Raw genomic sequence first — 60,948 nt, 5'->3', positions numbered from 1 at the left:
GAGATCGCTTGCCTCTAGCAAGCAGAGTCCATCTGAGAAAATGCTGCTATCAATAAGCCATGCTTAACTAGGTTCTTTTGTGTCTAGAATAACTTCCCAGGCTCTCTCAGGCTTTATGTGGATGCAGTTATCCACGTGGGTGCCATTCTGTGGACTGAGGTTTCTGTCCTGCCTGGTTCCCGCAATCGTTAAATCCCAAAGAAATCACACAGAGGTCTACATTAGTTATAAACTGATTGGCCTAGTAGCTCAGACATCTTATTAACTCTTACAACTTATGTTAGCCCATTATTCTTGTCTATGTTAGCCATGTGGCTCTCAGTACCTTATTAGACAAGGCAGTTACATGTTTTTTATTATTATTATTTTTTTTTACTTATTTTTTTATTGGAAAAAAAATTCTGCCTCCTCCCAGCCTCCCGTTTCCCTCCCCCTCCTCCTGCCCTTCTCCCCTCCTCCCACTCCTCTCCCCCTCCCTCTCCAGTCCGAAGAGCAGTCAGGGTTCCCTGCCCTGTGGAAAGTCCAAGGTCCTCCCCCCTACATCCAGGTCTAGGAAGGTGAACATCTTAAGTAGCCATTTGGGGCTTTCTGAAGAATAATCTAATGTGGCATACTTTTGGTTTTGAATGCAAGCCAAAGTAACAAATAGCTAGAGAGAAGGGAAGAAAGTAGATGGCATGGCAAAGTGTCTAGGCGGAAATCTACCGGGGAGGCTGCTTTAAAGCATCCAGATGAAGTGAGTGCCCAGTAGAGTTCTGGCCATAGTGTCCATCAGATGAGATTCCAAGCCAAAAAAAAAATGCTGAGATAATGTCATCAGATCTACTGCTCACAAAATCCAATGAAACTGACTGGGGAAACTGAGGCAGTCAGCTGAAGGTTCCATGGCTGAAGTTCCAGGTTCTCATTTCTAAGGTAGACACTTTTATATGGTGAGATAAACAATACTAACTGTTGGAAATAGAGTACCTTCCAGCAGATTCCATGGTGTTTTCACTCTTGGTCTGTTTTGCTGTTCTCATTCCTCCCTATATAGAGTTAGGGAGTTTTTTGGGGGGTAGCCCATGCCCAGATAAAGGACTGGGGAGGATACTGAGATACATGTGCTTGGCTCTGAAATAGGAGGTGGAGAGCCAACTTCTAAAGGTACTCAGAAAACACATATACATGACTTACCGACATAACATACAGTACACTTCCTGGGTTTGACAGACGTGAAAAGCAGACAGAGCTGCAGTGTGAACTCAGGAGTCTGGATAGGAGTCCGTCCCTTCATGGTCTTGACACTTTGCATAAATGAATGTGCATCCGCATTGGCTGCCAAAGGCCTCTGGCAGTCCAAGACTCAGAAAGCTCTTGACTTTCTTCTAGATCTTTACAACTCTTGCTGGAAAATGCCCAAAGTCAAAAGAAGCCGGAAAGCTCCTCCAGATGGTTGGGAATTGATCGAACCAACACTGGATGAACTAGATCAAAAGATGAGAGAAGGTAAGTGGTAGTGTCCTAACTGGGTAGGTTGGATGTAGGAGGCTCAGGTGCCTCCAACGATAGACAGGCAACTGGGAGATGAGGCGCATTGCCAACTGGTCAAGTTCTGTTTACTTATCGACTCAGAATGCTCGAAAGTTCTGAAAAGGGATTATTAGTGTGCATATTTCTGAGAGAAAGATCGGGTGTCTTTTTCACTTTAAGTGTTGTCTTGGAGACAGGGTCTCACTGTATAAATTTTTTTCATTACTTTTGACACAGTGTTTCTACATAGATCAGTAGATCAGGCTGGCCCCGAGCTCATAGAGAGCTGTCTGCCTGTGCCTCCCTAGCACAGAAATTAAAGGTATAGCAAATGCCCAGCTTCCTCGCTCGCTCTCTCTCTCTTTTTCTCTCCTTCCTTCCTTTCTTTTTTTCTTTTAAGATTTATTTTACATTGGGGGGAAGAGGGTATATGCATGGGAGTACAGGAGGCTGGAAGAGAGTGTCAGATCCCCTAAAGCTGGTGATACAGGTAGTTGTAGCTACCCTGACGTGGGTACTGGGAATAGCCCCATTATAAAGCATCTTCTACCCCCCCCCCCCCACACCTTTTGAGATTCCTTGTAGTGGCCTGGGGCTTTGGAAATCTTTGTCCCTGGGTCCTTGCACCATGTAGCAGTTTCTGCACCACAACCCCACTGTGGAATCCTGGCAGTCAGCTTGTCTGTGGACATTTGATCTGACCTCAAGTATATGCTACCCTTTGGTGAGCACAGCTTGTCCTAGTTTGGTTGTGTTACTGTGATAAAAACACCCTGACCAAAAGCAACAAAGAGAAGGAAAGGGTTTATTTCGTTTACAATTCCAGGTTAGAGATCAGACTTACACCTGACTTCTCTATGGAAACTATGAAAGCCAGAAGGTCCTGGATAAAGGTTCTGCAGAAGCTAAGAGACCATGGATGCAAACCCAAACTACTATACCCAGCCAAGCTATCGTTCATTATCAATGGAGAAAACAAGACATTCCAGGATAAGAACAAATTTAAACAATACGTAGCCACAAATCCAGCCCTACAGAAAGTAATAGAAGGAAAATCGCAACCCAAGGAATCCAACACTGCCAACACTGCCTACAATAACCCAGGCATCTAATGACCCTTCACCAGCACATCTCAAAGAAGGGAGACACACAATCTCTACTACCAAAAGCAATAAGAATAACCGGAGTAAACAACCACTGGTCATTAATATCACTTAATATTAATGGGCTCAATTCACCTATAAAAAGGCACAGGCTAAAAGATTGGATATGAAAACAGGATCCAACATTCTGCTGTTTGCAAGAAACACATCTCAACCACAAAGAGAGGCACCTACTCAGAGTAAAGGGTTGGGAAAAGGTGTTTCAAGCAAATGGTCCTAAGAAAAAAGCAGTTCTGGCCATACTAATTTCTAACAAAACTGACTTCAAACTAAAATCAATCAGAAGAGACCGAGATGGTCACTTTATACTCATAACAGGAACAATTCATCAGGATGACGTCTCAATACTGAATATCTATGCCCCCGATATAAAAGCACCTACTTATGTAAAAGAAATATTACTAGAACTCAAGGCAGACATCAAACCACACACACTAGTAGTAGGAGACTTCAACACACCTCTCTCTACAAGGGACAGGTCAATCAGGCAGAAACCTAATAGAGAATAAAGAGAATTATTGGAGGTAATGAAGCAAATGGACTTAACAGACATCTATAGAACATTCCACCCAAATAGGAAAGAATATACCTTCTTATCTGCAGCTCATGGAACCTTCTCAAAAATTGACCACATACTCGGAAACAAAGGAAGCCTCCACAGATACAAAAAAAATCAGTGTCCACCTGTGTCTTATCAGCTCATCACGGATTAAAGTTAGAAGGCAACAACCACGTTGCCCCCAAAAAACCGACAAACTCATGGAAACTGAACAGTCAACTACTGAACCACACCTGGGTCAAGGAAGAAATCAAGAAAGAAATTAAAGTCTTCCTTGAATTTAATGAAAATAAAGGGACAACATATTCAAACCTATGGGACACAATGAAAGCAGTGCTAAGAGGAAAGTTCATAGCACTAAGTGCCCACTTAAAGAAAACGGAGAATGCATACATTGGGGACTTAACAACACACCTGAAAGCTCTAGAAAAAAAAGAAGCAGACGCGCCCAGCAGAAGTAGAAGACTGGAAATAATAAAACTGAGGGCTGAAATCAACAAAATAGAAACACAGAAAACAGTCCAAAGAATCAATGAAACAAAAAGCTGGTTCTTGGAGAAAATCAACAAGATCGACAAACCCCTATCCAAACTAATTAAACGGCAGAGAGAGAACACGCAAATAAATAAGATCAGAAATAAAAAGGGGGACATAACCACAGACACAGAGGAAATTCAGAGAATCATTAGATCTTACTACAAAAGCCTGTATGCCACAAAACTGGAAAATACAAAAGAAATGGACATTTTTTTAAATAAGTACCATATACCAAAGCTAAACCAAGACCAGGTGAATGATCTAAATAGACCGGTTACTCGCGAAGAATTAGAAATGGTTATCAAAAATCTCCCTTCGAAAAAAAGCCCCGGACCAGAGGGTTTCAATGCAGAATTCTACCAGAACTTCCAAGAAGAACTAATACCTATACTCCTTAATGTATTTCACAATATAGAAACAGAAGAGTCATTGCCAAATTCCTTTTATGAAGCTACAGTTACCCTGATACCAAAACCACACAAAGACCCAACCAAGAAAGAGAATTACAGACCTATCTCACTCATGAACATCGACGCAAAAATTCTCAATAAAATACTGGCAAACCGAATCCAAGAACACATAAGAAAAATTATCCATTATGATCAAGTAGGCTTCATCCCAGAGATGCAGGGATGGTTCAACATACGCAAATCTATCAATATGATCCACCATATAAATAAACTGAAAGAAAAAAACCATATGATCATTTCATTAGATGCTGAAAAAGCATTCGACAAAATTCAACACCCCTTTATGATAAAGGTCTTGGAGAGAATAGGGATACAAGGGTCCTACCTAAATATAATAAAAGCTATTTACAGCAAGCCATCAGCTAACATTAAATTAAATGGAGAAAAACTCAAAGCCATCCCACTAAAATCAGGAACACGACAAGGATGTCCACTCTCTCCATACCTCTTCAACATAGTGCTTGAAGTTCTAGCAATAGCAATAAGACAACATAAGGAGATCAAGGGGATTCGTATTGGAAAGGAAGAAGTTAAGCTTTCGTTATTTGCAGATGATATGATAGTATACATAAGCAACCCCAAAAATTCTACCAAAGAACTCCTACAGCTGATAAACACCTTTAGTAATGTGGCAGGATACAAGATCAACTCCAAAACATCAATTGCCTTCCTATACACTAAGGATAAGGAAGCAGAGAGGGAAATCAGAGAAGCATCACCTTTCACGATAGCCACAAATAGCATAAAATATCTTGGGGTAACTCTGACCAAGGAAGTGAAAGATCTATTTGACAAGAACTATAAGTCTTTGAAGAAAGAAATTGAAGAAGACACCAGAAAATGGAAAGACCTCCCTTGCTCTTGGATTGGGAGGATCAACATAGTAAAAATGGCAATTCTACCAAAAGCAATCTATAGATTCAATGCAATCCCCATCAAAATCCCATCAAAATTCTTCACAGATCTGGAGAAGACAATAATCAACTTTATATGGAAAAATAAAAAACCCAGGATAGGCAAAACAATCTTATACAATAAAGGATTGTCTGGAGGCATTACCATCCCTGACTTCAAACTCTATTACAGAGCTACAGTATTGAAAACAGCTTGGTATTGGCATAAAAACAGAGAAGTCGACCAATGGAATCAAATAGAAGACCCTGACTTTAACCCACAAACCTATGAACACCTGATTTTCGATAAAGGAGCTAAAAGTATACAATGGAAAAAAGAGAGCATCTTCAACAAATTGTGCTGGCAAAACTGGGTGTCAATCTGTAGAAGAATGAAAATAGATCCATATCTATCACCATGCACAAAACTCAAGTCCAAATGGATTAAAGACCTCAATATCAGTCCGAACACACTGAACCTGATAGAAGAGAAAGTGGGAAGTACTCTACAGCACATGGGCACAGGAGACCACTTCCTACGTATAACCCCAGCAGCACAGACACGAAGGGCATCATTGAATAAATGGGACCTCCTGAGGCTGAGAAGATTCTGTAAAGCAAAGGACACTGTCACTAAGACAAAAAGGCAACCCACTGACTGGGAGAAGATCTTCACCAACCCCGCAACTGACAAAGGTCTGATCTCCAAAATATATAAAGAACTCAAGAAACTAGACCGCAAAAGGCTAATCAACCCAATTATAAAATGGGGCACTGAGCTGAAAGAGAATTCTCAACAGAAGAAGTTCAAATGGCCAAAAGACACTTAAGGTCATGCTCAACTTCCTTAGCGATCAGGGAAATGCAAATCAAGACAACTTTAAGATACCACCTTACACCTGTCAGAATGGCTAAAATAAAAAACACCAATGATAGCCTTTGCTGGAGAGGCTGTGGAGAAAGGGGTACACTCACCCATTGCTGGTTGGAATGCAAACTTGTGCAACCACTCTGGAAAGCAGTGTTTCGTTTTCTCAGGAAATTCGGGATCAACCTACCCCCTGGATCCAGCAATACCACTCTTGGGAATATACCCAAGAGAGGCCCGATCATATGACAAAAGTATATGCTCAACTATGTTCATAGCAGCATTGTTTGTAATAGCCAGAACCTGGAAACAACTTAGATGCCCTTCAACGGAAGAATGGATGAAGAAAGTATGGAATATATACATATTAGAGTATTACTCAGCAGTAAAAAACAAGGACTTCTTGAATTTTGGATACAAATGGATGGAAATAGAAAACACTATCCTGAGTGAGGTAAGCCAGACCCAAAAAGAGGAACATGGGATGTACTCACTCATATTTGGTTTCTAGCCATAAATAAGGGACATTGAGCTTATAATTCATGTTCCTAGAGAAGCTAAATAAGAAGGTGAATCCAAAGACAAACACATAGGCATCTTCATGAATATTAACCTTCATCAGGCGATGAAAGGAGATAGAGACAGAGACCCACATGGGAGCACTGGACAGAAATCTCAAGGTCCAAATCAGGAGCAGAAGGAGACGGAGCACGAGCAAGGAACTCAGGACCACGAGGGGTGCACCCACACACTAAGACAATGGGGATGTTCTATTGGGAACTCACCAAGGCCAGCTGGCCTAGGTCTGAAAAAGACTGGGATAAATCCGGACTAGCTGAACATAGCGGACAATGAGGAATACTGAGAACTCAAGAACAATTGCAGTGGGTTTTTGATCCTACTGCACGTACTGGCTTTGTGGGAGCCTAGGCAGTTTGGATGCTCACCTTACGAGACCTGGATAGAGGTGGGCAGTCCTTGGGCTTCCCACAGTGCAGGGAACCCTGATTGCTCTTCGAGCAGATGAGGGAGGGGGACTTGATCGGGGGAGGGGGAGAGAAATGGGAAGCGGTTGCAGGGACGAGGCAGAAATCCTTAATAAATAAATAAATTAAAAAAAATAAAAGAAAATGGCCCCCAAAGGATGAGGCGTTAAAAAAAAAAAAAAACAATTCCAGGTTAGAGTCTATCATTGAGGGGATGTCAAGACTGGAACTAAAACACACACACCCATAGTCAAGAGCAGAGGACAGGGCTGGAGAAATAACTCAGTGATTGAGTACATGCAGCTCTTGCTAAGGACCCAGGTTCATTTCCCAACACCCACACATCTGCTCATGTGTTTATAACTCCGTTTACAGGGATCTAGCACCTCTTCTGACATCTATGGGCACTGGGGACATACAAACACTCATATATAAATTATCTAAGAAACTTTTTTTTAAAAAGTGGTATGCAGGAGGGGAGGGTTCAATGAGGAGCAGAAGGAGGGAGAACATGAGCAAAGAAGTCAGGACCACGAGGGGAGCACCCACCCACTGAGACAGTGGAGCTGATCTATTGGGAGCTCACCAAGGCCAGCTGGACTGTGACTGAAAAAGCATGTGATAAAACTTGACTCTCTGAGCATGGTGAACAATGAGGGCTGATGAGAACCCAAGGACAATGGCACGGGGTTTTGAACCTACATAATGTGCTGGCTTTGTGGGAGCCTAGCCAGTTTGGATGTTCACCTTCCTAGAATGGATGAAGGGGGGAGGACCTAGGACTTACCACAGGGCAGGGAACCCTGACTGCTCTTTGGACTGGAGAGGGAGGGGGAGAGGAGTGGGGGGAGGAGGAGAAGGGTGGGAGGAGGGGGAGAAGGGTGGGAGGAGGGGGAGGGAAATGGGAGGCTGGGAGGAGGAGGAAACTTTTTTTTTTCTCCTTTTCTCAATAAAAAAAAAGTGGTAAATGCACACATGGTGCTTGCTTACACAGAAGTTCAACTAGCTTTCTTCACTCTCAGACGTTCAGGATACACACACACACCAAGAATGGTGCCTCTATTCAGAGTAGATCTATCTCAGTTAGGCTAACTTGATCTAGCTCATTACTCAAATAAGGCCCCCTTAGGTGATTCTAAGTCTGCCAAGATGAATAAAAGACATCTTGCTGTAGGACTACTTGCTTGTTATTTGTGTGGTGTGAGAGTGGCTTTTGCACAAACGTGTACTACAGAGCATGGTAGAGGTTAGAGGACAACTTAGCGGAGTCAGTTCTCTCCACCCTGAGGATTCCAGCGATCAGCCTCATAGTAGTTTTTATCCCACCACCCTGAATTGCTATTTCATGTTTTTCTTCATGTGTACCATGTTTATGCCTAGTGTTTGCAAAGGCTGAAAGAGGAACGCTGGATCCCTGGAACTGGAGTTACAACATAAGCTGCCACCTGGGTGCTAGGAATTGAACCTGGGTTCTCTGCAAAAACAGCCAGTGCTCTTGACCACTGAGCCACCTTTCCAGCCCCCTTCAGATTGCTATTTAAAACAATCTTTGAAATACCTGTTTACAGCTGATCTGATCATTGCTATTGAGGTTATACCTATAGCAATAATTTCTAAGCCGCTGTTAACTTTGCTTTCTCTTTTCACAGCTGGTTGTGCCAGTTTCTGTTCAGTACTCAGAACTTGTAGTAGTCAAGCTTGCTATGTATGGGTCAAGAGATTTCTTGACACAACTCTGAAAGTAAAGGAAATTAGAGTGGGTGAAAAAGAGTCTGTATTCATCCTGCTTCAGTGTGTTCCTAAACTCATGGTAACTCTAGACATTCCCTAGCCCATTCTGCATTCTGCTAGAAGGGCTTGAGGATTTCAGTTTTGTCCACTCTTGTCATTGTCCGTTGTTTTCATTACTATCCCCACGGGTATAAAATAATCATAACTATAGTTAAGGAAGCAAACATGCTGCGTGCCATGCAGACTGACTGTCTCCTAAAATATATACATGCTTTCTTCTCTCCAGCTGAAACTGAACCCCATGAGGGAAAGAGAAAAGTGGAATCTCTGTGGCCCATTTTCAGAATCCATCACCAGAACACGCGATATATATTTGACCTGTTTTATAAGCGGAAAGCCATTAGTAGAAGTAAATGTGACTGGCTAAATACCTTGGCCTTTAAAAAGCTATTGTTACTCTGTTCATAAACCTATGGAGGCAAGTGCATCCCAAGGATTCAGCGTGGAGGATGTGGACAATCTTCAGGAACTGGTTCTCTCTTTTTGCCATGTGGGCCTGGGGGATTGAACTCAGGTCGTTAGGCCTGTATGAAAAGCATTCTTGGCCTCTGAGGAAACTTGCTGACCTTTTGTATTTGAATAGTTTTGAGATATATATATATATAGTGGTTCATAAAAAGGCCTTTAATCCCAGCAGTTTGGGAGGCAGAGGCAGGTGGTTGTCTGAATTCAAGGCTAGCTAGATCTACGTAGCAAATTGTAGGACAGCGAGGGGCTGCACAGAAAACCCTATCACAAAACAGGTGAAAAAGCTGAGTGCTGAGACCCATAGTTTCAGCACTTGGAAAGCCGAAGCAGGAAACTGTTAGGACTCCAGGGAAGCCTTGACTGTTGTGCAAGATTCTGACTCCAAAAACAAAACTAAAGACAATGGTTCTATTTTTGCAAACCCAGCAAGGATCAGTTTACTGATGGAGAAATTTTGTATGTTTTCTTTCTTTTTTTTTTTTATTGAGAAAAGGAGAAAAAAAAAAGTTTCCACCTCCTCCCAGCCTCCCATTTCCCTCTCCCTCCTCCCCCCCTACGCCCCCTCCTCCCACCCTTCTCCCCCTCCCCCCACTCCTTTCCCCCTCCCTCTCCAGTCCAAAGAGCAGTCAGGGTTTTCTGCCCTGTGGTAAGACCTAGGACCTCCCACCTCCGTCCATATCTAGGAAGGTGAACATCCAAACTGGCTAGGCTCCCACAAAGCCATCACATTATGTAGGATCAAACCCCCGTGCCATTGTCCTTTGCGTCTCATCAGCCCTCATAGTTCGCCATGTTCAGAGAGTCCAGTTTTATCCCATGCTTTTTCAGTCACAGTCCAGCTGGTCTTGGTGAGCTCTCAATAGATCAGCTCCACTGTCTCAGTGGGTGGGTGCATCCCTCGTGGTCCCTACTTCTTTGCTCATGTTCTCCCTCCTTCTGCTCCTCATTGGGACTTTGGGAGCTCAGTCCAGTGCTCCAGTGTGGGTCTCTGTCTCTATCTCCATCCATCACCAGATGAAGGTTCTATGATGATATGCAAGATATTCGTCAGTATTGCTCAAGGATAGGGTCATTTCAGGTTCCCTATTCTCAACTGCCCAAGGAACTAACTGGGGACCTCAGCTTGGGCACCTGGGAGCCCCTCTAGGGTCAGGTCTCTTGCCAACCCTAAAGTGGTTCCCTTAACTAAGAATTGTGGTTCCGTGCTCCCCTGTCCAACCTTCCTTTATCCCAATCCTCCTGCTTACCCAAGGCCCGACCTCCTTCCCTTCTAACTTTTCTCTCCCCATCTCCCCTTACCCCCAACCCACCCCACCCCAAGATCCCAATTTTCTCCCCGGCAATTTTGTCTACTTCCCTTAGCCAAGAGGATAACTATATGTTTTTCCTTGGGTTCCCCTTCTTACTTAGCTTCTTTAGATTCACCTATTGTAGACTCTGTGACACTTATTTATGGCTAGAAACCAATTATGAGTGAGTACATCCCATGTTCATCTTTTTGGGTCTGGGATACCTCACTCAGGATAGTGTTTTCTATTTCCATCCATTTGCATGCAAAATTCGAGAAGTCATTGTTTTTTACCGCTGAGTAGTACTCTAATGTGTAGATATTCCATACTTTCTTCATCCATTCTTCCATTGAAGGGCATCTAGGTTGTTTCCAGGTTCTGGCTATTACAAATAATACTGCTATGAACATAGTTGAACAAATGCTTTTGTCATATGATAGGGCATTTCTTGGGTATATTCCCAAGAGTGGTATTGCTGGGTCCAGGGGTAGGTTGATCCCGAATTTCCTAAGAAACCGAAACACTGACTTCCATAGTGGTTGCACAAGATTGCATTCCCACCAGCAATGGATGAGGGTACCCCTTCCTCCACAACCTCTCCAGCAAAGGTTATCGTTGGTGTTTTTGACTTTAGCCATTCTCACAGGTGTAAGATGATATCTCAAAGTTGTTTTGATTTGCATTTCCCTGATTGCTAAGGAAGTTGAGCATGACCTTAAGTGTCTTTTGGCCATTTGAACTTCTTCTGTTGAGAATTCTCTGTTCAGATCAGTGCCCCATTTTTTAATTGGGTTAATTAGCATTTTAAAGTCTAGTTTCTTGAGTTCTCAATATATTTTGGAGATCAGACCTTTGTCTGTTGCGGGGTTGGTGAAGATCTTCTCCCAGTCAGTAGGTTGCCTTTGTGTCTTAGTGACAGTGTCCTTTGCTTTGCAAAAGCTTCTCAGTTTTAGTAGGTCCCATTTATTCAATGTTGCTCTTAATGTCTGTGCTTCTGGGGTTATACATATGAAGCGATCTCCTGTGCCCATCTGTTGTAGGGTATTTCCCACTTTCTCTTCTATCCTTTTCAGTGTGTTCGGGCTGATATTGAGGTCTTTAATCCATTTGGACTTGAGTTTTGTGCACGGTGAAAGATGTGGGTCTATTTTCATTCTTCTACAGGTTGACATCCAGTTGTGCCAGCACCATTTGTTGAAGATTCTTTCTTTCTTCCATTGTATACTTTTAGCTCCTTTATCAAAAATGAGGTGTTCATAGGTTTGTGGGTTAAAATCCGGGTCTTCTATACAATTCCATTGGTCGACTTCTCTGTTTTTATGCCAGTACCACACTGTTTTCATTACTGTAGCTCTGTAATAGAGTTTGAAGTCAGGGATGGTAATGCCTCCAGAAGATCCTTTATTGTATAGGATTGTTTTGGCTATCCTGGGTTTTTTGTTTTTCCATATAAAGTTGATTATTGTCCTCTCCAGATCTGTGAAGAATTTTGATGGGATCTTGATGGGGATTGCATTGAATCTATAAATTGCCTTAGGTAGAATTGCCATTTTTACTATGTTGATCCTCCCAATCCAAGAGCAAGGTAGATCCATCCATTTTTTTGGTATCCTCTTCAATTTCTTTCTTCAATGCCTTAAAGTTCTTGTCAAATAGATCTTTCACTTCCTTGGTTAGATTTACCCAAAGATATTTTATGCTGTTTGTGGCTATCGTGAATGGTGAAGCTTCTCTGATTTCCCTCTCTGCTTCCCTATCCTTTGTGTATAAGAGGGCGACTGATTTTTTGGAGTTGATCTTGTATCCTGCCACATTACTAAAGCTGTTTATCAGCTGTAAAAGTTCTTTGGTGGAGTTTTGGGGGTCGCTTAAGTACACTATCATATCATCTGCGAATAACGAAAGTTTAACTTCTTCCTTTCCAATTCGAATCCCCTTGATCCCATTATGTTGTCTTATTGCTATTGCTAGAACTTCAAGTACTATATTGAAGAGGTATGGAGAGAGTGGACATCCTTGTCGTGTTCCTGAGTTAAGCGGGATGGCTTTGAGTTTCTCTCCGTTTAATTTGATGTTAGCTGTCGGCTTGCTGTATATAGCTTTTATTATATTTAGGTATGACCCTTGTATCCCTAATCTCTCCAAGACTTTTAACATAAATGGATGTTGAATTTTGTCGAATGCTTTTTCAGCATCTAATGAGATGATCATATGGTTATTTTCCTTCAGTTTATTTATATGCTGGATTACATTGATAGATTTTCGTATGTTGAACCAGCCCTGCATCTCAGGAATGAAGCCTACTTGATCATAATGGATAATTTTCCTAATGTGTTCTTGGATTCGGTTTGCCAGTATTTTGTTGAGGATTTTTGCGTCGATGTTCATGAGTGAGATTGGCCTGTAATTCTCTTTCCTGGTTGAGTCTTTGTGTGGTTTTGGTATCAGAGTAACTGTAGCTTCATGAAAGGAATTAGGTAATGACCCTTCTGTTTCTATATTGTGGAATACATTAAGGAGTATGGGTATTAGCTCTTCTTGGAAGTTCTGGTAGAATTCCGCATTGAAACCATCCGGTCCTGGGCTTTTTTTGGTAGGGAGGTTTTTGATAACAGCTTCTAATTCTTCGTGACCAACAGGTCTGTTTAGATTGTTCACCTGATCCTGGTGTGACTTTGGTATATGGTATTTATCTTAAAAAGTGTCCATTTCTTTTACATTTTCCAGTTTTGTGTTATACAGGCTTTTGTAATATGATCTGGTGATTCTCTGAATTTCCTCTGTGTCTGTGGTTATGTCCCCCTTTTCATTTCTGATCTTATTAATTTGCGTATTCTCTCTCTGCCATTTGATTAGTTTAGATAGGGGTTTATCAATCTTGTTGATTTTCTCCAGGAACCAGCTTTTTGTTTCATTGATTCTTTGGATTGTTTTCTGTGTTTCTATTTTGTTGATTTCAGCCCTCAGTTTGATTATTTCCAATCTTCTACTCCTCCTAGGTGAGTCTGCTTCTTTTTTTTCTAGAGTTTTCAGGTGGGCTGTTAAGTCTTCAATATGTGCTTTCTTTGTTTTCTTTAAGTGGGCACTTAGTGCGATGAACTTTCCTCTTAGGACTGCTTTCATAGTGTCCCATATGTTCGAGTATGTTGTTTCTTTATTTTCATTGAATTCAAGGAAGACTTTAATTTCTTTCTTTATTTCTTCCTTAATCCAGGTATGGTTCAGAAGTTGACTGTTCAGTTTCCATGAGTTTGTAGGCTTTCTGGGGGTAGCATTGTTGTTGAATTCTAACTTTAATCCATGGTGATCTGATAAGACACAGGTGGTTACTAATATTTTTTTGTAACTGTGTTAGTTAGCTTTGTTACCGAGTATGTGGTCAATTTTCGAGAAGGTTCCATGAGCTGCAGAGAAGAAGGTATATTCTTTCCTCTTCGGGTGGAATAATCTATAGATATCTGTTAAGTCCATTTGCTTCATTACCTCCATTAATTCTCTAATTTCTCTGTTAGGTTTCTGTTTGCTTGACCTGTCCAATGGTGAGAGAGGAGTGTTGAAGTCTCCTACTATTAGTGTGTGTGGTTTGATGGCTGCCTTGAGTTTTAGTAATGTTTCTTTTACATACGTGGGCGCTTTTATATTCGGGGCATAGATATTCAGGATTGAGACTTCATCCTGATGAATTGTTCCTGTTATGAGTATAAAATGTCCCTCTCCATCTCTTCTGATTGATTTGAGTTTGAAGTCAACTTTGTTAGAAATTAGTATGGCCACACCTGCTTGTTTCTTAGGACCATTTGCTTGATAAGCCTTTTCCCAGCCCTTTACTCTGAGTAGGTGCCTGTCTTTGTGGTTGAGGTGTGTTTCTTGTAGAGAGCAGAACGTGGGATCCTGTTTTCGTATCCAATCCCTTAGCCTGTGCCTTTTTATAGGTGAGTTGAGCCCATTGACATTAAGTGATATTAATGACCAGTGGTTGTTAACTCCGGTCACTTTTTTAGTAGTAGGGTTTGTGTGTTTCCCTTCTTTGAGTTGCGCTGGTGGAAGGTCTCTAGATGACTGAGTTATTGTGGGCATTGTTGGACTCCTTGGTTAGTGATTTTCCTTCTATAATTTTCTGTAAGGCTGGATTTGTGGCTACGTATTGTTTGAATTTGTTTTTATCCTGGAAAATTTTGTTTTCTCCATTTATAGTGAACGAAAGCTTGGCTGGATATAGTAGTCTGGGCTTGCATGCATGATCTCTTAGTTTTTGCAGTACATCTATCCAGGACCTTCTGGCTTTCATGGTTTCCATAGAGAAGTCAGGTGTAAGTCTGATAGGTTTACCTTTATAAGTAACTTGGCCTTTTTCCTTTGCGGCTCTTAATATTCTTTCTTTATTCTGTGTATTTTGTGTTTTGATTATTATATGGCGAGGGGATGTTTTTTTTTTTTGATCCAGCCTATTTGGTGTTCTGTATGCTTCTTGAACCTTCATAGGTACCTCTTTCTTCAGGTTGGGAAAGTTTTCTTCTATAATTTTATTAAGTATATTTTCTGTACCGTTGAGCTGCACTTCTTCTCCTTCTTCTACTCCAATTATTCTTAGGTTTGGTCTTTTTATTGTGTCCCAAATTTCCTGAATGTTTTGATGAGAATTTGTTGGTTTTGCTGTTTTCTTTGATCAGTGTGTTTATTTTTTTCTATGGTATCTTCAGTGTCTGATATTCTCTCTTCTATCTCTTGTAATCTGTTGTTAGTACTTGTTTCTGTCATTCCTGTTCGTTTACACAGATTTTCCATCTCCATTCTTCCCTCGGTTTGTGCTTTCTTCATTGCTTCCATTTCATTCTTCATGTCTTGAACCGCTTCCCAAACCTGTTTGATTGCTTTTTCTTATTTCTCTTGGTTTTCTTGCGTGTCTTTGAGCGATTTATTCATTTCCTCTACCTTTTTGTTTGTAATCTCTAATTGTTTACGGCAGTTTTTCACCTCCTGTTTAAGGTCCTCTATTATTTTCATATAGTTCACTTTTGAGTCGATTTCTTCTATTTCTTCAGGAGTAGGGTGTACAATTCTTCTTATTTCGGGATCCCTGGTTTCTGGTGGTGTCATGTTGCCTTTCAGATTGTTGGAGGAATTCTTGTATTGGCGCCTTCCCATCTCTTCCTTCAAATGGAGCCAGGAGAGGCCTGGTCTCTTGGTCCAGACTTTGCTGTGATTGACTCTCAGGGTATATCTCTTCAGTGTAGAAGCAGGAACCGTTCCCGTCCAGATGGGATTCCTCCGAAACCGTCCTGATGGGATTCCTCAGCAACTAAACAGGGCCGCCGGTAGCCCAATGATCCAGGGCCAACAGGATGAATGGAGCAAGTGGGGGGGGGGGGGTGGTATCCAGGAGCACGCAGGAAGCCTGGCGCCGGAGCTGGAGGTGCCCGGCTCCCTTACAGGGGACCCTGAGGCCTGCCCGGCTGGCAGGCACTCACCGCTCTGGGTGGGTCGCCTTAGTTTAGGAGCTTAAGACTGTAGTTGAGCACTGGTCCTAGCATACAGCGGGGCAGGGTTGGGGAGGGGTGCTGGGGGTGCTGGGTCGTGCGAAAGAAATACAGCCCTGCAGAAGGAGCTGGGGGAGGGGGGTTGTGCTCTCTTCCGGGACAGTCCGCCCCTGGGTAGCACACACTCACCCGTCCTGATGGGATTCCTCAGCAACTAAACAGGGCCGCAGGTAGCCCAGTGATCCAGGGCCAACAGGATGAATGGAGCGAGGGGGGGGGGGGGGGGTCTGTATGTTTTCTTTTTGAAACAAGGTTATACCAGTGTAGCCCTGGCTGGCCTGGAGCTTACAAAGACCATACTTAAAATAACAATGTTCTACCTACCTCTGTCAAATTCTGGGATTAAAGACCCCCCACTTAAATTTTTTTCTGTTTGATTTCGAGGCAGGGCCTGTGTCGTCATAACTCTCCTGGAACTTGATTTGTAGACCAAGCTGGCATCAAACTTAGAGAAATCTTTCTGTCTCTGCCTCCCAAGTGCTGGAATCAAAGGCTTAGGCCACCATACCCAGCTTAATTTTCCTTTTTAGTCTACGATGAAGGCAGGTTTATTGTGCCATGTTCTGATGTCTTGTCCCTACCTTTCTGACAGAGCTCTATGAATACTGCATTAAAGAAGGCTATGCAGACAAAAACCTAATTGCCACGTGGAAAAAGCAGGGCTACGAGAATTTGTGCTGCCTACGCTGCATTCAGACCAGGGACACCAACTTTGAGACGAACTGCATTTGCCGGGTTCCGAAAAGCAAGCTGGAAGTGGTAATGCCTGATGGCTGGACGGGGAATTATTTCCTGTTTAAAGCTCATCTTAGTTGACCATAATGGGTATTAGGGGAAGGAATTTTGACATTGGAAATCTGCCTGCCATCCCTCCCAAGAGTGAGTCCTTCAGATCAGAATCCTTCCCAGTGAGATCTAAGACTGGTCTCAACACTACCTGTGGTCAAATAACTGGACCAAGCCTCTTTTCTTAGGCGGTAGCTCTGAGGTGATGGAAGGGCTACATTGGCGTGGCTACTAGGCAACCTAGCCCTTTCTGTCTGGCCTCATGGTGACAGTCTCTGTGTATCCTCATGGTGACAGTCTCTGTCAGAACTTTGTCCAAAGCAAGGAGTAGTGACTCATGCCATAATCCCAGCACTTGGGAGGTTGAGACCAGCCTGGACTAGCGCTGAGATCGTGTTTCAAAATAATAATAATGATGATGATGATGATTTCAAAGCTAGGCACCTGGCAGTGGTGCTGGGGTACACAGCATGTTTCAGAACAGCCTGGGATTCATACAATATTATCTCAAAAGAAAAACCCCCCAAAAGCAAAGGCTGCCAGCAAAGGGACCCTTCTGACATGATATAGGACAACACCTCCTTCTCACTGCAAACTTCTGCCAAAAGTGGCCTTGGCCGCATCCACTTTGCAGAATTTGGCAAATTAAAATATGTTCATCACACCATTGACACTTATTCAGGCTTTCAGTGGGCAACTGCTTTAAGTTCAGGAAAAGCTGATTCAGTAATCACTCATTTATTAGAAGTCATGGCTATCATGGGTATACCTACACAAATAAAGACAGATAATGGTTCTGCTTATGTCTCTAGGAAAATGAAAAGGTTTTTTGATTATTACAATATCAAGCATGTTACAGGTATACCATACAATCCTACAGGTCAAGCAGTCATAGAAAGATCAAATCGAACTATAAAGGATATGTTGAACAAACAGAAAGGGGTGGAAAACACCCCCAGAAATAGGTTACATAATGCCTAGTTAACCTTGAATTTTCTCAACGCTAATGAGAAGGGAACAACGGCTGCAGAAAGACATTGGATAATGGAAAAGTCTACTGAACTAAATCAACCAGTTTATTTCAAGGATGTGCTGACCTCACAATGGAAGCCAGGAAATGTGCTGCGTTGGGGAAGGGGTTTTGCTCTTATCTCCACAGGTGAGGAAAAATTGTGGATACCGTCAAAATTAATAAAGGTTCGGTTTGAAGAAAAGAAGCCACTTGGAAAAGATAAATAACAATTCATTCACAAGGATGGCGAGCATACTGATGGTAAGAAATACAGATAGGTTGGGGGCAGGGTTCTTTTCTTATCTCCACAGGAAAATACTCATCTTCAAAGAAATTAAAGGACCCTGAATATTTAATTACTGATGGATGGACACATTTTGTAAGTATTAATTTATATATATATATATGTCTTATTAAACATTTCTTTATAAATATGTAGAGCTGGTTTTGAAGTTGGACTCTGGCTCAGTCCCTCTCCAATTCCAAACCTGTTAGTAAGAGAAAAACCCAGAGTTTCTGGAGGTTCTGTCTCATGTCAAGAGCCATGATATGGGACAGAAAGAAATATGAGTTTAGAAAACATCTTTGCTTTTCTTCATATCTATCATACTTTTCATTGAATATATCTATCATGCCTTTCATTGAATATATATATATATGTATGTCTATATATGTCTATATGATTAATGTTTAAGTTTTTCACAATGAACAATGAGTTTTTCCTGAAGTGACATTTGAAGTTTCCAGGAAAAAGATGGGGCCCCACAACAACAACTCTACCTGGTTGATATGACATCATGATACTGATAGCACTATTACAAGACCTGTTTGGGGTACCAGCAGCACAAGACGATTCCAACTTGGTTAGCTGAAATGGTGCACATCTTGTACAACATTCTGGCCAGACCTCCACAAAATACTCAGAGACTATTTGCAATTTTAAAAGACATTGATCTTGAAATTTAACCATCATTTTACTTTCACAGAATCCCCCAGAAAGAACGTCGCCCCCATGACAACTGGAAGTAATTCTAGAGGACGACGTCCTCTCTCCCAGTAAAGTTTGCCCCGGGTTTAGGGACATCATTTAGGGGTTGGGAGGTTGGGGGAGGAATTTTATAAGCTCAGGGATCATTTCGAGAAAAAAAAAGAGGGATGATGGGATAATAGATTTATAATTGTGAGTTACTGTCTTTAGACAAATATATTGGTATCGATTCTTGTATATTGATACAAAGTTAAATTATATTGATTATTGTATGCATGCATGTTTCTACCTGTTTAAAACATTTTTTATGTATTGACATATATTGTATTGATATATATATTGTATATATTTACCATATTGCAGTATACATTTCTACCTCTGATTAAGATACTTATATAATGTTTGTGTATTGATATATATTTACCATATTGCAATGTATATTTGTACAGTGTTTATATTTGGAGGTCATTATCCTCATTTGTTACACAGTTGTTTATTGTCTTAGTCTTTAAGTTAGATAGATATTGAGAATTATATAAATAGTCATCTAAGTTTGTCATTTATAATTAGACTAATCAGGTTCTCTAGATATATAGAGATTATACTCAGTATAGATAGATAATCTTCATCCTCTTCAAAGAGCTGTAGAAAATGGCCTTTAATCTAACTCAGAGTTTCATGATAGTGAGACACAATTGCTCCTGGCAACACCGCTCTATTCCCAAGAGAATGTTGAGCACCAAAGACACTCCACCTGGAGCCTTTCTTTTTGGCAGAACTGGCCTTTGGGCAAAGAAATGCCCATACCTCAACCACTGACAGAGATACAGAGCGTGCATCAATGGATAAAACAGGACTGTCATATCCTGCCAAGACAGGGTTAAGATAGTTTTGAAAAGTTCCTTGCCTTTAATAATGGTATGTCAGTTATGTTAGGCCTTAGCCAAAGTTGGTTGACTCAACATTGCTAACGAGACTTTGGGTGATTGCCCAGGTAGTCAGTTGTCTCTGTCAATTGTTGCACATTTTGGATATATCTCGTTTGTTAAGAAATATTTATTCCCTTCTCAGATCTTTGACGGAGTTGAAGATTATATAATTGTAGTTACTCTCTACATTATTTAGACTCCTTGAGATAGAATGTTTAGCAAAACTTTTGTTCTCAATATTGTTTGTTATATTTATTATTTGTTATTATTGTATATAGTTGTATTTGGTTTAGTTCTGTCTTATTTAGACAAAAAGGGGAGATGTAGGGATAAGTCCTGCCCCTAAGGGAGCGTGTTCGCCTCGGGCTAATGTTTGCCTATAAATTTGGTGAACATGCTCCCAGCGGCTTCTGCTTTCCTGGTCTCCGCGGGAACGGTGGTTCTGTAAGTCTATTTCTTCATTAAAGCTCTCTCTCTCTCTCTCTCTCTCTCTCTAAATATATATATATATATATATATATATATATATATATTTACAATCTGTCTGCATTCGTTTACGCCGTTACAGTGGCTGAACTCCAGTTTTAGACCCTTGAAATGGAATACCAGGACATCAGGCCAGGGCCATCCACTGAGCTTTCATTCAAGTGCAGATGGCCTCAGCTCAGCAGGCAGCTCTATCTGCCCTCTGTGCCAAAGCTGGGGCTCTGATGTGGATGTGCCAAGCCATGGCTAGTGGTTGATGGCTGCTTCCCAAGAGGAGGCTCTTGGTGTCCCAGCCTCTGGATTGTTCCTCAGTTGGCAGAGGGCTGTCTAGTATGCATGAGGCCCTGGTTCCATCTCCAGCACCCCATAGAATCAGATGTGGTAGTGCACATCTGTACATTAAGCTGTGAAATGTAGGGCTATCCATTATGAGACTTGTCTCAAAGATTTAGCAGAACTTTACCAGAAAACTTTATTTGCTTAACATGGGCTCTTGGACTCCAGAAGAAGGTCAAGACAGCATTTCCCCAGCCCCAGCCACTATGCCCTGGGACAATTCTGCTCTGGCCACAGGAACTTGAGTGCATACCGTCTGCCCAGTGTCCTCAAGAACTCTGGCCTAAGCCCTCTAGGCAGTAGCAGGCCCACCAGGAGAATAAAAAGGCTGGCTTACATCAGGTGGTCACACACCTTTAATCCTTTAAGCAGAGACAGCAGGATCTCTGAGTTCAAGTCCAGCCTGATCTACAGAGCAAATTCTAAGCCATCTCCCTCCCGCTCTTCCAGTCAAGTCCCCCTCCCTCATCAGCCCAAAGAGCAATCAGGGTTCCCTGCCCTGTGGGAAGTCCCAGGACCACCCAACTCCATCCAGGTCTAGTAAGGTGAGCATCCAAACTGCCTAGGCTCCCACAAAGCCAGTACGTGCAGTAGGATCAAAAACCCAGTGCCATTGTTCTTGAGTTCTCAGTAGTCCTCATTGTCCGCTATGTTCAGCGAGTCCGGTTTTATCCCAGGCTTTTTCAGATCCAGGCCAGCTGGCCTTGGTGAGTTCCCGATAGAACATCCCCATTGTCTCAGTGTGTGGGTGCACCCCTCGCGGTCCTGAGTTCCTTGCTCGTGCTCTCTCTCCTTCTGCTCCTGATTTGGACCTTGAGATTCCTGTCCGGTGCTCCAATGTGGGTCTCTGTCTCTGTCTCCTTTCATCGCCTGATGAAGGTTAATATTCAGGAGGATGCCTATATGTTTTTATTTGGGAGGCAGTGGCAGGGAAGAGACAGAAATCTTTAATAAATAAATAAATTTAAAAAAAAAACAAATTCTAGGCCATCAAGGATTGCTACAGAGAACCCTGTCTCAGAAAAAAAAAAAAAAACCAACAAAACAAAAAAAGGAGGGAGGCACTGGCTTACAGAGGATTCTTTGTGGCGGTGGTAGGTGTGTCTTGCCTTAATCACACACAGACGTGTAACTTTCGGCTAGTGGTAGCTGTTTCCATTTTCCCAAAGGAGCTAAAATATCCAAATGGAAGTGTGTAGGAACAGGGACTATTCCACCAGCACCCTGTACAGCACGTTTCAGTCGGTATGTGCAGTGTTGTAGCAGTGTACACAAATGTCCCCGTCTTCTGTTACAGGGTCGCATCATCGAGTGCACGCACTGCGGTTGCAGAGGTTGCTCTGGCTGACACCCGTGACTCTGCTGTATTCTGGACTTTGGACTTTTTTGGTTCCTACCTACTGGGCCACCCCCTTCTGGAGCAGCTCTTCTCAGAGTGGTGCCCAGAGAAGAGACCCAGAGGGAACATGGGCTCTAGAGGTGAAGGCTTTCCAATCGCTGAAATCTGTAAAAATAAAACCATTAGACCTCTTGGCTATATTCATTCTTTCAGAGCATCAGGCTGCGGGATGCAGGGGATGGGCACAGTTGTGGCTCAGTGTCATAGCCAGTCTGTGAGCAGAAGCTTACACTTTCTCAGCAGTGACGTGGAGGGCAACCTGGGCCCAGGATTTTGTCCTCATGCCTACGCCTGCAGAACGCTGCGGTGCCTCTAGGAAGGCGACACCAGCACACTCTCTGCTTTTAAATGGAAGGAGCTCCTGGGCTCCACCTGCACTGTGAACGCTGGGAGCTTGTCGCAGCAGCATGCGCCATCACTTGTCCCTAAGGCCTCTCCGGACACCAACATTCCCAGTGGTGTCTTGGTTCCCCATAGGCTTGGTCCGGAACTCCTGCCAGGGGTGGGAGGCTTCCTCTGCTGGCATCACTTTCAGCCACTGCTTGTAATAAGCTCGAAAGCCATCAATCTTCTTCAAGTAGGTGTTATTCCCTTTGTACTGTAATTAGAAATGAACAGAACTACGTCAAGGTGAGTGACATACAGGGACAGATGCTTTACCATGAGACCCATCACTCTGTACAATGAATATGGAATACACTAAGAAAAGCAGGGAGTTCAGAAATGTTCTCAGGCAATCCAAGCCACTGCATGTCACCCAAAGCTACACAGCAGCTGACCTCTGCTCTGCTTTCAAGAGACTACAGTGGACAGGAAAGAAAAATGGACATTAGATTTACTGCTGTATTGCAGGGCAAGACAAACTGCCCTTGGCCTAAAAGCCATCGATTCTAAGGGCACAGTGTCACTCCTAAACCCGTGGAGGTCACCTCAGCCCCACAGCTAGAATTGAGGCATCCCATTAGTTCTGCCTCTTTTGCTGAGATGCTCCCATCCTGACCTATAACCTTGGCCCACTGCAGCATCCACTTGTAGGGAGGTTAGGAATGAAGAGCCTGAAACAGCTGGCAGGAGTTATCTAGGAAAAATAGGCCAAACCAAAAAAAGAGAGGAAAACCCCATTAATTATGAGATTAAAAGTTTGATTTAAAAAGATGAAGTTCAAGTCAGGTGTGGAGATACATGCCTTTAATCCCAGTACTTGAGAGGGAGAGGCAGGTAGATATCTTAAGTTTCAGACCAGTTAGGTTTACAAAACAAGTTCCAGGACATCCAAGGCTACACAGAGAAACCCTGCCTCAGTAATAAGCAATAGATTAAGTGTGCTGAGGAAATGGCTCAATGGTAAAGTGTTTGGTATGCAAACAGGACAAATTCACTCTAGTACCCATGCCTTGTGAGATAACCCTGTGCTAGGGAGATGAGACAGGCAACAAGAGCAAGTCTAGCCAAACATCAGCTCCAGTGTCAGTGAGACGCTCTCAGAAATTAACTCCGAGAGTGGCAGAAGGCTTCAGTGGCACCTAACGCCCTATCTCCGCACTTAGCAACGAGACCATCTCCTGATAAGATATTTACAACATGGAACTGAAGAAAGTCTAGGGGCCAGCCTGAGTTACCTGAGACTGCCTCAAAATGAAAAGTGGGCTGGAGAGATGGCTATGTGGTTAAAGTACTGTTCTTCCAGACGACCTGGGTTCAGTTCCTAGCATCCACACCAGGCAGCTCACAGCCACTTGTCAGCTCCAGGGTACTCAATGCGGCTCAGGGCCTTGGGGTTCTCCTAAGGAAAGCTACTGAACAACTTTCAGAAAGGAAGTGAACGTCAAGCCCCAAAGGCCGAAACCAGAGATGGCAGAGGCTAAGACAATGGTGAGCACTGTAAGGTTGGCACACATACCCGGTCAAAGGTGGGAGGGTACTCAGCAGCAAACTCTAGCTGACGGATGATCACTTCATTCACTGGGACGCTGTTCTGCCTCATGTCCTTCAGGATATCAATGAGATAGGCATAGTCCAGCTTCTTGAGGGCCGCGTTGATCAGAGTGCTGTAGATGTGGGTGTTAGGGGCCATCTGGGATTTCTAGAACGTGGATATCACATAGTCAGCAGGATGATGGTGGCTGCTAGGACAAGGGAGTCTGCTAGGCCCGACCCACAAACCCACAGATAGGCACCAGAAACAAGACGGGTGGAACCGTACAGCAACAGCTGGCTGTCCAACCCCACACAAAAGCAAGTTTGTCCTGTCACTTCAGCCCTGAAAAATCTGGAGAGAAGACTGCTGCTCCGGCGGCAACAGACAGGAAACGAGGTGTAAAATACCTCCACGCTCTGACTCTTGGCTGCAGCTCACTGCTTAAAGGGTCTTCACCACAAGGTGGGGGGCATCTATAACAGCTAGCATTAGTACGGGGGTAGAATGTGGGAACACAGCTCGGTCCTTATAGAAGTGGCCACTGCTGGGGTCGGCTGGAATTGAATGAGCATCAGAGCAGCCACAGCTGAAAACCACCCTCTGCTCTCCAAGCTTCTAGTCCATCTCTCCTCTGGCCAGAGCTCCCATCCCTCCGGGTGTTAGGGCTCAGACTCATTCACATCTCTCCACTGGAACCAACAATAGCTTCAAGATGGAAACACATTCCACAATACCTCACAGAATCTGCTCATTCCCACAGGGGGTCATGGCCATTCCTGCTCCACACTCATTTGATCCTGCTGGGTCCTATTTCCCCCATAACTTCTTGAGAACTCCCTGGGTTTTCTCCCAGAACCGGAGGCATCCTGCTTGGGCTTGGGCCTCTCACCTTCATGTCCGCAAGCAGCTGCATACCATCCCTGGGTCTACGGCACCCAATGGCCAGATTGCAGAAAGTCCGCAGATCGGGGACAATTCCCTTCTTTGCCAGGACTGGCAGCAACGCCTGTAAGACAGACATGCAACTGTTACCTGAGACCTACAAGCCCTGGCCAGATGTCCTGATGAATTCCTTTGCTGGATGCTAGAGACCAAGGGGCACCATTGCTTAGAGGCCTCTGGACTCCCTCAGCTGGCTACATGGCACTGCTGCTCTCTACTCAGCCCCAGAGGACTGTCTTCTTAGCTTGTCCAGAGGAAGGTGTACTCTGCACTGTGGCCATTTCTGTCACCTTTGACCCTCACAGATGCCCAGGGCACTGCTTCTGTCAAAGCGCATCACACAAAAACTGACTGTGTAAGTGACAAAAACCTGTCTGGAGCCTGCCTATCATCTCTGTGAGATGGGGAGAGCTGCACACAATCAGACTGCGTCTCCTGGCCTGACCAGAAGAGAAGCAGAGAGACCTGAAGCTGATGATAGCACAGAGAATGTGCAGTGTTGGGAACATATTGGGGTGGCAAGAACACTCCAGAGACTAATTGGGGTGCCTCATGGTGAACCTATCTTTTTGAGGGGGGAAGCTGAACCAGGGTCTCAATATACTGCCTTGGCCAGTCTGGAGTTCACTATGTAAACTGGACTAAAACTTAGAGATCTGTTTACTCTCGAAAGAAAAGGTCTCAAGGACTCTAGGCTGGCACTGAACTCTCAATTTGGCTATGCTAGATTGTCTTATGTCAATTTGACATATGCTAGAGAGCTGAAAGGAGGGACACTCAACTGAGAAAATACACACATAAAATGGAGCTATAGGGCATTCTCCTAATTAGTGATTGATGGGGGAGGGCCCAGCTCAAGGTAGGTGGTGCCAGCCCGAGGCTGGTGGTCTTGGGTTCTATAAGAAAACAGGCTAAGCAAACCTTGAAGCAAAAACAGTAAGCAGCACCCCTCCATGGCTTCTGCATCAGCTCCTGCCTCCAGGTTCCCTTGTTAGAGTTCCTGTTCTGACTTCCTTAGTGATGGACTACAAATGTACAAATCCATCACAAATCGCTGTTGGTCGTGGTGTTTCATCACAGTAAATAGGAACCAAAGCTAAGACAGTGGCCAAGGGTGACCTTAAATGTTTGATCCTCCATCCTCCAATCCCCAGCTCCTAGGATTATAGGTGTGAATCAGGTTATGCAGTGCTAGGAATGGATCCAGGATCACATGTGTGCTAGGCAACTCTACCAGTTGAGCTACCCTCAGCCCCACAGTGACATTTTATTTTGTTTTGAATGTGTATAGGTGTGCCTGCATTTATGTCTAAGTACTACTTGAATGCTTAGTGCTCATGGAAGCCAGAAGAGGGCATCAGATCCCCTGAAACTGGAGTTACAGATGGTTATGAGCTGCCAGATAAGTGCTAGGAACCAAACCCAGGGCCTCTAGAAGAGCCAGTGTTCTTAAGCACTGAGGCATCTCTCCAGCCCCAACTGATGGTGATTCTTTAACAGCTGAACAACTCTACGGTCCTGTTCCTGAAGCACCTGCTTATCTTATGTACCCCTCCTCAGTGTAGTGACACATTTGGCCTCTTGGAACCCAGTATCCCCAGCATATCAGGATGTCCCTTCTTCCTAAATGCCCTTCATGCCCTTCCTCTATGTGGTAGGGCTGTGGTGCAGTTGGCTGGTTTGTGTCTCAATTCCTAGCTTCATATAAGGCCAAGCCTAGAGCAGGGCTCCAGATATATATGCTAATAAGCTATATTCTACAATCTAAGGTCAGAGAATGAAGACCCCAGTAGATAGTGCCTGACCTTTGCTCCCTCCAGGTCTCCCAGCTTGCTCTTCTTCCTTATCAGCGTGTTGAAGAAGGTAACGTCGGCCTCCACCTTATGCCTGTCCAGGATGGTCAGCAGCGAGGATTCTGCAGGGCTCCCAGGTTCCACCACCTCAGCCAGTAGAGTGAGGGTTTTGATGTCCGGCTGGAGCCCGTGTTCTGCCATCTTTCCCAGGAAGCCCTCCAGACCTCCCATCAAGGCCAGCCTATCAGCAGGTGTGGCCACTGTCCCAAAGGAGACTACAGTTGGGGAGAGAGTCCCAAGACTCAGGATATTAACTTCCAGATTCAAGGGGGGAAGCATCAGGGCCAGTGGGGTATGGGCTGGTATATGGCCAGGTTCTGCCTTGGTTTCTATCTCAGGCTGGATTTTGCTTGTTACCCCAGTCTCAGGGAACTCTGAAGGTCTCTCAAGTTCCTGAGAAGGTTCCAGAAACAACTGCCTCTCTAGTGCCTCCACATGTCTAACTGACACATCAACCACTGCCTTGGCCTGGACTTTCCTCCGGGCCTCAGGCCTGCCTGCTGGTAGCTGGAACGGGATGGTCTCTTCCTGAGGCTTCAGGAGCAGCCTGGAGGCAACCTCTGGGTCCCCCAGACCACAGTCTCGAGCTGCGCCCAACAGGAGGTTATAGCCATGCCTAGTTGGTTTGATGCCCAGCCTCAGCATCTGCCGCCATACCTGCAGGAGAAACTAATATTAGCTACATGTCTCTGCCTCCTCTGGGCTCCCATGGAAGGAGGCGCTGTGCAGTAACAATCAGACTGGCAAACTCCTAAGGCACAAGAAAGCTGGAGTAGCTCTGCGGTGCAGCAACAGCTGAGTGTATGTGAAGACCTAGAAAAAAACCCTAGCACCACCAAAAAAAGAAAAAAAAAAGTGCAGGGATGTGACTCGGGTATGGAGCTCCCAGGTTCAGTCACTGTGATGCCAGCCTACAGCCCCAGGTAAAAGGATCAAGAAACCTCAATAATACAAAAACAAAAAACGGCAGGGGTGGGAAGTGGGGATGTGAGAACTGGCCACCAAATCTGATGACCTAAGTTCAATCCCTAGACTCTACATGACAAAAGGAGAGAACCAACCTGGGAGGTTGTCCTCTGGCCTCTACATTTGTGCTGGGGAATGCAAATGCCTTCCCGCCAAAATACATATAATCAAAATAGGTTTAAGAGGTGGTGAGATGTGCTGGCTTTGTGGGAGCCTAGCCAGTTTGGATGTTCACCTTCCTAGAAATGGACGGAGAGGGGAGGACCTAGGACTTACCACAGGGCAGGGAACCCTGACTGCTCTTTGGACTGGAGAGGGAGAGGGAGAAGAATGGGGGGAGGGGGAGAAGGGTGGGAGGAGGGGGAGAAGGGTGGGAGGAGGGGGAGGGAAACGGGAGGCTGGGAGGAGGTGGAAACTTGTTTTTTTTTTTCTTCTCCTTTTCTCAATAAAAAAAATGGAAAAAAAAAAAAGAGGTGGTGAGATGGCTCAGTGGTTAAAAGCTCTGGCTGCTCTTCCAGAGGACTCGAGTTCAGTTCCCAGCACCCACATGGCAGCTCACACCTGTCTGCTACTCCAGTTCCAGAGGATTCAACACCTTCACATAGACATACATGCAGGCCAAACCCCAATGCACAGAAAATAAATACATACATTTAAAGAAGTGACTAAACAAAGAGGAATCGAGAAAGTATCCAGCCTAGCTAAGGCCAGGCGTGGCAGCACACACCTTTAAGTAGTTGTGAGCCACTGTGTGGGTACTGGAGACTGGACCCAGGTCTTCTACAAAAGCAGCCAATGCTCTTAACTTCTCTCTCCAGCACCCTTTGGTTTTTCTGTTTTGTTTTTTTGAAACAGGTTCTTACTATGTAGCCTTGGAGTCATTACGTGGATCAGGCTAGCCTTAAACTCAGAGATGCCTCTGCTTCCCAGGTGCTGCACTAACTCACCAGTCCCTTCTCTGGTTCTGACAGAAACCTTAAAGGGCTGGGTGTGGGCAACAGCGGTCACCCCACCTTAGAGCAAGGTATGCAGATGGGGACTGGCAGGTTAGGCAACAGCTTGGCAAACCTTGCAAGGCTCTAATGCCTATCAGGGCAACGTTTTCAGAAAGGCAGGGATCTTGGCAGCCTTTCCTAAGGAATGGTTAGCAGGATGGAAAATTAAGAGATATATACACCATATTGTTGAAATAAAATGTGGCAGAGTCACACACTCTGATATACTTGGCTTTTTTTTTTTTTGAGACAGGATCTCAAACTAGAAGTCTCAATGGAGACTAAGTTGTAGCAATTTTTTCTTTTTTGATGTGTGTTTGTGTGTGTCTGTGTGTCGCTGTTGTAAATGGGTTATCTGTACTGTAAGGTGAACATCAGGTATCCTATTATATCACTCTCTGCCTTACTCAAGGAGAGAGGGTCTATCACTCGACCTAGCCTAGCAATCCTCATGTCACTGATGTCCAAAGAGCTGGGGTCACAGTGACAAGATCACATCCATCTTTTTGCACGAGTTCTAGGGATTCGAACTTAGGTCCTCATGTACTTATATAGCAAGTGCTGTTACCTATTAAGTCATCTCCTTAGCCCTAAATCCCAGCTCTGAGTGGCTGTGGGAATCTCATGTATGGTATAAACGTCTGTGAGCCTCAGTTCCTTCACCTGCCAAAAGGGGTGGACAGAGCCCTGAGGAAGCAGGAAGCGTGTAGCACACAGGCCGGCAGTACTGATGGGCTCAGGAAGTGTTTAACACAAACAGGCCCGTGGAACTGATGGGTTCATTCTACACTTTCTTCACAGCATGCCACTGCTTCAGAGTTCTTTGCAGAGGGGATACAACATTGGGTCTTGGGTTGTCATTCAGTAAAGTGCTGAGAAGCTTCCTGAAATGCATGTCTGGAAACAGGATATCTGGACTGGGCTGCTGTCAGGCTGTGGTGGACACATTGGTTGGCAGAGCCTGGAAAAACATGACTCCCAAGCATCCATTGGTAGCAACACCAGCGCCCACTCCTGACATAATGAGAGATCTGAGATGGGAATAGAGGATCTGTCTCACTTTGAGACTAAGTGTGTATTCCTGGTTGCACCTGGAGAGATGCCAACTAGAGTATGAACCTGAGGGATGGGCTGAACACATACCCCAGTTCCCATACTGCAATGGTCAGGAAACCCAAAATTAGAGGGTCTGAGAAGGAGAGGGATGGGCTGGCTGTGCCTTCACTAGAAGAGCAGCATTGCCACAAGCCTCCTTTCCATGCTGTCCACAAAATGGAAGAAGACATGCCCTGTAGTGATTACCACTAAGGCCAGGAGATGACAGATGTAAAAACACTTGGCACAGTGGGCTGGAGAGAAGGCTCAGCAGTTAAGAGAACAAATTGCTCTTTTAGGGGACCTGAGTATGGTTCCCAGCATCCAGTTCAAGGGACTCACAACAGGCTATACAACTCCAGCTCCAGTTGACCTCCTTCTGGCCTCCTGCATACATACATACAACTTAAAGACAAAAAACAAACAAAGCTAACCCTGGCACCAGGCAGGACAACGGCAAGACTGACCTGCACGGCTTTCAGGAAGCCTGCCTTCTTGTCCTGGATGCAGCCCACGAGCAGGAAAGAGAAGGTTTCCTCTGTGGCTCTGTGCCCCTTGTGGATGATTTCCTGGGCAAGAGGAGAAAGCAGTCTCACTCAGAACCTATAGCAATGTCAGTACCAGGTCCATGCATCTCTTGGGAACAGGTGCCTGGACACAGCACTGGAACCAGTTAGAACCAGCCCCATCTCCCCAGCTCTGCTCCTTGAATCAGCAGCATCTGCAAAGCTGACCCTTGCAACCACTGTACTTGAGCCCTAGAATAAAAGGACTGGTTTCAAGACCCAAAAACAACAGCAGCCAATTATGGGCATGGATAAGGACAAGGCCCTGAGCTACTCAGCCTCAGTTTCCTCACCTGTGAAAGGACACACCTTCTAGGATATCTGAACAAGGCTTCAACCATGTAGAACTATACAGGGCAAGGACACGGTCCCCACCAGTCTTTTCAATGTCAAGCTGGGCTAGACCTCCTAAAAGACACTCCCATCTCTCAGAAACTCCTGTCTTCCCACTCAGCACAGGATCCCCCTCTCCACCACCATCCTTTTGCTTGCCTGCCTACAGCCCATACTGTCAGACTGAGGCCACGGAAAGCTAGGTCATGTTGGATACATGTGAATCCCAGCATAAAGCATGGGCTGTCTCAGCTTTCCTGAACATTCCAGGTGAAGGGAGACAAGTAATCTGTTTCTCACACTTGTCCCACAGGACTGGGTCTGACTTGGAAGAGCAAGGGAGTCCCCACCTTGAAGACATCAAGGCACATCCTGAGGTCTGCACACTTGGCGGTCACCTTCAGCAGGGCATGATATGTTTTCAGGTTGAGTTGGAAGTTTTTGGCCAGGAGCTGCTGTCGGAGCTTCAGAGCACTCTGCAGGGCGGAGTCCTTCCAGGGGGACTCTGCACAGACATTGAACAGGGCTGTGTAGGTGGCATCCGAAGGCTCCAGGTCTCGCTTCTTCATCTGTTGAGATGGGAGAACACTGAAGGAAATTCTAGGTGAATTTGGATACAGAGATCACAGCCACTTTGAAGGGTCCAAGTAGCACCTCATACACAGATCCAAACTCCTTACTTCACTAGAGGGACTATGAAAATTGAGCCCACACTCTTGGAAATGCCAACAGGAAATCATCCTCCTAGGCCACTTGAAAGAATATTCTAGAGCTGGTATGCTTATATTCTGAGGCCTGAGCAGCTTATCCTGACCGTCCAGGATGTACAGAGCGTGTCTGTTCTGGGAAAGGGGGACCAGTACTCACTAGTTGGGAGCTCACGAGCTAGTCAACTCTGCTTAGAAACCAAGGATGAGATCATTCAGAAAGATCATTACAATGATTCATATACCTACAATGTCCTTTGAGAAGTGCAGTTTTGTCAGGTATGTTGGCGTCTTAGCACTCAGATGACAGAGGCAGGCATGAGTTCAAGGCCAGCTTGGTCTACATAGCGAGTTCCAGGTAAGCCAAGGTTACATAGTAAAACTGTCTCAAAATATAAAACAAAACAAAAGAGAAGTGCAGTTTCTTTCTGTCTGCTCTAACCACAGACTATGAGGACTAGAGTAGTGTACCAAATAAGAGGGCTAAGATTAGCAAGAGTCTGCTAATATAAGGACTCCCTTAGCTTCTGGCACCAGAAGATGGGTTGTATCTTGTTTGAGTCTACAGCTGTCCCATGTAAGGTTCTTTTTTGATTCATGAAGGAACAGAAGCAGGGTTTGTGTGAGCAACTGTGGATGATGTGGAGAGGAATACAGACTAACCAGGCATAGTAGCAGAGAAATTAGGGACATGTGGGCTCCTAGCAGCCCAGGCGCATAACTAAGCATGTCTCTTGTCACCTACTCAGTTCCCCAAGAACACAATTTGGATTCAATGTCAACAAATCTCATGTAATCTGCCCATGGCATTATGCTCAGGATCTGCTCCCAGCATGCATTTCAGAGCTTTGGTCCTCTTACTGTGGCCCACACTCACGTCATTATAGAGTTTGAAGGCCTTCTTCAAGTAGCCGACGCGCCCACAGCCCCCAATCAGCACCGTATAGTTGCACTCCAAAGGCTGCAAGCGCTCTTCCTTCAGCATCTGCCTCTCAAACAAATCCAGGGCCTCCGCCAGCTAGGTAAAAAGCCAGTATGAGAGAGCTCAGGATGGTTTCAGAGACCTTTAGCAAGCCAAGGAGAGTGGGGCATATATTTGGCAGGGGGATCAAAGCCATTCTAGGCTACACGGCATGTTTCAGAACAGCCTGGGATTCATACAGTATTATCTCAAAACAAAAACCCCCCAAAATCAAAGGCTGCCAGCAAAGGGACCCTTCTGACATGATACAAGACAACACCTCCTTCTCACTGCAAACTTCTACCCAAAGTGGCCTTGGCTGCATCTCTAATTTTCTACACTGTCCCTTTAGTACATACTTTCATTCCTTATTCTTTGTTTTCGATGTTGTTGTTGTTCTGGAGATCATACCCAATGCCTACACATGCTTGGAAAACACTTTACCCCTAAACTGAATTTCTAGCCCAATTTCCACTTTCTCTCTTTCGTTTTCTTTTCTCCCTTCCCCTTTCCCTTTCTTTCTTTCTTTTTTTTTTTTTTTTTTTTTTTGAGACAGGGTATAACTATGTATACTAGGCTGGATTCCAATTCCGAGATATGTCTGTCTCAGTGCTGGAATTAAAGGTGTATGCCACTATGCCCAGCTCTCACTCCTTTTTCTTATTTGAAATAATAGCTACCCCCAAGCATGGTGGCGCACAAAATAATCTGGGTGTAGAGGCATATGCTAGGTATTCCCAGCACTCCTGCTGAGGCAGGAAACTATGAGTGGAAGGCTAACCTGAACTACATGGTGAGTGCCAGTGAGCCAGGGCAACACAGCAAGACAGCCTGGAAAGAATGGTGGAACTATTCAAATGAGCTAGAGCTGGAAACAGTTTAGAGGTCAAGCTGTTAAAAGAACAAATCATTACCCAAAGAAATGTGTTATGGACGAAAAGATTAGTGGGATTACCATGTAGTGGGTTAAAGATAGCTAGGGGGCTAGCGATATGGCTCAGCAGATAAAGGCACTTGCAGTGTAAATATAGTGACCAGAATTCGATCCCTGGGTCCCATAGAAAGGTGGGAGGGAAGAAGCAGCTCTACCATATTGTCTTCTGACTTCTACATGTGCACCATGGCACAAACACTCATCTGGCACAAAAACAATAGAGACCCAAGGACTGAGCAATGCACATTCCAGTTTCAACAACTAGGAAGGCTGTACTGCCTCACATATGTCAACCCGGCAGAAAGGAAGACCCCAAGGTTCTCGGACCTTTCCTTCCTTGATCAGACGTTTGCACTGAAAGAAGTACCAGTATGGAGTGTTCCTCCTGCCCTGCCACTGTTTGGGCTCCAATTCTTCCTCCTCGACACCCTGCTCCTTCAGCTGTAGATTATACAGCTGGGCTGTTGACTTGTGGAACAGTCTCCGGGAAGAGTATTTGTCAGAGAGGGTTCCAAAGCTCTCTTCGTCCTCCTCCTCTTCCTGAGGGGCCACAGTGCTGAGCTTATTGGAGTCAGAGCAGAAGCTGCCCATGTTCTTCTGGCTCCCCTGGCCCAGGGGCAGGTGGGAAGAGCTGCAGAAGGCTGCCGACACCTGCCAATGTGGCCATGCCGACCTCAGCTGTGCAAGTCCCTCCTTGACTCCTGTCCATCGGGTGGATCCAAGAAGATCCCAGTGTTGGAGGACAGACAGTCCTATGGGGTGGGGGCCAGAAAAGAGCCGGGAAAGTCTCATGAGGTCTATTGCTGGCCTTCTTGTACCTGAAATGAAGAAAAATAAGGAAGTCCCATCAGCCTCTGGGCGGAAGCTGGGAAGAAGAGAGAAGTGCAGATACTAGGGTAGCTCTGAGTTAGGAAGTCTGGGCTCAGGCTGGGGATGGGGAGTAGGACACGGGCCGTTATTTACACTCTCAGAAAACAATCAGAACAAGGTCATCCTCAGCTACATATCAACTTCAAGGGCAGCCTGAGCTTCTTGGGATTGTCTCAAAAGAGTAAGAGTAACAGAGAGAGAGAGCGCCAGGTGTGGTAGGTAGCCCACACAGTTAATCCAAGCACATGGGAGAGAGAGTTCCAAGCTAGTCAGGGCTACAGAGATCCCCTGTCTCGAAAACACAACAAAGAGGGCCTGAGCCTGTCTCGGCAGATAAAGGAGCTTTCTGCCATGCTCGATGACCTGAGTTTGGTCCCTGCATCTACTTGGTAGAAGCTGTGGTGCGTGTGTTCTCTGACCTGTGCACATACACTGTGCAATGCACCCATGTAAATGCACACATAAACAAATGTGTTTCAACAATGCACAGGAGTGCAGGGTAGCCTCTGCTATAAATAAGACCAGGCTATATGAGACACTGTCTCAAAAAACCAGAACCAAACCGAAAAAGAAGTCTTAGGCAGGCCTGAGATTCTTGGTACTTAGCAGCCTCTGGCAGAAGGACTACAATAAACAAAATGGGGTGTGAGTGTCTGTAGCTTCATGGCAGAACTCCTATCTAGCCTTCACGAGGTCCTAGGTTCAATCCTCAGGACTGAAAAAAAAATACACATAAAATTCCAGCACTCGGGAGGCAGAGGCAGGTGGATCTCTGTGAAGTTGAGGCCAGCCTGGTCTTCAGAGTGAGTTCCAGGACAGGCTCCAAAAGCAACAGAGAAACCCTGTCTCGAAAAACAAAAACAAACAAACAAACAAAAAAAAACAACCATGTACGGTGTGGTGGTGTACTCCTTTAGTGCAAGCACTCAGAGGTCATCACAGGTAGATTTCTCCAAGTTAGAGACCATCCTGGTCCACAGAGTGTGAGTTCCAGGTCAGCCAGGGCTACAAGACACACACTGTCTCAAAACAAAACAAACAAAATAACCAGAAAATTATATACGTGCTTACATATTTTTTCCCTTTTGTGGTACTAAAGGTTGAATTTAGAGGTCTACGACTCAGCTATATCACTAGCTATATATATATATATATATATATATATATATATATATATATTTTTTTTTTTTTTTTCCCCCAGACAGGGTCTCTCTGTGTAGCCTTTGCTGTCCTAGAATTCACTCTGTAGAACAGGCTGGCCTTAAACACACAGAGATCCAACTGCCTCCGCCTCTAGAGAGCTGGGATTAAAGTTGTCTACCACCAGTGCCTAGCGATCTTTATAGTTTTTGAGACAGGGTCTCACTGAGTAGCCTTCGTTAGCCTCAAACTCATCTTATTTTCCTGCCTCAACTTTACTTCAGTGCTAGCATTACAAGCAAGGACTACTGTGTCTGGGATTTTGTATTTATTGGCTTGTTTGTTTATGAATCTGGTAGCATTGGGCTTCAAATCCAGGGACTTGTGAATCTAAACTCTCTCACTGAGCTGCATCCTCCCATACCAGCCTAGCATTTCGTTTTTATTAGATGGGCTTTAGAGTTCAGCCTGCATAATTTAAACCCTTTAATAAAAAAACATCAGCCGGGTGGTGGTGGCACACACCTTTAATCCCAGCACTCGGGAGCCACAGGCAGGAGGGTCTCTGTGAGTTCAAGGCCAGCCTGCTATACATCTACGTACATACTTACAAACGTACACGCGTACAAAAATCAGGATAAACTTTTGTTTTGTTTTGGTTTTCGAGACAGGGTCCCTCTCTGGCTGGAACTCTGTGAACCAGGATAGCCTTTAACTCACAGAGATCCTCCTACCTCTGCCTCCCCAGTATTGGAATTAAAGGCGTGCGCCACCGCCGCCCGGCTGACGATAAACATTTTAAATCCTAGTTCTATTAGAAGGTTGACTCTCCCTCCAGGTTGGCCTCGATCTTTTGATTTCCTGCCTTCACTTGCCATTTATTGGTATTAAAAGTATGTTCCAACATTCCCGGTTTATGTTATGTGGTCCTGAGGCAAACACTTTGCCAACTGAGCCACATGCCCAGTCTCCTTACCTGAGTTTTAAACCTTTGAATTAGAGATACGTGGAGGCTGTCCAGCCGTAGGGGGGCCTGGGACCTTCGGGGCGCCCCTGCCTCCCCTCCCCAGGCCTACAGAGCGTGGATTTTCTCACGTGACCGACGGCGCCGGCTTGGACAGTCCCTTGGCTCCAATTTCGGCCTGGCTCCGGGGATTCCTACGAGGGTTGAACAAGAAGTCACTCCGAGAGTCGTGCGCATCGAAGCGCCTTAAGGCGTCCTCGGGGTCGCAGGGTTTCGGCCCCGATCAACTTCCTTCCCTTAGCCACACGCGCCTGCGGTCCCGCCCTCACACGTTCTTTCGGATTACTGACCCAAAGAGCGTTCGGCCAGCGGCTAGGCAAGCCTGAAGGAGCGATAGGACTCCGCTCTCTATTGGTTGAGTCTGGATGGGGGCCGGCACGCGGGCTCGGGCGCTCCCGGCATCCCTTGCGGGGCGGTGGCGGCGGCGGGCGAGAAGGAGGGCACGGCGGAGTGCAGGGTGAAGTGGGGAGGGCGGCTGAGAGACCTGAGGGGAAGCCGGGCCGGAGGCCGCCGCCGCCACCATGCAGGAAATCATCGCCAGCGTGGACCACATCAAGTTCGACTTGGAGATCGCCGTGGAGCAGCAGCTCGGGGCGCAGCCGCTGCCCTTTCCTGGCATGGACAGTGAGCACGGGGCCCGGGGGGTGGGCGACGCCGATTCTGATCAGGAGTTCCCTCTGCCCTGAGTCGCGGGAACCTCACCTTCGCTCAGCTCCTCCTCTTCCGTCTTGGGATGTCCCATTGTCAGTGGAACTCGGGAACCCTTTCCTTGGATCCTTGATTCCCCGGGGGCAGCCCTCGGGACAGCAGGACCTTGTCGGTAGTTCGAGTGAACGCGTGTTATCCTGAAATGGGACTCCCCTCTCCCACCCTGCTCCAGCTAGAGCAAAGCCCTAGAACGTCTCCCACTTCCACCTCTTGGAGCGCTCCTTTCTTAACTTCGGTCAGAAGTGGCTGTTGAGTAGACCTTCACTCCAGGCACTCACCTCAGGGTCTCCTGCCCCACCCAACACAGACCCCTGGGGAAACCCTTCTCTCTACTGTCCCTCTTTAAATAATGACTGTTTTCCCATGCTGGTGGGATATCTTTCGTTTGGGGGAGCCTCTCCAGTTCAGATCCGGTCTTTGGCCAGGTCGTTCCTGCATTGACATTATGTCCACTCTTAAAACAGTCGGCGTTTGTTTGACTTAATGGCACTACCTTGAGACCATGGGACAGTATGTGTGAGGCAGCTCTTCTCCACCCTACACCACAGATCCAAAGCCTGTGGAGGCAGGTGCACAGTAGTAAGCCCTTCTTATGCCTCCTTCCTTGGAGAGTCAGGGATGTGCATAACTTGGGTAATTCTCCAGCTTTGTCTTGTGGTTGTGTTGAGTATGCCAAAACCCAGCAAGGCTACAGACCCTCCTTACTGGTTCAGTGGTGATGCTCTTTGAGAAAAAAAAATTCTGCCCCGAAGAATTAGCCATCCTCTCAGTCCCCATGACTGGATTTCTGACCTTAAAGAAGGAGGCAAAACCAACTACGATATAGAAAGAAAGATCACAAATACTCTGAGATGGTATTTTTGTTTGTATTAAGACCGTTTCAGGTAGTCTGATCTGGCCTGGAATTTCTTGTGTAGCCAAGGACGCCGTTGAAGTCCTGATCCTCCTCACACCTTCACTCCCAATTTCTGTAGTACTAGACTGAACCCAGATCTTTGTGTGTACTTCTCAGGCACTCTGCCAACTGAGCTACATCTCCAGCCTTTGTTCTTCCTTATTTATTTTGTTTGTTTTTGTATTTTGAGGCAGTCGGGCTATATAGCCAAGGCTGGCTGAGATCTTCCTGCCTCAGTTTCCTTCTCCTAGGTACTGGGATCACTAGTGTACACCATCATGCCCAGCAGCGTCTTTACCACTTTAACTCTGACCTAGCAGTACCTGCCTGCTTCTGGGAGGCCACTGAATCTCTTGGAAGTTGGCAAGAGGCACTTGAGTGGCTTAAGGAACACCATCTCTGGTTTCTGTTTTTTTAAGTTTGTTTTCTAGAAATGCACGCTGATAGATCAGTGGAAACTGTTTATGAAACCAAGAATTGTTCGTTCAGCAACCGTGGCTGATGAATTTCCAAACTCAACAGAATAGATGGCCCTGGCCCAACTGACTGCCACTACATCCTGACTCTGTAGTTTTACGTAGTTTTACTACCCTCCCAGAGCTGCCTGCACCAGTGGGGATGAAAGGCTGCGCTCCTTTGTAATTCCATGTGGACCTTGCATATTAAGGCCTGGCCTGCTTTTTAGTCTTCACTTGCATTCTACTAGGCACCTGCCTGTTCTGGAATCTGTCCCTGCTTAGAAGCGTCATATACTCATTGTTATTTCCTGTGAGACCATTCATTCCGTCTTAATGTACCTGTAAATTAACTCTCCTAGGAGGTATGAGCTGGGGGTAATTAACATTTCTGTGAGCTTGTGTTCCTTCTTGCCTTTTCCACCCACTCTTAAATATCTTGGAAGCTATGGGCTTTCAAGAAGATCTCAGAAAGAACATCGTGTTTGTTTCCCACCATACAGGTCACATTTCACAGGTTTGGCTTAAACAAGTAGTATTTGCTTTGAGACAGGGTGTGACTCTGTAGCCCTAGCTACAGAGGTCTAGAACTCAGAGATTCATCTGCCTCTGCCTCTTTTTTTGAGACAGGGTTTCCCTGTGTAACAGTCCTAGCTGTCCTGGAACTAACTCTTGTAGACCAGGCTGGCCTCAAACTCACAGGGATTCACCTGCCTCTGCCTCTGCCTCTGCCTCCCGAGTGCTGGGATTAAAGGTGTGTGCCACCATGCCAGTTATGAGCTTTGTAGTTTTTGCCAGCTCACTACACCCTGGATTAGAGATCCTAAGAGCCTCCCATTGGCACCTGGCTTTGGTTGATAACGAGCTCTTTCCTTTTACAGAGTCGGGGGCTGCTGTCTGTGAATTCTTTCTGAAAGCTGCCTGTGGCAAAGGTAAGAAAATCTTGACTTCCTCATGTCCTTCTGAGGTCCCCGACTTTGTCTGCTAGCAGATTTACAGGCCACCAAGTTTGCTTGTGTTGCTTTCTATAGGTAGGTGTCCCTAAATAAAGCTATGGCTTGGATAGGCCAGAAGGATGGTTCTACCCAAAACTTAAACACAGACTGAGCCTGCCTAACTTAAGGGCTGCTTTCTTGTGTCACAACCTTCTCAGACATGGGCATTGGGGACATAGAGGCTTTCAGGAACTTCTCAAGGTTCCAGAATTACGTGTAGCAGCACCCAGTGTTTGAATACAGACTTTTTTTTTTTTTCATAATTCCAGTGTGTACACGCTGTTCTTCAATGGCTTCTTTCTTCTTAGTTGACACTAACCAGACCTCCACAGAGGCTCTGGGAGCCTGGTTATTCATTGATTCATAGGTAATAGTGGGCAGAACCTTATGTGTCATGCATACACCTGGGCATCTTCCTCCCTCTGGAAATTTTTTTAGGAAACTAATTTTAATCATAAACTTAAATAGGGAGCAAGACCCAGAGCAAAGGGATGGTTTGGGTAGGTAAATTGAATGGGAGTCCAGCGAGTTTGGACTCCACAATGCAGTTACTTGCTGCTGAAGCAGAAGGCCTTGGAGGTAGACCAAATAGCTTGACTTTATGGTTTCTGGTCATTGCATCCTGATCTCATTCCCAAATGTTTGCTCAGTTACTGTGCCCTCTGACTCTTAGGTAGCTTGACAGATGTTGGCGGGCTGTTGTTTTTTCTTAAACTTCAATAAAATTGTCCTTGGCTTCCTTTTGAGTCCATTTTTAAATTCCTTTATTAATTAGATTAAGTATTCCCAAAAGGGATTCCCAGTTCCCCAGATAATGTGTCCTGAAATTTCCTAGGAATATGACCACCCATCTTGTGCTGTAAAGCTATCCTTAATTTATGGTACTGTAGCTGTCCCTTAGCTGCTAGCTACATACATGTGCTGACCAATCAAAATCTTTAGGCATAGTTCTTCAGTCACACTGCTGTGAACTCAGATGCTCACCAGTCACACGAGGCTAGTGGCTGCTCTTCTGGATAGTGAAGGTGTAGAGCCTTTCTTTCCATTGTGGCCAAAAGTTCTTCTGGTCAGGGCTGGTCTCATCTTTCTTGGTCACAGCCTTAGTCTCAGCAGACCTGCCGGCAGTTCCAAGTGTGACATCCCCAGAGGATGTTCTGTCCCATCAGGGTAAGACATTACCCTATCCTGCTGCAGAAGGACACTGCTCCTGTTTATGCATGTCATATCCCTTCAGTTATAAAGCTGATATTAATCTTGAGGCATTTTTCATAGGACATGGCCTCCCTGGAGTCTGGGATTCTGCTAATGGCCCTCTTTATCCTGTAAGGCATACTTTTTTACCTGTGTACCACCAGAACTGTTTTTTGTTTAAGAAACCAGCTGACCCACCCCAGACTTCTTATGTATCTGTCTTATGCTAGTGTCTGTGAAATTATGAGATGATATTTTAGTGTTTTGTTGTTTTTGTTTTGAGACATGGTCTCAACGTGTAGGGCTGTTAGGCCTGAAACTTCCTATATGGACCAGGGTGGCCTTAAACTCACAGAGATCCATCTGCCTTTATCTCGCGGGTGCTGGGCTTAAAGGTGTGTGCCATAACACCCTTAGTGTAACTGGAGGTTTCTCTCACACCCTCCAGTTCCCAAGTAACCATTTTGAGGCTTAATATTAATTATAAATGGTTGGTCAATGGCTCAGGCTTATTGCTAACTAGCTCTTACATTTAAATTAACTCATCTTTCTTTGTTGTTGTTGTTGTTGTTGTTGTTTGGTTTGGTTTTTCAAGACAGAGTTTGTTTCTCTGTATAGCTTTGGAGCCTGTCCTGGAACTCACTCTGTAGATCAGATTTCAAACTCAGAGATCCACCTGCCTCTGCCTCCCCAGTGCTAAGATTAAAGGCATGTGCCACCACTGCCTGGCAGGCTTTTCGAGACAGGGTTTCTCCATAGCTTTTGGTTCCTGTCCTGGAACTAGCTCTTGTAGACCAGGCTGGCCTCGAACTCAAGAGATCTGCCTGCCTCTGCCTCCCGAGTGCTGGGATTAAAGGCGTGCGCCACCACCGCCTGGCCCACTCAGGCTTAGTATTACTTAAAAATGCTTGGCCAGTGACTCAGACTTATTAGCTAGCTCTTACATTTAAACTAACCCATTTTTAAATCTATGCTTTGTCACGTGGTTCTTGGCTTGTTACCTATTTTTTTACAGGTCTTACTTCATTGGCGGCTGGCTGGCTTGCTTACTGGTGTCTCTTTCGACTCTGTCCTCTTTTCTCCCCCTGTATTCAGTTTGACCTTCCTCCCCAATCTTATTCTGCCTGGCTATAGACCATATCAGCTTTATTTATCAACCAGTGAGAACAGCACATTCATGGTGTACAGAAGGATAGCCCACATCACGGCCATATTTTAGTTGGGTTTTTCTAAAATACTTTAAACTCAAATACATGGCTATTAAAATATAAAGTGGGCTAGAGCAATGGCTCCAGAGTTAGGATCACTGACTGCTCTTCCAGAAGACCGAAGTCCAGTTCCCAGCACCCACATGACTCTCACAACCCTCTGTAACTCCAGTTCCAGGGGATCTGACACCTTCCCCCGCTTTCTGGCCCCTGCAGACACCTACATACCCATAAAGTGTAGTGTTTGCTGGTTTGCCACCTAAATCCACATTGCCTTCTCCAGAGATACCACTGCTGGTAGTTCAAAGTGTAGGATGGCAGCTCTCCAGCTCCCGCTGGGTTCATTTCCACCTGAACCTAGTATCTCTTCACTCTTCCTTGGCAGGGGGCATGTGTCCATTCCGGCACATTAGTGGTGAGAAGACAGTTGTATGCAAACACTGGCTGAGAGGACTGTGCAAGAAAGGGGACCAGTGCGAGTTCTTGCATGAGTACGACATGACCAAGATGCCCGAGTGCTACTTTTACTCCAAGTTCGGTAAGGCACGTAGAATCCTGGGAGGCTCAGAGAGAATTAGTCATAGGAAATTCTGTGTAAGATATGAATTGGCTTCAGCAGAGTGAACTAGGAAGATCCCAGAGGGAAGTCCTGAGCTAAAGGCTAAGAAAGGTCTAGTAGTGGCTGTGGATTCATCTCGGGCAACAGGGAAGCAGTTGTGGCTAGGTGAAGGGCACTGGGTCTATAAGCAAGCAAGTGGACTGGGCCATTCCTCTGCTCTGTAAGTAGAATGTGTTAACGTTGATTGCAAAGGGCAGTGTGAAGGTGTATCCTCATGCTGGGGGTCCAGCACCTGAAGCTCCTGAGAGGTGCTGGTCCACACATGTTATCTTCAGTAAGGCTTACCCATGCCACCACAGAGACCCAGCTTTAACTCCCAAATAGCTCTCCTAATGTTTCTCCTAAAGGTCAGAGTTCCTCAAACCTTCTCTGTGGCAGCTCATAGATGGGAAGAATCAACAGTCCTGTCTCGGTGGATACACTTGAATCTGGTCTCCCGCCACCTAGGGATTCCCCAGTCAGCTGCTCTAGTACCCTCTCAGCAGCAGCGATGTGTGTGAAGGCAGGACTTGTCACAGCCCCACAGACTGCTCTCTGCTAGTACATGATCCCGTTTAGGAGCCAGTCCCAGCACAGTTCCATGAGGCTATGTGTCCACATTTCCTGCAGGGGAATGCAGCAACAAGGAGTGCCCCTTCCTGCACATCGACCCTGAGTCCAAGATCAAGGACTGCCCTTGGTATGACCGTGGCTTCTGTAAACATGGTAGGTGACAGGAGGCCTCCTCAGGCCCACCTAATCCCCAAGACTACCAGATGATCCTCTTGGGACATCACTTTCTCAGCCCTACCTGGCTCAGCAAACCTGACCTACTGGAGCCAGTGAAGCTGTTTGTTTGTTTGTTTGTTTGTTTGTTTGTTTGCCTTATGGCAGGTGGTGTACTGTATAGCCCACATGCTGGTTTTAAACTCAGTTCTTTTTGGTTGGTCTCCCAAGTGCTGGGATTTCAGGTGGGTGCCATCACGCATGGCTGTGGGGCATTTTAGTACCCTTCATTTCCCTCAATCCTCCCAAGGAAGCTGTGAGCATGGTGTTCCTGCTTGCACTTTTGATAAGCTCAGCATGGAGAGGCTGGTGTGCTGCACACTGTCCCCTGTGAATAAGAAAGGAAGCCAGCTTTTGAAGCTACACTGTGGCTCTCTGAGCAGAGCTCTGACTGATAGTGGAACATTTAAGCATTGTCTCACTGAAAGGAAGTCTGAATGTCCTGAATGCTGGGTTTTACAGGTCCCCTGTGTAGGCATCGGCACACTCGGAGAGTCATTTGTGTAAATTACCTCGTGGGATTCTGTCCTGAGGGACCCTCATGTAAATTCATGCAGTGAGTATCCTGGTACCAGCTCTGCTGCTGCCCTCTGAGTACATCCTAGGTACACCTTGGCTTTGGTTTCTGGGTGGTGTCCACCCTAGGGTCTGGGTAGAGCTGAGAGGTGTAGAGGAGCCACTGCTATGTCTGCTGCCGCTTCTACTTGGAGAGCCTAAAGGAGCTCTGTGTAGCCCAGCATTTAACCTTCCCTGAGCCGTGACCTTGAGAGTCTAAGGCACACCTGATAACTTGGTAGTTGTGGATCTGAGCTTCTGTCTGAAGTAACATGGGGACTGACGAAGCCTTCCCTCCCGCTGCTGCTTTGGTCCACATTACCCAACCTGCAGCAGTTGTATAGTTGCCTGGTTTGTCCTGTGGTCCCTGCCTTACTGAAGGCAAGTGGCCAGTGCTGCTACTAGTAGGTCCTGCTCCTTGATGAAAGCCCTGAAGCTTGCATCTGGTCCAGGGATGCCTGCTTGTCACCAAGTGTTTCTGTGCATTGTCAGGAGGGAAAGGAGCTTCCATGTACGCTCCCTCTCCTGCACAGCACAAGTACCAGGATGGCCACGCCTTCCTTTAGAGCAGCGCTTGCCCAAGGGCTCCGCCGTCAGTTCTTTTGTGCCAGTCTCACTCTGTCTTAGACTCTGGGGTGTTTGCTGAGAGGGTAAGTGTAGTTTTCAGACACCACCTGATCTGTCTCCTCTCATGCCCCGTTGTCTTCTTGGACCAGCCCTCGATTTGAACTGCCCATGGGAACCACTGAGCAGCCCCCACTACCACAGCAGACGCAGCCTCCAACAAAGGTATTGTACCTGGTTCCTCTCTGGCCACATTGGCCTGCAGAGGTGGTCTCATTATCCACTCAGTGTGAGGTCTGCTATAAACCCCACTGGGGGGACCTTGTGAGGAAGGCAAAGGGGAAGGCAGGAGAGAGGTGATGTACCCTCTCATTGCGACAGAAAAATCAGAGCAAAGCAGTTTGCTTGTTTCAGAAATGGAGGGCAGCAAGCCCCAGAGTAGGTGGGAGATAAGTTCATGTAGCAGAGTCACCGTAAGCATGGGACTGTGCAATTGTGGCTCAGTGGTCTCTGCCTTGGGAACTGGGAGCAAGGGCTCAGGGGCTGGCCCATGTTTGGCTGTTCTTACTTCTGAGCCAGAACCTTCCCTTTACAAAGGAGGAAACTTGGCCTCCTGCAGGGAGTGATTTACCTGATGGGCTACCACCAAGCAATGGCAGAAGTAGAGCACAACCAAGGTTGTCTGATAACTGGCCAGTGCTAGCATGGCTCCTGTGGGGATTATGGTCACAGACATTTATAAGACTAGCCAGCCCAATCCAGTATTTATCCCTAAGCATAAGGGAAGAGAGAAATGCCATGGATAAATGGGGATGTATGTAGTGCTCAAACAGGGCACCCTGGGCTTGCTGACAGGAGTGGGCCATTAGGCCCAGGGGAAGGGCTGGCCTGCACAACAGGCAGGGCCTTAAGCAAGTCTCTACATCAGCTAACTGCCCTCCTGAAGCCTGACTTTGGCTGGCTGGCTGGCTTTTAAGTCAGCTACTACATCCCATTTTAGTCCTTCCAGTGCCAGAGTCTGAAGGGGCCTGCACAGACCCCCCCCCCCCCCCCCCCACTGTCAGGAGATGGTGGCACAAAGGAAATCAGACTTCCTGAGGAAAGCCAGACAGTCCCTGGTGCAACTGATAGCCTGGGGGTTCATAGCTCTAGCCTGACATTTCCTGGGTCAGAGCCAAGACGCCATCTGGTTGGAGGTGCTTTGCTCTGGAATCCCTACTTAAAAGCCCCACTCCCCTTTCCCATGTGACTCCCTAGAGGAGGGCCCTCTCAGCCCCTAGACTGCAGGCCAGCGTGTCAGGCTCCAACTGTTTTTCTGTGACTGTTGCTCGCCGTGTAGGCTGCTAAACATCTGGCTGAACCAAGCGTTCATCCTGACCTGAAGCTAGAACCTCAGAAACAAAAGTAAGGCCTGATCATGCCCTCACCCCACTGCCCAGAGACTTCCTCTTGTCTCTTCCATGTTTTCTTTTCTACTTTTAGTTCTCGTTTTTGTGTGTCTGCATGGTGTTTTTCGGACAGCAGCTCCTGCCATCATCACCAGAACTTTCTCTCCGGCCCACTCTCCTGGGGCAGGCCATTGCAGAAGCCCTCTTCCTGCTGGTCATGCAGGAGAGGTCCCGTCCTCTTTTTTTTCCGTCCCCACTGGTAGTCCGCGTGCACGTGTTTTCCGCAGTAAAACCGTGTTGTGTAACTCTTTCCAGCAAAGTAACAATCCGCCATTACAAAGGTCGTCCTCCTTGATCCAGTTAACGAGTCAGAACTCTTCTCCCAATCAGCAGAGAGCCCCTCAGGTCATTGGGGTCATGCAGAGTCAAAACAGCAGTGCAGGCAACCGGGGACCCCGGCCGTTGGAGCAAGTCACTTGCTACAAGGTGAGTCTCAAGGATGGGGTGGGGATCACTGGGGTACGGGGTAGAGTCTTCAGTTAGTGGTCATTCCCTCCCTCCTCAGAAGTGTTAGTGCTGGTTTGAAGAGTGAAGGTGGGCCACTGTGGTGAGCTAATCACCATCCTACTTCCTGTACTGCCAAGACGGGGTAGAAGAAGGTACATGTGCTGTTGAATGAGTACACTGTGCTTTGAAGTGAGAATTTCCAAAAAAGGTAGAGGAAGAAAATGGAAATGCTTCAGGGTAGAATGATGCTCAAAGCAGCCTTTGTGTGCATGCCAAAGGAACAGGACAAAGCGTTAGGCCTACACTGGTAGGAATTGGATTAGGAACGCTCAGTAGTCTATACAAGAAATGAACTCTGAGTGATAGATGGCAGAGAGTCTCATGAGAATCTGTAGTTGCTTGCTAGACCTTATGTGAATATGAACTTGTGTTTGTATCTTTTGGTAAGAGCTGAAAGGTTAAAAACTTGAGGGTCTGCCATTGCCACCTGGCAGAAACAAATCCCCTCCTGCTCTGAGGGATATATCAACAGCTAGAGTTCTGAAGGATAAACTTGTGATTAAAAAAATCAGAAAATATGCTGGGAAATGTCCCACATGGTGGGGTGTCAGCAGTGACACCCACAGAAATAGATATGTGAGGACTTCATGTGTGGGAGGTGGCTCAGTGGGTAAGACATTTGTTTTGTAATCACAGGGACCAGAGTTTGGATTCCTAGCACCTGTACATCTCAGGTGAGCATGGCAGCTTGCCTATCCAGCTCACTAGTGAATACAAGGTCCCAGAGCTAGGTGAACTCTAGGTTCATTTGAGACTCTGCCTCAGTAAAGTAGAGAGAAGGAATGCTGTGTCACATGTGGGCTTGTATATGTAAGCCTGCACACACACACAAATGCATAAAAAATACTAGAGGTAGTATCTATGTGTGCACACGCATACATTCCTAGAGCAAGCCTGATCTACATAACATTCTATCCTCTTTTTTTTTTTGTAATGTCTTAGGCTCATTCCATGGCTACACATGGAAATCTGATCTTTTTCAAAGGCTACATAACCACAACTTATTTCACCAGTTCTGTTAAAAGACAAATTATTGATGGCTTTTGTTCCTAACAATAGCACTGATTTGAATACTTGAGTATTAGTTAATTCTTGTCTAATATCTACTGGCATCTGCTTTTTGCTGGAAGTTCTGAATCACAGGATGCTCATATCCATGGCTTTAGGTAAGACCATGGCCTAGGGCAGTGCCAGACAGCCAGGCATTGTTTGATACCCTGCTCTACAGGTGGAGGTGGGGGGAGGCAAGCATTTACAGAAAACTCAAAGGAAAGATGTGTGTGGATTCAAGTGCCCTAAGCTCGCTGACTCCACATCTCCTCTCCACTTTCTCTGACATAGTGGAGCTGGGGAGGAAGAGCTTTCCTGGTAATTTCTCAAAGACAGCATCCACTATCAGCTTAGCTGTCATTTTGCTCCCATTGATCACCGTGCAGCAGTGTCTCCTCTATGAAGCAGACACTCAGGTCCTGAGACTCTGAGAGAACAGGGCTCCCTACCACAGGGGTGGTATACTGTCCATATTAAATGTCTTGAAAGAGTCTGCATTCCCTAGGACCAGCTATGGAGATAAGTGTATGTGCCAGGTCCAGGGAGTGGGGCTTCCTGGTGGGCATACCAGTCCAAGGGTTGGACTGGATGCTATCTAGACTACTCATCCACACAGAAGCCACATCTGAGTGGTGGTATGGGTAGCACATGCCTTTAAACCAAGCACTTGGGAACCAAAGGCAGGCAGATCTGTGAGTTCAAGGCTAGCCAGGGCTATACAGTGTGAGACCTTGTTTCAAAGTGGGGGGAGGGTTAGAATAGAAAAGAAAAAGTACTGGATACTGACAGACTGCCACTAAGGAAGCCAGGACTGAGCTAGCATGGGCATGCAAATCTCATGGGAATCAACACAGAGTTGTGGTCTGCTGCCATCTCTTGCCCATTTGTTCAGTGCTAGGCCAACACTGCTGTTCACTTCTAAATAATTCTCTTTTGAGGAGGTACAAGAGCAGGCACTATAAAAGGGCTAAGTTAGGGTTAGTGATAGCTCTGTCAGGTGACACAATACCTTCTCCAGGTTGAAGGACTGGCCCTTCGCTCTGGCCCTGTGATCAAAGCCTGTCCTCAGATAGCTTAGAAATGTAGGCAAGATTCAGGAGGGAAAGCTTCAGACATAGGCCACCTCAGTGTTCTCAGCAATGGCTCCCTGAATTGGGGCAGGAGCCTGGTGGCTTCTGTTGGGTTGGTCCCTCCTATCTTTTCTAGGAACCCCAGACCTTACCAGCTCAGAGGTAAGGTGATTGGCCTGCCCTGTGGAGGGCCGGTGGGGGAGCTCTTTGCTGTGGGAGCCCCTGTTGGGCAGGTGTGGTGGGGCTGGGGAGCTGCTCCCCGTCCTGCTTCATTGCCTCTTCTGAGTTCTTCACAGGCTGTAACTTGGTGGGCACTGCGTTAGCTTCCCAACTCTCATGCTTTTCTCTTTCCTTCCCCCATGTTCCCAGTGTGGCGAAAAAGGACACTATGCCAACAGATGCACCAAAGGGCATTTGGCCTTTCTCAGTGGACAGTGACAGCAGCTGGAATCCGGAGCAGCCTGAGAGCCATGCTGTTGGGAACAAGCACTTAGCTGCTGAATGTAGTGCTGTCAGGACTTTGGCTAGAGCCGCAGGCACACCTGCCAGGGCTCCTTTTGAGGGGCCCTGTCTGTCCTGTCATTTTGCAGTAATCATTTTTTTTTTTTTTAAGAAGGAACATATGCTTCAGTTGGGTCCCCTGAGCCAGAGTTTGCTTGGACATCAGTGCCTCATTTATTGGACTCCCTGCATTCTGCCCTCTTGGAGAGAGAGAAGCTGTGCTTCTTGGTCCTGTGTGGAAGATGGCCAGCATCTCCCATCAGAGGGCCTCATTAAACACCAGCACCTGGAGAGGATGGGTAGCTCATGTGGGGTTGTGGCCAGGTCAGCCTGCTTTCTCCATGTCCAGCTGAAACCTCAAGCTGTGCCTATGAATGTGACTTGAACAAGGGAGCCCTTCCTGACAAGCTTGGAGCATTCACTGCCTGGCTTGGCCTTGGCTTTTTGAAAGGTGTCAGGCTCCCACGCTGAGCTACTTTTCTGGGCTTGCTTTCTTGTGGAGCACCTACCTGACAGTGCTTCAGGTCCACCTTCAGCCAGTGCAAACCACTTTTACATAGCTGACCCAGTTGATCTGCGCCTACCTCCTGCCAAGCAAGCTCTGTGCTGTCACTCAGACCCCTGTGGCATGCAGAGGCCACCCATCCTTGAGCCTAGAAAATGTGAATCCATCACCTGCAACCTGCTGGGCGAGTGGGCCTATCTGAGTTCAGTTAAAATACTTTTTATGAAGTTGATTAAAAAGCTTGGTTTTTAACCTATGTTTCATTACTTTAGGGACTCCTGAGGAGCTTCCCTTTTAGCAGATGTCGATCTCACAAAGACAAGTGACTGCTGCTGGAAAGGGACTTTGCATGGTACCTCACATTACCTTTGATAACCAGTAGGCCCTATGCAGTGGGTATTCTCCCTTCCTCTCCTCCACTCCCATGAGGAATTAGTAGCTTGGCCTTAAATCTTGAAGAGACTGGAATGGTAAGTGTTCAGGTAGAGTGGTGAGCTTGCTTCAGGAAGGCCTGCACATCTCATTATCCATCCCCAAGGTTTCAATTCTGGTCATTTTACCAGTGCGCTGGTGGTCCTCGTGCAGAAAAGAAGGGTCGGTGGGCGCTTGCATTATCCCCAAAGCCCCTGCATTGTTAAGATGTCCAGGAGTAGGCTGGAGTGATGGCTTACTAATTACAAGTACTGGCTGTTCTTCAGAGGCCCCTTGTTTGATTCCTAGCATCCTCAACCACCTGCAACTCCAGTTCCAGAGGATCTCAAACCTTCCTCTGTAGTACCAGGAACACAAATGGTGCATGTATACTCACACACACACACACACAAGAGAGGAAAATACCCATACTCAAAATAAGCTGATCTTAATAGAGTACCTGGGTTCTATTCCCAACACCCATATGGCAACTCTAACTCCAGTTCCCAGGGATTCAATAACTTCTGATATTTGTGGGTATCAGACACACATGTACACATATATACAGACATGCAAAGAAGATACCCATACACAAAATTTCTTTAAAGAGGCAGGTGTGGTAGGCCACATCTTTGATCTCAGCACTATGAAGGCAGAGGCAGACACTGAGCCCATCACATCCAGAGTTAAGAGATCTTTCCTCCTCCCCCCACCCAATTGTCATGAGTCAGGGTTCATGCTTTATGTTGTGTCTGCCAACCAAAGGCTACAGCACCTCTAAACAGCCACAGTGCTTATGGCAGAGAACAGGCCTCTGGACAGTTGAAACCCCAGGTGACATGCTGCCCCACAGTGAGCTGGGACACAATCCCAAGCACACAGCAGTGTGCAGAGCCCACTGTCTTCATGAGCCAAAGTCCTGGGCTGTGTGACAAGGGTACAGGAGCACAGAACAATGACCACACCAGGCCAGCAGTACATGAACCAGTAACCTTTTATTGGGCACTAATTCTTAGGACATGAAGATCCAGCCAGTTGAGTTCTTCATGGATGGGCACAGGAGAGGCGCTTATGCTCGGGTGTGCGGTCCCCTCATAGTGACCTTCAGTGGTACTTGCGTCGCCGCTCATGTTCTACAGTTAGGAAAAACAGTCTGCTACCATGTGTTCCAGTGAAAGCACCGGAGAATGATGGCAACAGGCCACAGTCATGCCAACCCTTCCCGTACATTTCTTCCTGCCATTTGGCTAATTTCCCATGTATTAGATGGCTACGCTGGTATCTTTAATAGGCCCCCAACTAGAAGTATTGCCCAGGTCCAATAAGGAGCAGCCGGGAATCCCAGAGGCTGGTGTCCCCAGTCTGCCATCAGGCTTCACCCGCCTAAGACTAAGAGTAGCTGAGACTGAGGAGTAGCTGTGCTTTGCCAGAACACTGTACTACCCAACCTACTACCGTCTTCACATCAGCTGCTAGGAGGATAAGCTAGCTTTCAGCATTGTATAGTATGCTTCCCAAGCACTAAATTTAAGCTTCAGGCTAATTCCAACTTATTTTTCCTGTGTTCTTTTTCATAGGCTCCTCACTTAAAACCGTGTTATACATGCCACACTACTATAATTCCTGTAACCCTCCCAGGTGGACGGACAGGTAAGGAGCACCCAAAGCTCCACTGCTGATGAGGTGAACAAAGCCAGTCAACACCAGCCTCCCGGCTAACAGGAAGCTGGGTCATGCCAGAGCACTTACTGAGTTCCTTGTAAGAAATGCAGTAGCTGAAAACCACATAGGCTGCCAGCACCATGTTAATCCCCGAGATGCTGCCTTTCCGCACATTGATGTACTTGTTGTAATACCGGTCATAACCTGCAACAGAGGAAGTGCTTACTGCCAATAATGCTTCTGAGACAGTATACAGTAGCATCCCTGGGCTCTCTCAGCAACCCACCCTTCACTTACTAATGACAGTGGACTGTGGGATTATGTCTCCATGACCCAAGACTAGCCCCAGAGCACAGGCCCACTTAACAGGGCATCTATACTTCCTTTGGCTTTAACTTTGTAGGTTTGGCTCAGCTTGTTATTTTTTGCTCCTGCTTCACCCCCAAGTCCAGTCTGGGACTCTTATTCTAATTCTGCCCCAGATTCCAACCCCCAATAAGGACCACGTCACCAGAGCCGGTTAGGTTGACTAAGCAAACCATTCATGACAGCACTGAGTGCCTTAAATATAAGCAGCCAGGTGCATTCACCAGAGAGGGTATAAACATACTCAAGTTAGTAAAAAAGGATGAAATGAGTCAGGCAAGACAAGAAGGATCAAAGTTCAAGGGTATCCTCAGTTACAAACCAAATTTGAGGCCTGCTTACCTGAGACCTTGTCTTTCAATAAAAAAAGGCACCTCTGAGGTAAAGGCAAGAAGATCTCTTGAGTTTAAGGCAGCCTGGTCTACAAGTTTTATCCCAGTCATGGCTATATTATAGTGTGAGCCAAACAACAAAACAGAACATCAAAATGGAGGCCTTGGCTAGGTATCATTAAAAATTTAAAATAGCACTGGGCAGTAATGGTGCACGCCTTTAATCCCAGCACTCAGAAGGCAGAGATAGGCAGATCTCTGAGTTCAAGGCCAGCCTGGCCTACAGAGAGAGTTCCAGAACAGGCACCAAAGTTATACAGAGAAACACTGCCTCGAAAAACCAGAAGGAAAAAAAAAAATTAAAATAGCAAGGACTGGCCGGGAGGAGCTATGAGCATAGGCCACATTAGTTTCCTGGACAGGTGTAAACAGACATGGGGGCAAAAGGCAGAACTGGAGGGAAACCTCAAGCCAGACCAACTCACAGGAAAAATAGCATGGGGTGCCAGATTAGCAAAATGGGTATTTCTGAGGAGGCCGGAGGCCATGCATGACTCCATCAAAGATCTGACCAATCCTGAACTTAGTACATGCACAAGATGGACCCTTTAAAATGTTTTAGGAAGGCTTGAAGAAGAGTGAGCATGATACAGGCTGGTGATCACCAGGATTTAAACTCATTCTTTTCTCAAAGAAGTCTTTGTTTGTAACTCTTTTTTTTTTTTTTTTTTTTTTTTGAGACTAGAGTCTCATGTTTCACAGGCCAACAAATTTGGTAAAGGTGGACAGACACTAAACTCTAGATCCTCCTACCTCCAGCTTCCTACTGCTAGAAGTACAGGTGTGTGTAACCACACCTGGATTTTCAGTTTCCTCTAAGATAGAGGCATTGATCCAAAGCAATAAAATTATTTTTAGCTTGATATGGTGGCACCATTACCTGGGAGACTGAGGCAGGTTTAAGAAAAATTCGAGGCTAGCTTGAGCCTAATAGCCTCAAAAAATATAAAACATTTCCCAGGCTGAAACATCTCAAAGCTCACCTTGGTTGTTGCTTTGTGTATGTATGCAGATGGTGTGTGCACGGTCACGTTCACAGATGTGAGACTGTGGAGGCAGTGGTTGGCATCAGGCAGTATCTCTCCCCACTCTCTCTTGAGACAGGTGAACTTGGAGCTCACTCAACTTAGAGCTGACCAATTAGCTAGACTTAACTAGCAGTCAGTGTGCTCCGGGAAGGGATCCTCCCATCTCTGCCTCAGCACTGGAAGCACAGGCACACACTGTTTTTAACATGAGCACTGGGAACCCAACTCAGGACCTCATGCTTACACAGCAACTGCATCACTATTAAGCCTCTTTCCTGACCCACACAGTCAGCCTTTTTTTGTTTTGAGACAGAGTTTCTCTATATACAGTCCTGGTTGTCCTCAAACTCACAGAGATCCAGACATGCACCACCATACCCAGCTTCAGTCAGCCTTTGATAGGCTCATACAAATACAGAAATTCAGGAGTTAACCACCATCATCACCCCATCTACAAAAACAATATATTTCAAGACACCAAAGCTTTTATCGGAGCCGGGCGGTGGTGGCGCATGCCTTTAATCCCAGCACTCGGGAGGCAGAGGCAGGAGGATCTCTGTGAGTTCGAGAGGCCAGCCTAGTCTACAAGAGCTAGTTCCAGGACAGCCAGGGCTACACAGAGAAACCCTGTCTCAAAAAAAAAAAAAGAAAGAAAGAAAAAAGCCTTTATCGCCCAGATTAACTCATACAAAAACAAACCAGCACACAAGAGTATTGCTTTTGTCTTCACACCCATTAAGATACTGACCTCTCTGAAAGGCTCCCACAATGCCACTGGGGGTGAAATTCCGCATCAATATCCAGCTTGGCAGTTCTCCAAGTTTAACCTCCATAAGCTTCTTCTCCTTCAGTGGCACTGAAAGAAAAACAAAACAAAAACACTAATCCTTCAGCAACACAGACAGCACTCTTCCATGTACCATTTCAACTGTTCATGCAGGTATACAAAGTATACAGGTGCCGCACGAGTCATTTTCTGAATAAATGTATCACAACAAAAATACTACTGTAGGCCTAAGCCTATGTTATAGGGCTGTTTAGCAAAAGCTTTAAACACCAAGGCTGGAGAGATGGCTCAGCAGACAAGAACTCTGAGAACCTGGATTCAATTCCCAACATCCACATGACAGCCCATAACAGTCTAATCCAGTTGCCTTCTGGTCTCCTCTGACACCAAGCAAACATGTGGGGTACAAACATGCATACATACAAAAGCACCCCTACATACAAAAAGTAAAATTAAAAAAAAACTAGAATGACTGTAAGGAAGAGAGCTAAAGGCCACAAGAAAGAATAAAATGGAGAGCAGTTTAGAGCACTATAAGGCTAGCATGTAAGTCAAGCACAGTAGCACACACCTGTAATCCCAGGAGTTCCCACAGTTCTCAGGAAGTGTGGACAAGATGATCAAGATGTCAAAGCATGAACTACAAACAAAGCTATCTCAAAAAATAAAAATCTCGCTGGAGGGGCTGGAGAGATGACTCAGTGGTTAAGAGCATTGCCTGCTCTTCCAAAGGTCCTGAGTTCAATTCCCAGCAACCACATGGTGGCTCACAACCATCTGTAAAGAGGTCTGGTGCCCTCTTCTGGCCTTCAGGCATACAGACAGAATATTGTATACATAATAAATAAATAAATATTTTAAAAAAAATCCCGCTGGAGAGATGGCTCAGAGGTTAATAAGAACACTTTTCCAGAGGTCCTGAATTCCCAGCAACCACATAGTAACTCACAACCATCTATAATAAGATCTGGTGCCCTCTTCTGGTGGGTAGGCATACATGCAGGCAAAATACAGTATACATAATAAATAAATTTAAAAAAAAATCCTAACATTTGCTTTATTCATTTAAAGATTTATTTTTAATAATGTGTCCGTGTCTGTGAGTAAGCATGTACACATAAGTACAGGTGCCTCAAGAAATGTGTCAGATCCCATGGAGCTGGAGTCACAAGTGGTTTGTGAGCCACGTTATGTATCAAGTGTTCTTTACCACCAGCCTGCCAGTCCCGCTTTACCTTATTTAGTCATCACACAGAGTTAACGATTACCCCACTATGAGAGGAATCTATACACCGGTAGGAAACAAATCAAACCTAACAACTTGTCTCCATGCTCTGGAAGTCAATCTCAGGAGAGGTCTACCCAACCCCTTGGGATCTGTGCATGAGAAGAATTGTTCTCTGACTTCCACACGCATGCTCTAGCATACATAACGCTTGCACACACAAAATATTAACAAAAATAATTATTGGGGGGTTGAGATAGGGTTTGCCTGTAGTTTTGGAGTCTGTCCTGGAAAGTGCTCTATAGACCAGGCTGGCCTCGAACTCACAGAGATCCACCTGTCTCTGCCTCCCGAGTGCTGGGATAAAAGGCGTGCGCCACCACCGCCTGGCCAATAATAGTTTTTTGGGGTTGTTTTGGTTTTTTTTTTTTTTTTTTTAGTTTTGGGAGACAGAGCTTTGGAGCCTGTCCTGAACTCTCTCTGCCTTTCAAGTGCTGGGATTAAAGTTGTGTACCACCACCACCCATCAACAAAATTAATTTTAAAAAGCTGAGCATGGGCAGAGGCAGGCGGATCTCTGTGAGTTCGTGGTCAGCCTGGTCTACAAGAGCTAGTTCCAGGACAGGCTCCAAAGCTACACTCTGTCTCAAAAAAACAAAAGAAAAGAAAAAGCTGAGCATGATAGTGCATGCCTTTTATCATCCTAGCACTCTGGAGACACGCAGGCAGAGATCTTTATGAGTTCAAGGTCAGACTGGTCTACCTAGTGAGTTCCAGGACAGACAGGGCTATATACAAACACCCTGTCTCAAAAATAAATAAAAATAAGATTTATTTTTATGAAGTTGGAGAGATGGCTAAGTGGTTAAGGACGTTGGCTGCTCTTCCAGAGGATACAGGAGGTTCAATTCCCAGCACCCACAAGGCTCACAACCGTCTGTAACTCCATTTAAGGGGATTTTACAGAATACCTTTTTTGTTTGTTTTTGTTTTTTGTTTGTCAAGACAGGATTTCTCTGTGTAACTGCCTTGGCTGTCCCAGAACTCACTCTGTAGACCAGGTTAACCTCAAACTCACAGTGATCCACCTGCCTGCCTCCCAAGTGCTGAGATTAAAGGTGTGCACTACCACCCCGAGGCACCAAATACTTGTTTTTATTATATGTACATGAGTATTTTGCCTGCATGCATGAATGTACACCATGCTCATGCCTTCTATCCAAACAGGTAAGAAGGCATCAGATGCCCTGGAACTGGAGTTAGAGATGAACCACCATGTGGGAACTGGGAACCAAAATCTGGTCATCTTTAAGAGCAACAAGCACTCTTAACCATGGAGACATCCTTCCAGCCCAAACACCCCCACTCCCAAATCTTATGTGCTACTGATACACTTAAAAAAAAAATCAATACTTAGGAGTCACAAACTCTAATTCCTTCACCAGAGTATAGTGAATAGGTTAGGTTATGTGAACTGATCTTATTCAAATGCCCCAGAGGAAAACCAGATGTCCAGCACACACCAACATAGTCCCGGATTGTGGGCCAGTCATTCTGTTCCACTAATCTTTGTTTCTAGAGACGAGGCAGGGTCTCTCCACAGCCCAGGCAGTCCAGGAACTTGATGTGCAGATTAGACTGACCTTGAACTCAGAGGTCTGCCAGCCAGGCCTCCTGAGGGTGTGAGCAGCAGTGCAAAACCTGCAAAGTTGTTTTCTGACCCTTATAGTATCTTTATGGCTCTTCTGTGTGTGGGCTCATGTGCTTATGAGCCCACACACGTGTGCGCACACAAACACACACTCATGTGCCACAGGCCCTGATTTTAATTATTTTTCTTTCCTTCTGTTCTTTTTTTGAGGCGGTCTTATGTAGCCCAGGCTAGAACTAAACTAGTGAAAGACCCTCTGGACACCCCCCCCAGAACCCGCAGCTGGCCTGCTCCCATGAGAACATCCTGTTCGCTTGAGACCCTCAGGACCCTCTCAGGACCTGCAGCTAGCCGGCTCTCATGAGAACATCCCATTTGCTTAGGGAAACAGGATGCCTATAGTCAGCACATGTGCCAAACTTAGAATATCAGCAGTTCACAAAAGAGACAATTCCCCCTATGAAAGATCCCAGCTTAGCTGCTGTAACGTCATTTCACAAGGCTTTTGATGAACAAATGTAAGTGCAGAGTGAGGTCAGGGCCCCTGGCTGCAAAGCAGGATATCTATGAGATAGGACATCTATACAACAGGATGTCTGTTGCCATACATCTGTGCTGGGAAAGGAAAATCCAAAAATGGGAACAGGATATCTGTTGCCATACATCTGTGCTGGGAAAGGAAAAACCACTTATGCCCCTTGCCTCATTCCAACCGACCACTAACCACGCATCTGCTTCTGTAATCTGCTTTTGCCGCCCTCTTTCCTATAAAAACACCTCCTCCCAGTCTGCAGGTGCGCAAGTCCTTCGAAAGACTTTGCCGCCCGCAGGTACCTGTGTTTACTCAATAAACCTCTTGCTAATTGCATCCTGTGGTCTGGTCTCGGAGTGTCCTGGTACTGGGGTCTTCATCAGAGAGGAAAGGTCCTCTCTGAGGGTCTTTCACTAGCTGTAGTGTGCCACCTTCCAAGTGCTGGAACTACAGGTTTTATGTGGTGCTGGGGGTGGAACCCAGGACTCTGTGCACGATGAGCAGGCACTTTACCAACTAAGCTGTACTACCCACCCCAGATATCTTTCTTGAATTAATTTTTCGTGGGGGGAGGGGGGCATGTTGAAACAGGGTATTGCTATGTAGTACTGGCTGGCCTTGAACTCAGCAATTCCCCTGCTTCAGCTTCCAAAGAGCTAGCACAACAGTTGTGCATTACCCCTTCCAGCTAGCTAAGTGTACCCAACTGCTTAGGCCTTAGTCCAAAGGGCTCTTCACACTGTCTACTTAAATAAGACTGAAAACTTCGGGGCTGGAGAGATGGCTCGGCGGTTAAGAGCATTGCCTGCTCTTCCAAAGGTCCTGAGTTCAATTCCCAGCAACCACATGGTGGCTCACAACCATCTGTAATGAGGTCTGGTGCCCCCTTCTGGCCTGCAGGCATATATTGTATACATAATAAATAGATATTTAAAAAAAAAAAAAAGATTGAAAACTTCAAGACAGGCATAGTGGCACATGCCTTTTAACCCCAACACTCAGGAGGCAGCAAGCAGGGCAATTTCTGTGAGTTCAAGGCCAGCCTGGTCTATATAGTAAGTTTCAAGACAAACAGGGCTAAAGAGAACTTGTTTTTTCTTTTTTTAAAAAAAATAAAAGCCATTTTTTTCAACTTTTTTTTTTGGTGGGGGGGGTCTACTTATGTAGCCCAGGCTGGCCTTAACTTGGTGACTCATCCTTCTTCCAGCTCTTGAGCAGTGTTGTCGATGCTCTTCACACTGTCTCTTCTGAAAACAGTGTGCACTAATCGTCTCTCCTGGCATTTTACATATAAAATGCCCTCTAAAGCCTCAGGTGGTGGTGGCGCACACTGTTGATCCCAAGGCTTGGGAGACAGAGGTAGGCAGATCTCTGAGATAGAGGTCAGCCTGGTCTACATCTACATAGGGAGTTCCATGATAGCCAGGACTATACAAAGAAACCCTGTCTTGAAAAGCCCAAAAACAAAACAAAACAAATTTTTTAAAGCCCAGCTAGCCGGGCAGTGGTGGCGCACGCCTTTAATCCCAGCACTCGGGAAGCAGAGGCAGGCAGATCTCTGTGAGTTCGATGCCAGCCTGATCTACAAGAGCTAGTTCCAGGACAGCCAGGGCTACACAGAGAAACCCTGTCTCAAAAAAAAAAAAAAGAAAAGAAAAAAAAAGAAGAAAGCCCAGCTTCTTCACACTCCATTTCAGACACCCCACCACTTCATTTTCCCAGGCTGAGATAAAGAACACAGAAACAAGCCAAGTATGGTGGTAGAGGCCTGTAATGCTAGCACTCAGACACAGAGGCTGCAAGATCAGGGCCAACCTAGGCTACACGGAGAAACCCGGTCTCAAAAGGAGGTGGGTAGACAATCGTGAAATGGCTAGCTGACTACCTGGAGTTTCATCCCATGAGGGAGATGAGATGCCACTCCTCAAAGTTGTCCTCTGTCATGCCCGCAAGCTCCATCACTCCCTTGACCATACCTAGACAAACATCGTCTACGTGATACGTAATCCCATCAGTGCACAATGAATGAGTGTAAAGATTTACACGCACGCGTGTTAAGGGAACGACCGCTTGCCTGTCACAAGGACATCTTTGGGAATTAATCTCATTTACCAAGAGGCCCCGCCAACCTAGGTCTGAACCCCAACTGGGCTCTCAGGATTTATGACCTTGAACAGGTCACTTCGACTTCAGTACGCGTGTTCAATTCGTGTGTTACGAATCTCACAGCGGCGTCGGGAACCATCCCAGGCAAGTGCTGGGGCTGAACCTTAATTTGAACCTCAGCTCTGGGAAGGCCCGGCGCTGCGGTGCGTAAAAGTTCAAGTACCCCCCCGTCCGTCAGTGTCGTGGGAGAAAAAAGCAGCAGCTTAGTCCTCAGGGGAGGGGGGCCAAACAAACAGTTCCCGGCAGCGCCTGTGCAGGCCCGGAGAGGCTTCTCCGGGCTGCCTCGGTCTTCCACCGCCACGCCAGGCGGTGCACGGCGATAATCCGCCAGAGTGCACAGAGGAGGGCCGGCAACGCAGGACCTCAGAGCAAGTGTCCAACGCCCCAGGGGAGGCCTCGGAGAAGTCCCCGGGAGCAAGGCAAGTGGCCCCGTAGTTCCTTCTCACCCCACTGTGGCCCTGGATCCTGCGCCCAGCTCGGGCTTCTAACCCCGCGGCCTGGCAAGAGTCAGAGGACTCACCGAGCGACGCCATCTTGCAGTCCCGGTGTCCGCAAAGCCCAGCCTTGCGCGAGGGCTGCTGGGAGCACGGGCTCACCGGAAGTAGGTCACCCGTTGGGTAGAACGTGGAACGCGAGGGTGCATGGAAGGGGCCTGCAGCTCTTGGAGAATAAAGTCCCCGCGGACCCTGCACCTTGGGATCAAACGGAAGAAAAAAAGGACAAAAGGGAAAGAGGACATTCTGGCTTTTTGTCCTCTGCTTTTGGAGCTATTATGAGAAATGAGTGGTGTAAGGGTTAGGGCTGTGGCTCAATCCCGAGCGCAAGGCTCTGGTTTCATTCCACGCCAAAATGAAAAAAAAAAAAAAGCAGAGAAGTCTTGAAGGCCGGTACATTTCTTGCCCTCCCTAATTCCTTTTACCCGCTATTCACTGGTCTCGAACCCTAAACTGCTCTGCAGTTCTACTCAAGATGGTTAAAGGGTTTCCATGAAGATTGCAGACTGACCAGAAGTTCAGGTTCAAGTGTTGGAGCCGAGGTGAAGGCTACCATATAGCCACAGGCAATTACCTTACCGATAATTCCCAACTTTTAACAGCCTTGGATACAGCAAAACTGTATGAAATAACAGTCAGGTCTACAGAGCTAGTTCCAGGACAGGCTCCAAAGCCACAGAGAAACCCTGTCTCGAAAAAACCAAAAAAAAAAAAAAAAAAAAGAAATAACAGTCAGTCTGGCCTTGAAATCAGTTATGTGTTCTAGGCTGGCCTCAAACTTTCTTCCATACAGTTCCTCAGCATCTCAAGCGTCAGGATTACAGGTGTGCACTGCCTGTATAAACAGACACGACTGCTCCATGGTATGATTAAAGTGGAGATGTT

General features: G+C 46.0%; 4 protein-coding genes across 7 annotated transcripts; 2 read left to right on the top strand and 2 right to left on the bottom strand.

Moving 5' to 3' along the window:
• The first annotated feature begins 1,356 nt into the window (after positions 1–1,356).
• On the top strand, positions 1,357–21,958 carry LOC121464913 (protein BUD31 homolog). 2 transcript variants are annotated; one of them, XM_041678019.1, is made up of 4 exons: positions 1,357–1,488; positions 9,006–9,128; positions 16,666–16,832; positions 21,908–21,958. In XM_041678019.1, exons 1-4 carry the CDS (start codon positions 1,395–1,397, stop codon positions 21,956–21,958), a joined length of 435 nt encoding a protein of 144 aa, XP_041533953.1. In that variant the 5' UTR covers positions 1,357–1,394. The 2 variants fall into 2 exon arrangements, with proteins under 2 accessions (XP_041533953.1, XP_041533954.1); XM_041678020.1 differs by lacking the exon at positions 9,006–9,128 and having other exon boundaries at positions 1,395–1,488.
• LOC121464900 (pentatricopeptide repeat-containing protein 1, mitochondrial-like) lies at positions 21,550–36,571 on the bottom strand. The gene is made up of 9 exons (XM_041678007.1): positions 36,266–36,571; positions 33,607–34,097; positions 32,262–32,402; positions 31,028–31,246; positions 30,246–30,347; positions 26,675–27,379; positions 24,817–24,933; positions 23,910–24,092; positions 21,550–22,607 (listed from the first exon to the last, which is right to left on the bottom strand). Exons 2-9 carry the CDS (start codon positions 34,069–34,071, stop codon positions 22,425–22,427), a joined length of 2,115 nt encoding a protein of 704 aa, XP_041533941.1. The 5' UTR covers positions 34,072–34,097; positions 36,266–36,571; the 3' UTR covers positions 21,550–22,424.
• A 166-nt stretch (positions 36,572–36,737) lies between these two features.
• On the top strand, positions 36,738–49,601 carry Cpsf4 (cleavage and polyadenylation specific factor 4). 3 transcript variants are annotated; one of them, XM_041678018.1, is made up of 8 exons: positions 36,738–36,937; positions 39,253–39,303; positions 42,151–42,303; positions 42,994–43,089; positions 43,612–43,705; positions 44,421–44,493; positions 46,050–46,142; positions 48,713–49,601. In XM_041678018.1, exons 1-8 carry the CDS (start codon positions 36,835–36,837, stop codon positions 48,779–48,781), a joined length of 732 nt encoding a protein of 243 aa, XP_041533952.1. In that variant the 5' UTR covers positions 36,738–36,834; the 3' UTR covers positions 48,782–49,601. The 3 variants fall into 3 exon arrangements, with proteins under 3 accessions (XP_041533952.1, XP_041533951.1, XP_041533950.1); XM_041678017.1 differs by having other exon boundaries at positions 46,047–46,142; XM_041678016.1 differs by having other exon boundaries at positions 45,972–46,142.
• A 1,135-nt stretch (positions 49,602–50,736) lies between these two features.
• Positions 50,737–60,143, bottom strand: Atp5mf (ATP synthase membrane subunit f). The gene is made up of 4 exons (XM_041678021.1): positions 60,090–60,143; positions 53,957–54,064; positions 51,510–51,626; positions 50,737–50,893 (listed from the first exon to the last, which is right to left on the bottom strand). Exons 1-4 carry the CDS (start codon positions 60,100–60,102, stop codon positions 50,865–50,867), a joined length of 267 nt encoding a protein of 88 aa, XP_041533955.1. The 5' UTR covers positions 60,103–60,143; the 3' UTR covers positions 50,737–50,864.
• Positions 60,144–60,948: the final 805 nt, after the last annotated feature.

This window comes from Microtus oregoni, unplaced genomic scaffold (genome assembly GCF_018167655.1).
Source record: "Microtus oregoni isolate MIOR12 unplaced genomic scaffold, Mior012 000029F_ref0000214, whole genome shotgun sequence".
Classification (NCBI taxonomy): domain Eukaryota; kingdom Metazoa; phylum Chordata; class Mammalia; order Rodentia; family Cricetidae; genus Microtus; species Microtus oregoni.
Note: the sequence above shows the minus strand (reverse complement) of the source record. Positions and strands in the feature narration are given on the sequence as shown.

Bases quoted from the DNA above. Each gene is read 5' to 3' on its own strand.
- LOC121464913 (XM_041678019.1), top strand. From the start codon at position 1,395: ATGCCCAAAGTCAAAAGAAGCCGGAAAGCTCCTCCAGATGGTTGGGAA. The intron at 1,489-9,005 runs GTAAGTGGTAGT...TCTTCTCTCCAG, and splicing joins AGATCAAAAGATGAGAGAAG to CTGAAACTGAACCCCATGAG. The intron at 9,129-16,665 runs GTAAATGTGACT...CCTTTCTGACAG, and splicing joins GCGGAAAGCCATTAGTAGAA to AGCTCTATGAATACTGCATT.
- LOC121464900 (XM_041678007.1), bottom strand. From the start codon at position 34,071: ATGAGACTTTCCCGGCTCTTTTCTGGCCCCCACCCCATAGGACTGTCT. The intron at 30,348-31,027 runs GTGGGGACTCCC...CCTCTTGCCCAG, and splicing joins TGTGCCTTGATGTCTTCAAG to GAAATCATCCACAAGGGGCA. The intron at 22,608-23,909 runs GTATGTGTGCCA...TTCTAATTACAG, and splicing joins ACCCTCCCACCTTTGACCGG to TACAAAGGGAATAACACCTA.
- Cpsf4 (XM_041678016.1), top strand. From the start codon at position 36,835: ATGCAGGAAATCATCGCCAGCGTGGACCACATCAAGTTCGACTTGGAG. The intron at 42,304-42,993 runs GTAAGGCACGTA...CATTTCCTGCAG, and splicing joins CTACTTTTACTCCAAGTTCG to GGGAATGCAGCAACAAGGAG. The intron at 43,706-44,420 runs GTGAGTATCCTG...TTCTTGGACCAG, and splicing joins CCCTCATGTAAATTCATGCA to CCCTCGATTTGAACTGCCCA.
- Atp5mf (XM_041678021.1), bottom strand. The intron at 51,627-53,956 runs GTCAGTATCTTA...CCTCTGTTGCAG, and splicing joins TGTGGGAGCCTTTCAGAGAG to GTTATGACCGGTATTACAAC. The intron at 50,894-51,509 runs GTAAGTGCTCTG...TCCTAACTGTAG, and splicing joins CATTTCTTACAAGGAACTCA to AACATGAGCGGCGACGCAAG.